Raw genomic sequence first — 72,089 nt, 5'->3', positions numbered from 1 at the left:
ATTATTGAAGTGATAAAAATGTGTGATGTGTATTGGCTAGGTATATTACAATATTTTCCAGTCTACTAGTCACTAATTAGGATAAAAAGAAAATCATGGTAAAATCTTTGTTTGGCCAATGATGATTATGCTTAGAAATTCTTTATAATTGTATCGCCAATGATAATGATGGGTGAAAATTCAAATATTTATGAAAGTCATGATGATTTATTGAACGGAAATGAAATCATAAATTGAGGTTAGGATTGTTCATTATAATTGGAATGGTGGGAAGACCATGGAGATTCTTCATTTATTGAATTATTGGTGGACATGAATAAAATTATGGAATGAGATTTTGAGTTCGTTTAATATAAACGATTTCCCAGTTGTGTGACACGTGTAACATTATTCCTTTTTTTTTTTATGTTTAATGAAAAGAGTTGATGGGGAAATTTCAATGATTTTGGTTGAAATTTTTTATATTTGATTTGCCAATTCTAATGGTTTGGCTTGGAATTTTGATATTTACTTAGCCATTGATGATTATGGCTTGCAATTCTGATATTTCTTTGGTCAATGATGGTCTGAAATTTATGATATTTGTTTTGCTAATGATGTATATGGCAAAAACTTTTTGATGTTTCGTATCGCTAGTGATTTTGCCTAGAAATTTTGAAGAAAATTGTGGTAACGGTTGCGTATAGCCAATGATGGTAAATGGTTTACCAATGATTATGATTATTATATTAGTATTTATCTGAAAATTTAAATATATGAATTAGATATTCATAATTATGAATATGTGGAGAAAATAAAAAATAAATCGATTTATGGTTATGAAAAATTGAATTGAGAACTTTTAAAGTTTTGTTTGCGGAAATTATTATAATTTAAGTAGTAAAATTTATCGTTAAGTGGAAAAGATGAAAATGCCCCTAGTTGGCTAAACGTAATTTACGAGGACGTATTTTATCCTCGTATATTTTAATGTATTTCTTGGCATATTTGAATAGAGTTCAATCCTATGAGCACATAGGTGAAAACCGTTTGTGAAACGAAGTGATAACGAATGAAATAAAAACGAACGAAAGTAGGGGCAAAGTAGTCATTTTACCATGATTTTGGGAAATTCTAGATTTGTGTTTTGGTGGAAATATACCACGGGAAGAGAGGTAAGAAGGGAGCCAACCAGAAAAGAAAGAATAAAACGGGGAAAAGACCAATCGGAGGGGAAGGAGAAGAGGAAAAATGAAGGTTGGCGGCTGGACAATCAGAGAAGAAAGAAAGGATGGGAAAGGATGGGAAATGAGAGAAACGGGAAGCGAGGGATCCTCGATCCACACCTTTTGCAACCGAGCCCGTTGGAAACAATGGAACCGTTGGTTCCTCAGGCCAAATTCTGGTGAATCACGCCGTGATACCTCCTAAGAAACACTCTACAACCCTCCCTCTACCAATTCCAACCCAAAATCGAGGGAAATTGGCCTTGAAAATACAAAAACCCGCACGGTGGGTACGGCGGGTTCATGGTGGCGATACACCAAATCTGAATGTAACTCCGACCACCACCACCATCAATAGACTCCCCTCAACCTCAAGAACAAAGCCCAGTCATTGGCTGGGGCGGCGGAGTACCGGAGGTGACGGATTGAAGCCACTAATTTCTAGGGTTCCCCGCGGGTTTGAGTGAAATTGGGGCTCTTTTCAGCCGAATTGGACCTCGGCCCAGGTATGAAAAATGTTCTTCTCCTTAAGTTGTATATTCTTACAAAATTTGAGATTAATCTTTTGTTGGGAAATTGAATAAAGAAAAGAAATTTGGTGATTAATTGTAAAATTAAATCTTATGTTTTGGTAATTACATTTTGGTTATAGATTGGGTGAGTAATTAATAAATTTAAATCAAGAATTGTGATTAATGGTAGTTAAATAAATAAGAGTTTAATTTGGCCTATCACGGAAATTATATTCCGAAACAAATGTTTTGGGGCGGGGCGTCAACAAATTATTTGGACAAAAAAACAAATTATTTATCCTTCAAAGTCACTAGCTTTTTATGAGGCAATTTTCACATAAAGGTGGGCAAACGGGTCCAAGACCCGCAGATCAGGGCGAGTAGTCTCGGTTCGGGGTGGGTACGGGGACAAGTCTAATTTTTTGAGAAAAGAAAGGGGGTGAGGCGGTGATATTTGCGGGGCGGGGCGGGTCAAATCTTTAAAGACATGGGGCTTCAAACTGGCCTGTTTGTAAATAGAATGAGTGGGTGGGATTCGCTTCTCGTAGTGAGTCTAGTGACCTAGCCTCCTCTCTCACACAACTCATTTTCTCCACTTTTGTCCTCATTCCTAATTTCCTCTACTTAATGACATCATTGAATCCCCCACAACGTCACCCTTCATCGCCATCGTGACCACAACTTAGTCATCCTTCTCAAATCTTGATCTTCAATTCTTAGACCCTGTGACTCTCCTCCTTCTCGATCTCTCTCCCATACTGGCTAACTCTTATTCCTCTCAATTCTCAAACTCCCTTTCTAATCTCGATAGCTGAACTCCCTCCTTCGGTCCTTTGCAATCGAATCCAACCACCACCGTTAGTCCTCTTAACTCCTACCACCACCTGACGGTCCATCTCGAAGCCAAATCTTCAAACAAAAGGTTTTCAATTTTAAGGATTTAGGATTGAAGAATAAATTAAGGTTTCCTAGATTAAGGGATTTTGGGTTCTTGATTTGCTGCTAGTATATAAGTTTCAATTTGGTTTTCTGTTGGTGTATGAGTTTCGAATATTTAGATTTTGTGCTATTGGTGAAGATATGATAGAGTTTTCATTTTCATTTCAGTTATGGAGAAGAAAATGGGTGGAGATGCAAAGAGAAGTTTGCAGATACCCGGAGGGTGACGAAGCCATAAAGTGTAGTGATATGGAAAATGTGAATAAACCTAGAAGTGCTTAAATATAAGAGTGTGCTTGTGAGCGGAATGAACCCATTTCACACGTGAAGTAAAGTACAATAAAAGTAGAATGATAATTATACCATCGAAGGTAACCACCTATACCAAGATTTTCCAAGGATCTTCATCAACACAAAGCTCAGTTACTAAAACCTGAAGGGGCAAAAAATAATGGTGAGTGGGCCTAAAAATAAAGCTTTGTAAAAACCTTTTCGAAAATGTAATAACCCTTCGCCGTAAAACAAGTATAGTTTCTAAAATATACGTACTATGTATAGAATGAAAATACTTATCGTATATTGTAGCCTACAATATCTCAATTATTCAATACGTCACAATATTTAGTAAGTAAACATTTAATGTCTAATAATCACATAATCTCGCATAAACAATGACACACCTCAACCCAGAATGTCCACCTAGACTCTGAATCGAGCTGTGCTGGCCGACACTAGAAAGGTGATGAAGCCATAAAGTGTAGTGATGGAAAATGTGAGTAAATTTAAACCTAAAAGTGCCTAAATGTAAGAGTGTGCTAGTGAGTGGGAATGAACCCATTTTACACGTGACGTCAGAGCATAAGTAAAGTACAGTAAGGTAGACTGAGAATTATACCATCGGAGGTAAACACATATACCAAAGTTTTCCAAGAGTCATCGTCGACATGAAAGCCCAGCTACTAAAACCTGGAGGGGCGAAAAACAAGGGTGAGTGGGCCTAAAAATAGAGTTTTGTAAAAATCTTTTCGAAAACATAATAATCCCTTGCCGTAAAACAAATATAGTTTCAAAAGTATATATACTACGTATAACATGGAAATACTTACCGTAAACCGTAATTCTTGAGCATGTTATACGATTTACAGTAAATCATCACATCTCGCACAAACGAATATATCATATTGAATGCTCATCGGCATATGCTGACACACGAGTTCATGCAGAGATATTCTGACATGAACAAAACTGGGTGTAATAATGACATACACTCTAGTACTACAATCACGTGAAGATTGACACTATGCGCATCACATACGAGTCTTAATTGCCTATATCAATCTAGGACAAGACTGACACCTACAATGGATCCAAAGTGAACGTACGGTGTGATGTGAACATACACGTGAAAGATTGACCTTGGCCTAGGTGAGTACTAACATCAGTGCAGCAACGATGAGCAGGTAACGTAAATAAAATCATACAACGGTAAATCAATAATTTATATCAACACAATACTACTCACTGCCGTAAATATAAATAAGGTATCCCGTAATAATATGCATACCTATGCATCCCGTAGGATTCATAGTAATCTCACAATTTTCATTATCACGACAATTTAATTAAGGCATCACTTAGGAAATGCATTATTAATCTATGTATGGAAACTCAAATAATATATATGCTATATAAAAGAAAAGACCCATTCACAAATACTTGCGAAGTTGTAGCTGTTCGAACAAGCGAAGTCGGAGTCTTCGATAGTAATCACACCTAAGCATAATGGAAACCCATTAGTAAAACTCAATTAAAACATTTGCATTTGGAGAAACAGACGGCAGATTCGGAATCAACGCGTCGAAATTTGCTAAGAAAGGTCCCGACAAATTTTGTAAAAAGTTAATGATCAATCCTAAAAGTCAACCGAGCCGCCCCGGCGATCAACTACGTTAAAACTTTGGAATTTTACTAAATGAATGTCAAAATAGACTAAGGACATCGAAATTAGCCTATAAGGGTTTCCGAGAAAATTTCGAAAAAGTCAACAAAAGTCAACTAATGATCAACAATTAACTTTAACGGAATATTCTATTAAAGTTAATTGGAAAGTTAACAGAATATTCCCTCTAAATTTTGAAATAGACCGGGCGGATCCAGGTTTGGCTTTTTTTTTTTTTTTTTTTCAGTCGTTGGTCGGAAACTGCAGAAATGGTTAGATTTTCTGGGTAAACTTTAAACAACGATATCTTACTCGTTTCTCAACCAAAATTGTCCCATAATATATCAAAAACAAAGCTAAGAAAGTGTAGAATAATATTGCGCCTGTTTGGAGTTCAAAAAGTAAGGGGAGATGGCCGGAAAATGGCTTGAAAGGCGACAAGTCAATCCGAAATTGGGCAACTCGTCGGAAAACTGGACAAATTTTAAACATCCATAACTTTGTTAATACTTAATGAAATTAAGTGATTCAAAAACGAAAATCATACCTTGGAATGAGACGAACAAATTGGTACCCTTTTCGATAGCTAACTTGTTATGTTTTCCTGGAAAATGGCCTGAAAACTGCGGAGGTCATCGAAAAACTAGGTAAACTTTAAATATTCATAACTACTTCAATTCTTAACCAAATCGACAATCTTTAAATAGAAATGAAGCTAAAAATAAGGAGAACACATTCGTACCAATTTGGAACTGGAGAGAGTTAAACCGGAAGAGAGGTAAGGGAGAAAATAAATAGAAGAGAGAGAATGTCTGAATGTGTGGGAGGGGGAAATCCCACATGGAAAAGAGTGAGTGGTGGGCGTGGGTCCCACAATTAAAATTATGAAAGGAAAATAATAAAATAACTTAGGCCAATTATCTAGGATAGTTGATTTACTAAAATGCCCTTCGACTTAGTAAGTTTGTAAAATCTCAATCGTATCTCCAAATTCGATTCTGCTTGCACCTACGCATTTGTAACGACGAGTACTACAAGGATACTCTAAAAGAATATTTTGTACGTCTCATTATACCTTGGTCAACGAAAGTCAACACCCGCACCTCTAAGGGTATTTTGGTTAATTCAGACTTTTAAAATTAGTAAAATCGTAAAATTAGGGACGGGTTGTTACAAACAAACATATCATATCGAGTGCTCATCGACATATGCTAACACACGAGTTCATGCACATGAACAAGACTAGGTGTAATAATGATTTACGCTATAGTACTACAATCACGTATACGCATCACATATGAGTCATAATTGCCTATAGCAATCTAGGACAGGACTTGCACCTTCAATGGATCCAAAGTGAGCGTACGATACGATGTGAACATACACGTGAAGCCTGGCCCTGGCCCGGGCGAGTACAAACACTAGTGTAGCACACGATGAGCAGATAACGTATATATGATCATGCAACAATAAAACGATAATTCAAGTCAACATAATACTATTCATGATCGTGACTATAATTTAGGCGACCCATAATACTACACATATATGTGCTTCCCGTATGACGTAAAATAATTTCATAAATTCCGTCAATGCACTAATTCTTATACTAGATTAATCTAATCTAGGTGTAATGTAGAAAATTCTTATTAAATATATAAATGGAAACTAAATAAATATAATATTTAAAAATAAAGACCCACTCACATAACCATAGATTGCTTGCTTTGATAAGCCTTGTCATTTGTCAATCCGATTAAGCTTGTACCAGAACTAAGGCCCCCTAGGTGGCCAAGGAAGTCGAATTTCGCTGGAATGTCGGGCATGCAAGCTCTCCTGCTCTTCGTGACAATAGAGGTTAGAACCGAGGACCTAGTTTTACCTAGAACGATGAGGTTCCAGAAACCGTTGTTGGAGTTCTCAATTTAAGAGCTCGAGGACTCGTCAGGGTACACGATGAATAGTGGTGGAACCCATTGTGCAGAGCTAGGCTTAGCTTGGTGTCCTTAACAGATTGTATAAGGGTGTTGGCAGCTATCAGTGTGTGTACGAAGGGTTTCAGCAAGCGGTGGTGATGGTTTTTCTTTACTTGGCCGATATAAATAGGGAGTGTAAAGAAAGATAGAGACGGTTAAAAGAGAATGTATGTTCAATGAGTCAAGAGAAGTGAGGCTTAAGTGTAATAAGAGTGAGTGAGACGTGGACAAGAGAGAGAGATGAAGCAAAGGGAGAGAGGGTGAGAGATGTGAGGTGACAGACCATAAAGAAAGAAAATGATGAAGTGATGTGTGTGATGGAACAAGTGTGGGTTTCTAAAACCCAAGATAAATATTACTTTAATGGCCCACTTGTCCATAACCCATGTGATTTTCAATTTTTCAAACCCATGCATGCCTTTAGTCTGCACGAGGGTCATCAGACAGACAAGACCAAGGCAGCCCACTGCACGTAGCCACAGTTTAAGTTTTGAAATTCTCTTGGTAGTTTTACACAGTTTTGGACATAACTGGTTCATCACAATTCCGAATTAAGTTCTGCTTGTGGTCACATGTTCGTAGAAATGAGTACTCGAAAATAGTAAAATAAAAGTGACAAAGTGAAGGGAAAATTGAGGTCCATGTGGAAGGCCTATGTGGCATCGCAAGAGCATTTTGATAATTTCACTACTATTGAGAATAAAATATAATAAATTTAGGGGCAGAATGTCACACGGGACAAAGAAAAGTGCGTAGAGTCTGCAGACTATTGGTGAAATATGTTTGGTGCTTTCCACTAATTCAATTCAAGTTTGTTTTTTTAATGTGTTGGATAAATGATTCATATTTTGTGCTTTAATTTCTTCATCTGATTTATTCAAGTTCATTTTTCCGTCTACTTCTTCGTTGAATAAAAGATTCATGTTTAGACTCGGCTATTCTATATTAGCAAAGAGATAATACACAAATAAAATAATTTACTCTAATAAAAAAATATATATATGAAACCGTGGACTCGGCTAGAACCGGCCCATTTGAAACAGACCAGGTTAAGTCCTTGTAAATTCAGAAATTCCATTACCGGCCCTGCCCGCCCCGTTGCATTTTAAAACGGGTCCAGTCTGGTTCCCCTAATTTGGGTTCAACCTTGCCTGTGTCCTCCCCTATTTTCACATACCCATACCCTTAGGTAATTACATAAACAGTTATACCCATACCCATAACCGTTTATAAATGATTAGCTATACCCATAACCGCGTTCCCATTTAACCATAACTGTGGAGCAAAAAATAATCAAGAAAATTATGGAGGTGACACGTGGACATTTGGGTTAAAGGGACAAAATTACCCTTGAGGCACACTGGGATTCCCACGCGTGTGCAACGGACAATAACGACTCAATCAAGGAAGAGTCAAGAGTGATCAAAATGGTATTTATTCAAATCACTCTCATCACTCCTCATCAAATCCTTATTGAAAAGGTAACTCCCAATTTTCCTATTTAATTTAGGATTAATTTCCATGTTAATTGCAAGATATTATTTCACATAATATTTTGCAATTATTCACCCAATTACACCATATATGGCTGACCACTATTCTCCAAATAGGGCTGGCCACTCCCTTATAAATAGCCGTATTATCCCACTAAAAAACGAAGGCATTGGCTACCCACAAACTCCTAAACACATTCTTTTCAGAATTTTAACTTTGGCATATGAGATTCTTCGGCCAAAGCCTCCCTATTCATCGTGGGCGCGTGAGGCTTTTGGCCTTAATCTTAGGTGTTATTATTTTGCAAGTGCATTTTCGTCAAAGGAGAAGATGGTAGAAATTTGCATCCACAAATTGGTGCTTTCATTGAGAGTCTTGATTCACACGCTCGAAAAAGACTCTCGCATTCAAAGTTTCTCATTTCTTGTTCATTCATAGATTTTTCGTTCGTTGTTATTCCTAGAATTTTTTATAAAGTTCTTTGAATAAATGTAAAAGAAAAGTACAATGGCTGGAAATTCAGAAAGCACAACGAATAGAACTTCCTACGCTCAAGGATTTGGACCAAGTAATGGAGATCAAGGCATAGCCCCACCACGACGATCCATGAGGCTCAATGCAACAACAAATGGAGTGGCACCATCCCCACGGGGCACCACCGTAGCTATGCCGACGACAGCCACAGTGGCAGCTCACGGCGAGACCCAAGCCCACAGTGAAGGCATCATCATGCAGCTGCAAACCCAGGCCCGTGCCACCTTACAGCAACGAGCCCAGGCCCACGCTATAAGGAAGCCCAGCACGAGCAGGCCCAAATTATAGCTGTAGCAGCCCAAGACCCGCAGGCCCAAACTGTCCCAAAAAGAGCCTAGTACCTACGCACTCCAACGCAAACCCGCACCCACGGTCCAACCCATGGTCCAACCCATGGCTCACCCAGCATCCCAAACCAGTCTAAGACCGATTCAACAGTCCCGACTTTAGATTTCTGGACTGACGATTGAACTGGGGGTATTTTCTTTCTATTTTTCTACAGATTTGACATATCCCAATTTGAATCTCGAGCCCGGAGTCCATTACACTTCCACTACTCAAGAAGATGTATATCGTCCAAGGTCTTCCAAGCTAAATGACGAACAACACTTATCTCGACAAGTCACAGAGTTGATAAGCCCCCTCGTGTAGTAGACGACCTTGGTGAATCAGCTCTTGCAGCGTACCGAGATGCAGCGTGTTCCAGACGAGGTGTCCTAAAGTAGGACAAGGGCAGACGACGAACCTCTCCAGCAGCGTCCTGGAAAACAGCCCATCGACCAACAAGCCGACCGTTCGGGCAGTGTACATTCATGACTGGGCCCCCAAGATAACGTATACTCTCATCTTAGCGCGCGGATGAGCGGGTACTCTCATTTAGGCCCACGAACGAGCATACACTCATGATTGTGGCCATACTTCAATAATCAACATGAGCAACCTTACAGGCGAAATGTTCATTCGCGGCTAAGCCTGCAAAGAGCATATTCCACCTCACATCGGAGTAGACAGCACAATAGACAGAGAGAAGCAGTCATTCAATCTAGCTCAAGTTCAACCGGCAGCTTGCAAAAAATTCTTTCACCTGCTAGGAACATACCACATACACCACAACCGCGGCATAGATGAGCCGAACATATAGATGAGTAACCTAGACCAGCAAAGGCAAATTCAAGAAGAAGTAGAGAGGTTTCTGCCTGAGAGATTTTGTGATTTCTAATGTAAGGAGGTCACTGACGAGACACTACAACAAGACATGACCAACATAAGCAGGTTTCCCTTCACGGATGAAAACGAGTAAGCAGAGTCTCCACGCAAGTTTAGCATGCCACATTTCACATCCTTCAAAAGGGATGGAGACTCGAAGGGCACTTAAAGCATTAATGAAGCGCAATGATCTTCTATCGGAACAATGATGCACTCACGTGCAATATATTTGCCACCATTCTACAAGGCGAGACGTAAGATTGGTTCCACACTCTGCCGCCACATGGAAAACAAATAAAGTCCTAAAGGCTACTTAGAATACTACTTTTCAGTAGCTTGGACATCCCATGACTACTCGGTCGCCACACCTTCAGCAGTCACTACATTCTCAGCAGTGGCATCATCCAACGCTTCATCCCTGGCTGCCCTAGCTTGGGTACTAACTTCTCTGACTACTTCACCAATGGAAACCTCAAAAGTTAAGGCAAACAAGTCTTCTGGAAAAATAAAGAAGGTCTCGAAGTCTTTCCCAGCAAACTCTAAGTCAGACGGCCTACCAAAGAGATGATTTACATAACCCAGCTTGTAGAAATCGGCCTAACTATAAACAAGCGAAGCCTCGAGTCCAACCTTATCATCATTCAGCTTACTCGTTCTCCTCGAGTAGTCCAACACAAACGCGCAGAAGCTCATCCATTTCCTTCTTTAGACCTTCGTTGATTTTCAGCGCACCTTGGAGTTCCAACACTTGGGGTTCAAGCCGACAATCTTCTTGAAGTGGATCACTTAATTATAAGTAGCAGTCAACTCTTCATCCTTTCAGTAAACAGCAGAATGAAGCTTGGAAACAACACACTCAAGATCTTGAATCTGAGGTATATAACAACCAATCTCCTTCTCTACACTTTCATACTTAACTTCGATCGAGTCAAGCCTAGTCTTCAAGTTAACGATCTCCTGGCAAGCGGTCTCAAAGTATCTTTGGTCTAGTCATGATCTTCTGTGCTCAAATGATCAAATAGCTTATGGTAGGATCGCAGCTGCCTAAGTCCATCAATATGGCCTAAGTCAATGAAGTATCATAATTCGTTAACAGTCAAATCCAAGTCAAAGAATTGGCTTAGATTAAGGAACCCTCCATCACACGAACCGCATTTGGAGAACATTGAGCGGGGACACATTTCATGGAGCAAAGCATTTCTTGGAAGAAACACGACATGGGAAAAGTAAATTGTAACACAAAGTAGTAGGGGTGAAACTTGATAGCTATCTGAACCCCACTACATGGCTCACAGTTGCTACCCTCCTTGACACGTTTCACACGCATTCCAGACGAAATGGCATGCCTATATTCTTTAAGGAAATCTCTAAACGAGTCATCAGAATTAGTTTTGAAGTAAGCAGCCTTAAAGTAGCCCACTTTACTCAAAAACCTGCCTTGACAATACAACGACGGCATACTATCATCACTTTTGTGGCTTGAAGAAGACATGCTCGAAGAAATTCTACAAAGATGCAAGGAAGAATTGTTAAACAGCTGCCTAAAAAATTATGCAATAGGCCCCACGATCCAATAGCAGCACCCAAGAGAGCCCAACCCGTGCTGGCTTTTGTTTCTCTCTCTCGGCCCAGCAGGCATCACGACCCAATCCAATTGGAGAGAAAGATAACGCTTATGTGCCTAATTTTCCCTTTCATCTCTTATTCGGGCCACCCAAAACCAACAAGAAGGGGGCAGCAGCCCCCACACCTCATTCCTCTATCTAAGCACGGGCTTGAGCCCAAACGGCCCATACCTCGAGCCCTAATGCCTACAAACCTTGGCCCAAGCCAAGTGGCCCCTGGCCCATACCAGCCGAACCCAAGTCGAGCCCTAACTCGTCTCTGCAACCCATGCCGCTGCAGCCAACCTTCGACCCACACTGAGCTGCCGCAGCACCAAGCCACCCACGACAACTTAAATTTATACGAAAAAATGAGAATTTTTAAATTTTGGCCGAAAAAAAAATTCAAATCCAACGGTAACTGATGTCAGCATAACATCAGCTAGCTGTTGGATTTACATTTTTTTGGGCTATAAATAGGGTGGATATTGGGCTATAATTCACACACATTTGAATTCAATCTCTTTCAATTCAAGTTTGCAATGAATTCCAACTTTGTATCATCTTCGGATTCCAACTGGGGGTCCTCATCCAATTCTGAATTGGAAGAAAAATGGGCGCATATGGGACGAGAAGATGATGAGTCTAATGAAGAAGATGAAGCGTGGCATAACACATGATATTTGGCAGCCATGGCTACAGTCATGGTGTGTTAGCCAACTGAGGAATAACCTCAATGGGGTGTCTATATTGCTGGTTGCTCTTACAAACCATGAAATAGAGCGATGATGCATGCCAATCTGATGAACAATTACTTCAACCCCAACTTGGTGTACATAGAAGAGGATTTCAGACATCACTTACGGATAAGGCATCATGTCTTCGAGGATTTCAAACAAACATGAGTGGACCAATTTGATATATATATATATATATATAACAAAACAGTTATCAACATACTAACCCCCAAGTTTTATGAAAACACATATATAATGATAAACATAGGTTTTTTGAAACCTAGCATGTCGTGTAATGTCTCAAATCATAACTCATATATAATAATCACTAGTGAATTGTCCGATAACTCCCAGGCCTCATGCCGACTCCTTGTCTCTGAGCAGACAGTCAGAGGAAAATACACTTCAGGCCCCATGCCGGCTCCCTGTCCCTGTTCTAAATAGCCAGAGGAAATACACTCCAGGCCCTATGCCAACACCAAACCATCGCCCGGGACGGACCAGAATCTATCCCTACGTCCCGTAACGGAAAGGACCACTAGGTAAGTACAAAACCATTGAACATATATATATTGAAAAACAACTTCATAGTATAAAGTCATCCATCATCTATACTATAAAGAGGTGTTCGAAACATGTTCTAAATATCATATCGTCATCCATCAAATATTCTATAAGAACACGGGTTATAGGAAAAATAGTAATAATTCAAAGTAGCCTCAGTAAGCATGTTATCTCAAAACGTTTCATAAAACGTAATCATTAAATCATGCTTTTCATGTATGCATTTCTACTATTAAAACATGCATTTTTAGAAGGAGTCCACTCACAGTACTTAGCCGCCGAAGAGACACGCAAACTATCAAAGAAGGAATGCCACATATAATTGCCCCTAAGCACATAAAAGTCCAATTAATAAAACTCTATTATAGCAATTGAATTTGGGAAAACGAACATTGGAAACGGATTCAGAACGTCGAATTACCCTAGGAAGGGTCTCGGACGAAAACCCGAAAAGTCAACCCTAAAGTCAACGTTGACCGGGGGTCAACGGTCAAATTAGGTCTAACGGGTTTTAGGCTTGAAATCCATATTAGGGTTTAGGTTAAATAGGATTAGGATCTATTGGGTTTTAGAATTCTAAGGTTTTGGGTTAAAAGGGTTTAGGGTGAAAAGGGGTGGTTTGGGCTTAAGCCCAAACTCACACACAACACACACACACACACACACACACACACACACACACACACACACACACACACACACACACACACACACACACACACACACACGGGCTGCACTAGGGCAGCCCTCACAACACTTCACAAAGGCCCTAAGGCCTTATTAAAGGACAGGGCTTTAAGCCCTTTAAAGGATACCGGCCCAATGCCCTTCAAAATAAGGCCCGAGGCCTTTGGGTTTGGTGGGTCGCCGGACCCAATGGGAGAGAAAATCGGAATTTCGGCCGGCAATCCACACCCACTTTAAACGGCCATAACTTTGTCAATACTAAACAAAATCAAGTGAAAAAAGAACGAAAGTTGTATCCCTTGAAGAGACGAAGAGAATGGTACCTCACACGACATCTAACTCGCCGTGGTTTGGCCGAAAAATGCCTCGAAAGCGATCGGACTCGCCGGAAACTTGGTAAGATTCAAATGAGTATAACTTCTTCAATACTCAACGAAATTGAGTGAAACAAAAAGGAAAGTTGTAGTACTCGACGAGACGAAGATATTGATACCTTACATGCATGCCAACTCACCGTGGTTTGGCCGAAAATTCTCTCGAAAGTCGCCGGAGATGGGTGTGCCTACACCCGTGGTGGTTTCATCCTAAAAACCGCCAAAATCAAGAAATAATCTCATTTAAAAGTCATTCCAGTAAGATTCAAGAACGAAATAGAGATAATTAGGGGCTTACCTAACCGGAGATTGAAAAATCTCGTCGGAGTCCATTTTTCGGTTTTCTGGGGTCGCGGGAACGAGAGAGAGAGAGAGAGAGAGAGAGAGCAGGACGAGATGGTGAAGGGTGATGGTTCTTCCTCGCACACTCGTGTGCCTCTGTGCGTGTGTGTGCTTGCGGTGCAGAGAAGGGAGAGAAGTGAGAGTCGAGAGGGAGAGACAGGAAGAAAAAAAACGAAAAAGAAGAAGGAAGAAATGAGGGGTTCACGGGGGGGACAGAGAGAGAAGGAAGAGTGACGGGAATGGGGGACACAAAAACAGAAGGTGGGCCCCTTGGGCACACCAATTAAGAATTAAAAACCATTTTTAAATAAAATGGGGGTGAGGTGGTTACAATCTACCCCCTTAAAAAAATTTCGTCCCCAAATTTAAATCACTTGCTAAACTGAAATACTCGAAAATAGTAAGAAGAATATATGTATAAAGAGAAATCAAGTCAAAATGGGTGCATCAAAGAGAATGTGCCACAACGTCGCGAGCGGGTTGCAAAATCCTCTATCATGCCTCCAAACTCTTACTTTCATCCCCATCAGTGTAAAAGTAGAAATATACTTTAATAAGATATAAGGTCGAAAACATATATTGATGTAATGTCAAAAATAAGTACGCAAAATACTATAGCATAAAAAAATAGATATGTACTAACATATAGGTCAAAAACTCGAGCGGAACTTAAAACTGAAAACGAAAAGCACTTTCCTCAAAACATTTGAAATAACAACAAAACAAACAACTAAAGTAAAGGAAGTTGAAATACTTATACTGAAAACCAAAACTGAAAATGGAAGTGGGTCTCGCCCAAGAATTCGTAACTTCATGTACTCCGAGAAAAGATGTGCCTTTGGGTCGAATCCCAAGAATAGCTAATCTGTAACAATTGTCGTAGACGGATCTTCCTGCCCACTTGCTTAACGAACCCAACGAATAAGTTATCGATACAACAGTCGGCCGCCCATGATATCAATCACATATTTGTTGTCTTGATAAGCAAGCAGTAATTTCCTGAGGGTGCACAATTTCACATGTCGTAAATTAGATCCTCCGAATACAAGCTCGCACAACTCTATCAACCAATGTTGCATGTAGCAACTCTCGTACCATGCCACAACAAGTGCCATACTCAAACCGAACAAAATAAGAACTGTCGTTGTAAAACTTTATCCATCACCAAGCATCCTATCCTCCTCAGTTCTTCCAAATGTGACCAACTACTCCAGTGTTTCACCAGTAAAGAACCCTTTTGAAAATTGTACCTTGGGATTCAAGAGAAGTGGCTACCATGTTAGTAGTAGACCCAAAAGCTCGAACCAAGCAAGCAGAAAACGAGAAGTCATCTTCCTCAACACGCAGTATCTCTTGGGAACTGTTGTAGTGCTCAATCCACCTCTCCATTTTTGCTTAGTTGCATATTTCTAGTCAACCAAGGTCAAAGTTGGTGGAAAGAAGAACGACTCGCAAATGGTCAACCTAAAAACAAAAGAGAATACACACCTTTCAAGAGAAGTGCAAAGATTATCCGATTCTTGCCTCGACCGTTCTGTAATGCCATTCTAGAATGCACCAAACAGATCCGCTATAAGTGTTTTAACAACCACGTACTCACAACAATAAGGTTCAGAAGTGAAGCAGTGGAAATATGCATTGAGACGAACACATATCATTGGAAAATAACCGATGTGATGCCCATGAATTCTAGTAAGATGGTGATACAATATGCTGACCTTCTGTACTAAAACCTTCAACCAACTCTTACTAAAAGACCGCTCGAACCTCACGCCCACATGCTCTCGAACTAAAGGATCCTGGTGAGAGGTAGTGGAAAGCTGCGTTGAGGCGAACACATCACATCATCGAAAATGTCTACCAGAGCATGATACGATGGTTATGAGTTGTAGCGAGATAATGAGTGGTGACCAAACAATTCAGCGTGAAGATAGTGATGCAATTTGTTGATCATCTGCCCTACAATCTTCACCGGTCTCTTACCAAAAGACGACTTAAACTTCACACCCACGAGGAACTCTTTCTGGTAAGTCTGTTAAGCTTGTCAAAATATTATACTCCCAACATTCCTGTCCAAAACGATAAGAATTGGGCGCACACTTCCGCCGAATCAATCGATCGTGAATTCCTCACTGATTGAGCGAGAAACCATGTCGAGAAGGCTAAAAGAACACTCAAGAATTTGAAAGTCAAAACAGTCCATTAAAACTTGAGTGCAAGATATCGAGATTTAAACCAGAAACCATGCTGAGTACAAGATATCAGGATTTAAACTAGAAACCATGCTAAGAACAAACTTTTTTTTTTTTTTGTTCTGGCATGATTCCGTTTACATTGAGAAACAAACAAGCGAAGAAAAATGAAGATGCAAAAATAGAAGTCACTGTTTATGATTATTTGGCTAATCATCACAATAAAGTCGATTGGTTTCTTAGCCAAAAAGAACAGGTCTAATCTCAAGAATAGTTAGGAACTATTAATAAGATTTGACGAGGCCAAAGACATTTCGAAATTCACAATACTTTGTGAGATTTGTTTCAAAGTTCAAAAATTAAACATAGAACCTCTGAATCAACAGAATGACGATGAAGAAAGATACGAAGCAGCCCGCGTATGCATGCAGTGACATAATTGGCTACCTTAAAATGATGCCCTTGAGCAAACCAAAGCTCAATGAGTCTAGAGAAGTTCAGAGCAAAGCTCAATCTTCATACAATGATGAATATGGTAGAGTCTCAATGCATTACACTGAAAATTACAAGGCTGAACAGTTAATGGACAAGAGCACTAGTCAGTTGAGCTACAAGCAAGAGACTAAGTTCACCTTTACCGAAAAGTGCGTGGACAAGGAGTTTGTTTATCCAAACAAGTCTGGATTTTCATCATCCAAGTCAAACTACAACAACAACAAGAATCACAACTCCATTTTGGGAAATTGATGAGAACGACATCTGCTCCGAGGAGTTTCCCAAGAAAAGTGTAATCTCTAGATGAAGTCAACTCTCGAAGGATTTGATGTGAAGTCGACGATCAAAGGTTCGTGAACTTGTCTTCGTCATTGAGTAAACAAGAAGGTAATCGATAGAACAATCGCCGAGAATTGTTATAAAGATTCACCCAAATTTCTTCGGTGGTAATGAGTCCGAGAACATTGATTTGCTCCCACTAACTCCCACCTACTAACCGTCGTCACCACTAGCACTTACTCGCTTCTTTAGCACGCATTTCGAATATTTCAAGCAATTTCCAAGAGATATGACTCTGCCGCCATTTCTAGGGAACGCATGTTGCAGAGTGATATCATCGCTTCAGATCTCTAGTTGATCTTAGCCAATTCGTACCACCAAGATTTTTCCGTTTCCCTAGATTTCCATGCAAAGCCGACTCTGCTCGCAATTCCTAGGTAACGCATGTTGTAGAGTGGCATCGCCATTTCGGATTTACAGCTGGTCTTGACCAGACTTCCTCAAACTGAGATTTCTAAAACACGCCGTTTCCAAGTAACATCGACTTTGCCTGTCATTCCCAGAGAATGCATGTCGTAGAATATCGATCTGAAGCTGAAAGTCATCCAACAATTCAAACACGTCACCGATGAGGCACAATCCCAACACGAATTCTTGTATATTCAACCAGAATGACAATTCAAACAGAGAAAGATTCGCATAACTGCGCCGAATGGCACAAAATCCAAAAGTCCGGACATCCAAATGATGTCAAAATCGACACACTACTCGAGTAAGAGAAGATCCTAAGTATGCTCTGAACAAACCATGCTCTGATACCAATCTGACACGCCCTGATCCCGATATCCTCGGAACATCAGGATGGTCACGTGCTGGCCGACACCCGAGGGTGACGAAAGCCATTTATTGAGTGCAAAATCTAAGAATAAGGAATAGATAAGACTTATAAATATAAAAGAATAAGGAATATGCATTTAAGGAAAGTGTCCAGAGCACACATCTAATCTAGAACATTAAAATAATTAATATAAAAATTGAATGAACACAGAAATGGGTCCTACACCGAGAGGACTCGAAGATACCGATGCGGAAGTGCCTTGACGTCGGGATTGTATGCCTCGATTCTATGCCCTGAAGGGGGCGCAAAACAAACATGAGTGGACCAATTTGATATATATATATAACAAAACAGTTATCAACATACTAACCCCCAAGTTTTATGAAAACACATATATAATGATAAACATAGGTTTTTCGAAACCTAGCATGTCGTGCAATGTCTCAAATCATAACTCATATATAATAATCACTAGTGAATTGTCCGATAACCCCCAGGCCTCATGCCGGCTCCTCGTCTCTGAGCAGACAGTCAAAGGAAAATACAATTCAGGCCCCATGCCGGCTCCCCGTCCCTGTGCTAAATAGTAGAGGAAACACACTCCAGGCCCTATGCCAACACCAAATCGTCGCCCGGGACGGACCGGAATCTTTCCCTACGTCCCGTAGTGGAAAGGACCACTAGGTAAGTACAAAACCATTGACCATATATATATTGAAAAACAACTTCATAGTATAAAGTCATCCATCATCTATACTATAAAGAGGTGTTCGAAACATGTTCTAAATATCATATCGTCATCCATCAGATATTCTATAAGAACACGGGTTATAGGAAAAATAGTAATAATTCAAAGTAGCCTCAGTAAGCATGTTATCTCAAAACGTTTCATAAAACGTAATCATTAAATCATGTTTTTCATGTATGCATTTCTACTATTAAAACATGCATTTTTAGAAAGGGTGCACTCACAGTACTTAGCCGCCGAAGAGCTACGTAAACTATCAAAGAAGGAATGCCACAGATAATTGCCCCTAAGCACATAAAGAGTCCAATTAATAAAACTCTATTATAGCAATTGAATTTGGGAAAACGGACATTGGAAACGGATTCAGAACGTCGAATTACCCTAAGAAGGGTCTCAGACGAAAACCCGAAAAGTCAACCCTAAAGTAACGTTGACCGGGGGTCAACGGTCAAATTAGGTCTAACGGGTTTTAAGCTTGAAATCCGGATTAGGGCTTAGGTTAAATAGGATTAGGATCTATAGGGTTTAGGCCTTTTAAGCCCTTTAAAGGATACCGGCCCAAAGGCCTTATTAAAGGACAGGGCTTTAAGCCCTTTAAAGGATACCGGCCCAAGGCCCGAGGCCTTTGGGTTTGGTGGGTTGTCGGACCCAATGGGAGAGAAAATCGGAATTTCGGCCGGAAATCCACACCCATTTTAAACGGTCATAACTTTGTCAATACTAAACGAAATCAAGTGAAAAAAGAACAAAAGTTGTAGCCCTTGAAGAGATGAAAAGAATAGTACCTCACACGACGTCTAATTCGCCATGGTTTGGCCGAAAAATGCCTCGAAAGCCGTCGGACTCGCCGGAAACTGGGTAAGATTCAAATGAGTATAACTTCTTCAATACTCAACGAAATTGAGTGAAACAAAAAGGAAAGTTGTAATACTCGACGAGACGAAGAGATTGATAACTTACATGCCGGCCAACTCGCCGTGTTTTGGCTGAAAATTCTCTTGAAAGTCGCCGGAGATGGGTGTGCCTACACCCGTGGTGGTTTCGTCCTAAAAACCTCCAAAATCAAGAAATAATCTCATTTAAAAGTCATTCCAGCAAGATTCAAGGACGAAATAGAGATAATTAGGGGCTTACCTAACCAGAGATTGAAAAATCTCGCCGAAGTCCCTTTTCCGGTTTTCTGGGGTCGCGGGAACGAGAGGGAGAGAGAGAGAGAGAGCAGGACGAGATGGTGAAGGGTGATGGTTCTTCCTCGCACACTCGTGTGCCTCTGTGCGTGTGTGTGCTTGCGGTGAGAGAAGGGAGAGAAGTGAGAGCCGAGAGGGAGAGACAGGAAGACAGAAAACGAAAAAGAAGAAGGAAGAAATGAAGGGTTCACGGGGGGGGGGACAGATAGAGAAGGAAGAGTGACGGAAATGGGGGACACAAAAACAGAAGGTGGGCCCCTTGGGCACACCAATTAAGAATTAAAAACCATTTTTAAATAACATGGGGGTGAGGTGTTACAATCCAAACAGGTCAAGAAGGGCTCGTGCAAAAATATATGATGGGCCTAATTTGCCTTTGAATTCAAGAACTGGTAGTATCTCTTTAAATGAGTACATGAGGCTCTATAGGATGATAAGTTCTCGTGCCACAAACAAGTACCTACAACATGATTTTGTCGCACATCTTTGGGCCAAAAGTATCATGGAGTAAGCGTTTTAAGTTTTATGTTGTTAAATATTTTTAAAAATGTTGTTTAAGTTTCATGTTCTTAAATGTTTTTTTTTATGTTGTTTAATATTGTTTAATGTTACTTAATTTTATTTAATGGCTTATGAAGTTATAGGAAGAAAAAAAAAAGAATTAAAAAAATATAGAATTTAAAAAAAAAAATTTAAAAATTTGTAAAAAAAAAAAAAATTCAAATATAACTGCTAGCCGACGTCAGTTAGCCGTTGCATTCAAATTTGTGGCCCAGCCTGGGCTGGCTAGCTGGGTTGGGATAGCCGGTTGGCCCTTTGGCCTAATTCTCGATTGGAGACAGTTTTTGGGTTATTTCTGACCCTCTGGACCATTCGATTGGAGATGGCCTTACTATTAAAATGAGGTTTCTATATCTTTCACATTCATTCTATTTTCTGCACACATCCTTCAAACCCTAAACTACCATTCCCAATTACCAAATTACATTGGCACAACAAGCGTATGATAGCTCATCCTCCTATTGTGGAGCCAAAAATAATCACAAGGCGACACGTGAATTTTTGGACAAAAAAGGACAAAAATAACCTTGCAGTACAACGGGATTCCTATGTGCGAGCAACGGGCAACCTTTTTTCAACCAAGTCAAAAGTGTCCAAAATAGGTAACAATTTAAAGCCTATTTCATCAAATCCTTTCTATAAGGTAATTCCCAAAACCTAATTTATTCCATATATTTTCAATTTCCTTATTTAGCTAAACAATTAGCTAAATAATATATTCCTTTCATATTTCCTAAAATCCTCCTTTAAAAACATAATAATTGACTAATTAAGGGATTAATTGCCTAATCAATTCCCTAATTATCAATTAAATCACTCATTCAACCCCAAAAACAAGCAAAAGGCCGGCCATCCCCATTCAAAAAGGAGTCCACCATACTTTCTACCCTTTTTTTCATCATTTCTCCCTTTTTATTACACTATTTAGCTAGCCAATTAATTTCATAACCACCAAAACATTCCCTTTATGTTTAATTAGCCAATTAATCATAAATAAATTGACTAATTAAACCCAAAAACCCTACCTAATGGCCGGCCACTCCTTCTCCAAAGAGGACCGGCCTATCCCTATAAATAGGCTCCCATTTTCACCAAAAAATCATTCCAACACACTTGCAAAATTCCTAAAACTCTCTAAACAATTTTTCTCTCTAAATTCTAACTTTGGCATTTAAGGTTCTTCGGCCAAAGCCCCATCCATTCATCGTGGGTGCGTGAGGTTCTTGGCCTTGACCTAAGGTGTTAATTGTTTTGTAGGTGCAATTTTGTCCAAGATCAAGGAGGAAGAAATTTGCATCCACACCTATGACGACAAACAAGCTATGATGATATGACGGCTATACACGAGGAATAGCAAAGAATTCAAAGGAAGAAAGTCACGAAGGCTAAACATGGTGTGGTACATCATCAAGCCAAAGACGCATTCCAAAAGATAGGGTAAGTGGTCATGAACTTCATTGAATTTGTTAGACTTTGCATTGATTGTAATATACCATCGAGATTTTAGACTTCTAGGAGTTCGTTCTTCTCCTATGTCGATCATGATCTTGTTGAATACCACTACAACGTGTTTCCAAAACGTCGTCAAAGCTTGGCCATTTCCAATAATAGGATCTTCATTGATCATTATATAAGCACGACATAGAGCAACATCTTCTTCAATTGAGTAATTTCCATGTTTGGTTGGAGCCTCACTTGAACCCACTGTTGATGGATAAAATAAATCAGCAAACTAAGCAAAATAAATTATATGGACTGAGTGAATTTAGTATAGGAGAAGGAGTTGTAGTTAATTTTGGTTAGATGAATTTGGTATTTAGAGGAATGAAAGAGCAACGGGAGTGAGAGAGCACAACGGTCAAATTTGAAAAAAAATCAGCAAACTAGCTGTTTGAAACAGGAGAGAGATAGCAATGGTAAAAAAAAAAGATAGAGTGCATCAACGGTAACTTTCAAATTTTAATTTAAATCATTGATCTTCAACTGTTAAAATTTTTGAAAACCCTGAATGAATCTGGACCTTTCATTTGGAACGGTTAAAAGAAAAAGAAAGAAAGAAGAGCCATATGCACGGGGGGACCCATGCTTGCAGTTGCGTCAGCAACTGTCTAACGAGCAATGTTCTAAAAATCAGTCTAGGCAGCGCCTAGGCGCTGGGCCATGGCTGGCTGTGGCGATTAACTCATAATCGAGAGCAACAACCGGACAAGGATTAGGTGGCTGCCTAGGCGGGCTACTGAGTGGCCTAGGCGGTCTAGGAATTTCAGTTTTGTTATGTTTTTTCAAGAATGCAAATCAGCTGCATTCTTGTTTTTCTGCGTTTCAGTTTCTGGTTCTCGGTTTGGCAAAGAGGAGACAAAGACGATGACTTTCTCTCTCTTTCTTTCTGACCACTCCACATACTTTTCTTATTTAATTTTTTTCTTAGTTTCTCTCCATTCAAATTTGGACAACTAGCATCAAATTGCTTGCTTTTTGTAAAAAGTCATAGGCTGTCAATCCTCATATTGATTTTTCCATTAAAAAATCATGGGGGTGTCAGGCTGTAATTGCCATTACCATCAAGTATTGGTGCAGAGTAACAGAGTCCCATCTTTATGCGTCCTAGGGTGCCCTTTCCACATCCACATATTTGACACCTTTATTTCTCTTTAAATTCAACATAAATTAATATGATCTCTAAAAAATATTTTGTAAATTATTATGAACCACCCATATTAACATCAGAATTTTCTCTTTATTATGAATCACCCAACCCACTACGTAGGATTTTTACTTTTACTTTTTAAAAATTAGATATAATCATTCAAAATGTCTTAAGTTATATGACATATATGCTTAATGTGTTTTTCAATTTTGGACTTGTTGGATTACTTATTTTGTATTTTATCATTCTTTTATTATCTTATTTATGAATTTCATACAAGTATAATTTTTTGTAAATGTTAATATGCACTTATTTACAAGATATACAAGAAATTTAACTAAATCCGCCTAGGCGCTCGCTTAGACCCCGTCTAGCCGCCTAGGCGCTAGGGGCTAGCCCGCCGCCCGAGTAGCGCTTAGCGTTTTTTAGAACCTTGCTAACGAGTACATCAGCACCCGCACATATGAAGTGAGTAACGCAGCAGCTGCACAACAGCAATCGAGTGGGTGGGGAACATTTTTCACATAAGATGCCCAAGGGATCCACCACTTCCGTCCCTCATATATCCCTATATATGGGTACATACCTCAAGTATCCGAGAGTCGCATACATTAGAGCATCTCCAGTGTATAAAACCATTATAAAACAAATATAAAGACAAATTGAATCTTCAATGTATCAGAAAGTGAGTCCTTAAAGTATGGGAGCTATTGGAGTCGTCAGACAACTTCTGACACAGCTCCAGGCGTGGGTCTAACACACATGGTTTTTTTCGTTCCTTACAACATTTTACAAAGGGTCAGGTCAAGATTCATTTTGGTTTTCGAAAATGCAGGAGCAAAAAAGAAAAACAAACTAGGTGGATGAAGGTAGCAAAGTAGCCAAACAAATGAGAGAATTGAAACAAACTAGAGAATTCTAGTTGCATTCTATGATACCAAAATTTGAATTTTTTGTGTCCAAATGTTCTAAAAAAATATATTACGACAACATGATGTGAAACTAATTAAAAAAAGGTTAAAATAACAAAAAAATTGCACATAATCAAATTATCACATAAAATTATAAAAACCTAAAATTTAGGATTCTACAAAGGACAAATGAACGCCCCGTGATACTCTTCTCTATCACACTGTACAAATGAACGCCCCGTGACAGAACCACAATAGCTAGATTTGGCATGGTGCTCATATTGCATAAGCGAGTTTGCAAATTCGGCTTTTTCGTTGTTCATTTATGCATCCGTAGTTGCAAGGCTTGCTTGGTATTGTGCCATCTACATTGCCAAACTACGCTTTCTTCTATCATCCATTGATGATTTTGAGGAAACAAAAATACTATGAAAGTTGGATGATTGGTGAATATGTGTGTGATGGTTAGATATTCAACCTATGCTTATATAGAAGATGATTGAAGGTTTGCATTACATGTGTGTAGGTTTGTGTTTCATGTGTTTTGTATGTATTTTGGTATGTATTTCGTGTGTCTCATGTGTTTGGTGTGTTATACATCTCTATCATGTGTTTTGTATGTGCTTCATACATGTTTTGTGTTTATACATCTCTATCATGTGTTTCATGTGTCGATTTAGTGATTTTTCAATATTTATCGGAATTTATATATTTTAGGTTAAAACGTTCATAAAATTAATTTAGGATAGTCTACATAATTTAAAAAAAATTAATCTAAAAAAATAGCCTAAATTAATTATTTAATAATCTGGGGCTAAAATTTTAGGCCTAAAGAATTTGAGCAGAAAACTTGTTTTTGGGTTAAAACTTAAATTTTTTGGGCTAAAAGTTTTAAGTTTTACTCCAACCCTTGGCCTAAAACCTAAAATTTTTAGCCTAGAAAATTTAGGTTTTAACCCAGAAACAGTTTTTTTGCTCCAACCTTTATGGCCTAAAATTTTAGCTCCAGATTATTAAAGAATGAATTTAGACTAATTTTTTTTCTTAAAGTAAATTTTTTAAAATAAAAAAAATTATGTAGACTGTCTTAATTTAATTTTATGAACATTTTAACCTAAAATATTTAGATTCTGCCAAATATTGAAAAATCACTAACCGACATCATGAAACTTGTTAAACACTATGAAAAAATATGAAACAAATGAAAGATTTTTTTTAATTACTTTAGCCGTTAGATTTAAATTTGGATTGTTAAATTATTTTTTTTACCGTTGAATTTCATCAAATTAGATCTTAACCGTTGGATTCAATGAATTTATAAATATAAAACTAAATAAAATATACATATATGGTGGGTCAGCCCTACTAATCATGGGCTAAATTTGACTTCCATTTGAGTTTTAGGTTTTAGGCCACATTTTAGCCTTGGGTTGGGTTGAGTTTTGGGGGAGAATAGAAGTGGAAATTTGAGTTTTAGCCCAGGGTTGGAGAAGGCCTTAGGGACCCAAAAATAAGTCTCTAAATGAGTTCTCATATGTGGTGGTTGGAGTCCCTAAATACTAAATCTCATTAGACCATCTCCAATCCTGACCTAAAACCTAAAAATATTTAGCCTAGAAACAGCTTTTCTACTCCAACCCTTTTGGCCTAAAATTTTAGCCCCAGATTATCAAAAAATGAATTAAGGCTAATTTTTTTTAAATTAACTTTTTTTTAAAAAAACATTATGTAGATTATCCTAAATTAATTTTATGAACATTTTAACCTAAAAATATTTAAATTCTGATAAATTTTGAAAAATCACTAAATCAATACATGAAAATCATGATAAACCACATAAACTTACAACAACAACAATAACAACAAAGCCTTTTCCCACTAAGTGGAGTCTGCTATATGAATCCTAGAACGCCATTGCACTCGGTTTTGTGTCATGTCCTCCGTTAGATCCAAGTACTCTAAGTCTTTTCTTAGGGTCTCTTCGAAAGTTTTCCTAGGTTTTCATCTACCCCTTCGGCCCTGAACCTCTATCCCGTAGTCACATCTTCGAACCAGAGCGTCAGTAGGCCTTCTTTGCACATGTCCAAACCATCGTAACCGATTTTCTCTCATCTTTCCTTCAATTTCAGCTACTCCTACTTTACCTCGGATATCCTTATTCCTAATCTTATCCTTTCTCGTGTGCCCACACATCATGCTTCACCGCCTTCAGTGGCCTACAACGGTCAAACAACACGCCGAATGCACTCTTCCACTTCATCCATCCAGCTTGTATTCTATGGTTGAGATTTCCATCTCATTCTCCGTTCTTTTGCAAGATAGATCCTAGGTAGCGAAAACGGTTGCTCTTTGGTATTTCCTAATCTCCGATCCTCACCCCTAACTCATTTTGGCCTCCATTTGCATTGCACTTGCACTCCATATATTCTGTCTTTGATCGGCTTAGGCGAAGATCTTTAGATTCCAACACTTCTCTCCAAAGGTTAAGCTTCGCATTTACCCCTTCCTGAGTTTCATCTATCAACACTATATCGTTTGCAAAAAGCATACACCAAGGAATATCATCTTGAATATGTCCTGTTAACTCATCCATTACCAACGCAAAAAGGTAAGGACTTAAGGATTGTTGATGCACAAAATCAGTGAGGACTTTGGTACAACAGAAATTATTAAGTTTGTGATCTTCGCTAGATTGCTCCGGTCATTAGTGTGGATAAGTATGTAAATGGATAGAGATAGGAAAGCAAACACAAAATGTACGTGGTTCATCCAGATTGGCTACGTCCACGGAGTAGAGGAGTTCTCATTAATTGTGAAGGATTTACACAAGTACATAGGTTCAAGCTCTCCTTTAGTGAGTACACGTGAATGATTTAGTACAAATGACATTAGGAAATATTGTGGGAGAATGATCTCGTAATCACGAAACTTCTAAGTACCGAAGTGTGGTATCGTCTTCACTTGCCTTATCTGTCTCATAGGTAGATGTGGCATCTTCTCTGGAAGTACTCTTCCTCCATCTAGGGGTGGTATCTTTAACTGGTGGAGATGCACAAGGTAATGTATCAATTTCACTTGAAGCTTACTTGTAGTTTCAGGCTTGGTCAAACGCGATACAAACCATGTAGTAGGAGTCCCCCAAGTCGCCGAGCTAGGGGATCTGCTGAAAGAGGTAACAGACAAGGTAAGCAATCAGAGCTCCAAGCAATCAGTCCCAGATTAGAAGTTTGATTTCGAGTTCCGACTGATTGTTCTCATTCTCCCTATCTTGCAGGTAGCATGAAGGATAAAGAGAAGAAAAATGAGAAGAGATGATATGAGATACTTTTGCTTTTGAGGAAATAACTTTCCACAGGCTTATTCTTGAACTGGGCTGGAGGGATTTCTGGTTTCCTCCAGAGTATAAGGCCGACTGAAGAATTTGAGGGTCAAAACAAGTCCATAAAATCTAGAGTACGTTCGACCCAGCTGATATGGGATACTTTTGCTGTTGACAAAGTAGTGGATGTATCGGCACGTGTTCTGTTACGCTTGTCTTCACATGCTTCCTTGTATCCTTCTCACTTTCCCTATCTGTTCCTCAGGCAAATGTGGTATCTTCTCTAGAAGCATAAGATGTTAAAGATAAGTACTCGAGAGCAATGCCAGGTAAGGGGTTCCAGGCAGTCGGTTCCAGGCAGTCGGTAACTGACTGGAAGCTTGATTCCAAGTGATGACTGATTGCTCTCTTTTTCATTGTCTTGCAGGTAAGAACAAGGCCAAAGGAAAAGACAGGGAAAAAGCATGATATGGGATACTCTTGCTTTTAACCCTGATGATATGAGATATTCTTACTCTGGTGTAGCTTGTTCGCAGAGGTATTATCGAGGGGAAAGAAAGCTGAGTATTTCGAGAGACTTCGTTGGGAGTGCCCTCTCAGATATGAGGAAGAGTTGAACATTTGTGCAGGTCTGCCTATCCGTTGAGGATGGAGGTCGACATATATAGAAGTCTCCCTAACAATAAGTAGTAATGTTATTCCTTTACCCTGCTTGGTCATAGCACGGTAGTGGGAGTTGCCAGCTTCATGTGTTTTAACTCTGTCAGAGCACTTTGAAAAAGTGGTCTGTGGTATCTAGAAAGCTGATGTTGCGTGTGAAGATTACAGACAAGCTTTATCCAAGGAGATCTAGCTCTCGAAGTTGAGAAAGCGGTGCCTCTTTGGTTTTCGAACAAGTAATCCTGTCGGGGATCTGGCTCTCGAGATTTGGAGAATGGTGCCTCTTCGATTTTTGAGAAAGCAATTCTGCTGGGAGTCTGGCTCTCAAGATTCGGAGAGCGGTGTCTCTTCGATTTTTGAGAAAGTAATCATGTTGGGAGTCTGGCTCTCGAGATTCGGAGGACGGTGCCTCTTCGATTTTGGAGCAAGCAATCTTGTTGGGAGTGTTTTCTCAAATGTGAGTAAAGGTTGGGCATGTTTGCTAGTCTACCTTGCCACGGAGCACAGAGGTTGACACACAGGGACTTTCCAATTATCCAGCAGTGGTGATGTTCCTTTACCCTTGTGGGTAATAATATGATAGCTAGACCTTCAAAATTTATGTGTCTAAACTTTGTTAGTGCTGTTTCCTTGCTATTCTTTTACCCTTCTTGGTCATAACGATGTAGTGGGAGCTGTTTCACGTGTCTAAACTTTGTCAAAGATCTTTGACAAAGTTATCTGTGGTACTCATGAGTTGATGGTGCGTGTGGAAAGTGGCTGATTGAACAGTAAGATTCACGTGCTTTCTACTTCACCAAAAATCTTCGACAGAATGCCCGTAATTTTCGCAAAGCTGAGTTCCATGTGACAGGTGCTGACAAGGCTGAAAAAGTAGGTGCCTCTTCAATTTCTGAGATCGGCCCTCATGGTCTTTGAGCAGCCCAGCTTTTGAGAAAGCAAGCGCTTCTTCGATTTCTGAGATCGGCCTTCGTGGTCTTTGAGCAGCCCAGCTTTTGAGAAAGCAAACACCTCTTCGATTTCTGAGATCGGCCCTCGTGGTCTTTGAGCAACCCAGCTTTTGAGAAAGCAAACGCCTCTTCAATTTCTGAGCAGGTGCCTCTTCGATTTCTGAAGCTCCGTCGAGTGCAGATTTTTATAGAGGTTGGCATTAAGTTCCAAAGCACACTTGAATCTCCACCAGTAGAAGCTCCCTTCTTGCACTTCTAAGATCTTGATTTGTCCGACCTCTTCTCTCTTCAACACCTTTGAAAATGTCTGGCCCATTTGACCGTCGTTTTGACTTGAACCTTGTTAAAGATGCAGCCACGCCTTCTCCAGACAACATATGGCGCCCATCCTTCTTATCCCTTACTGGTCCTCTTACCGTTGGGGATTCCGTGATAAAGAATGATATGACCGCTGCGGTGGTGGCCAGGAACCTTCTCACTCCCAAAGATAACAGACTACTTTCCAAACGGTCTGATGAGTTGGCTGTTAAGGATTGTCTGGCTCTCAGTGTTCAGTGTGCAGGTTCTATGTCTAATATGGCCCAACGCCTATTTACTCGAACCCGCCAAGTTGAATCATTGGCGGCTGAAGTGATGAGTCTCAAACAGAAGATTAGAGGTCTCAAGCATGAGAATAAACAGTTGCACCGGCTCGCACATGATTATGCTACAAACATGAAGAGGAAGCTTGACCAGATGAAAGGAATCTGATGGTCAGATTTTACTTGATCATCAGAGGTTTGTGGGTTTGTTCCAAATGCATTTATTGCCTTCGTCTTTTGGGGCTGTACCGTGTAATGAAGCTCCAAATGATCAACCTCCAATGCCTCATCCTTCTAGGGTTCTGTCCAGTACTGAGGCTCTGAATGATCCCCCTCCGGTGCCTTCTCTTTCTGGGGCTCTACCGACTGCTGAGACTTCTCCTAAGCAACCTTTGTGAAGGCTCCATCTTGTTTGTTTATTTTGACTCATGTATATGTACATATTCATAACTTATCAAAGATATCAATAAATAAGCTTTGCTTCATTTCAACGTATTGTGTTAAATACACCAAAGCCTTCTTCACTAAATTCTTTGAATTTTTCTTTTGTTGAAGCTTGTATGTTAAAGCTTTGTGAGTGGAGCATGTAGGTTGAGGTAGTGTTCCCTTAATTTCCTGAGTGAGGAAAACTTCTCCGTTGGAGACTTGAAAAATCCAAGTCACTGAATGGGGTCGGCTACATGAATCTTAGAACGCCATTGTGCTCGGTCCTGTGTTATGTCCTCCGTTAGATCCAAGTACTCTAAGTCCTTTCTTAGAGTCTCTTCCAAAGTTTTCCTAGGTCTTCCTCTACCCTTTCGGCCCTAAACCTCTGTCCCGTATTCGCATCTTCTAACCGGAGCGTTAGTAGGCCTTTTTTGCACATGTCCAAACCACCGTAACCGATTTTCTCTCAGCTTTCCTACAATTTCGGCTACTCCTACTTTACCTCGGATATCCTCATTCCTAATCTTATCCTTTCTCGTGTGCCCACACATCCAACGAAGCATCCTCATCTCCGCTACACCCATTTTGTGTACGTGTTGATGCTTCACCGCCCAACATTCTGTGCCATACAGCATCGCCGGCCTTATTGCCGTCCTATAAAATTTTCCCTTGAGATTTAGTGGCATACGGCGGTCACACAACACGCCGGATGCACTGTTCCACTTCATCCATCCAGCTTATATTCTATGGTTGAGATCTCCATCTAATTTTCTGTTCTTTTGCAAGATAGATCCTAGGTAGCGAAAACGGTCGCTCTTTGGTATTTCATGATCTCTGATCCTCACCCCTAACTCATTTTGGCCTCCATTTACACTGAACTTGCACTCCATATATTCTGTCTTTGATCGGCTTAGGCGAAGACCTTTAGATTCTAACACTTCTCTCCAAAGGTTAAGCTTTGCATTTACCCCTTCCTGAGTTTCATCTATCAACACTATATCGTCTACGAAAAGCATACACCAAGGAATATCATCTTGAATATGTCCTGTTAACTCATCCATTACCAACGTAAAAAAGTAAGGACTTAAGGATGAGCCTTGATGTAATCCTACAGTTATGGGGAAGCTTTCGGTTTGTCCTTCATGAGTTCTTACGGTAGTCTTTGCTCATTCATACATATCCTTTATAGCTTTGATATATGCTACTAGTACTCATTTCTTCTCTAAAATCCTCCAAAGAATGTCTCTTGGGACCCTATCATACGCTTTTTCCAAATCTATAAAGACCATGTGTAAATCCTTTTTCCCATCTCTATATCTTTCCATCAATCTTCGTAAGAGATAGATTGCCTCCATGGTTGAGCGCCCTAGCATGAACCCGAATTGGTTGTTCGAAACCCGTGTCTCTTGCCTCATTCTATGCTCAGTGACTCTCTCCCATAGCTTCATTGTATGACTCATTAACTTAATACCCATATAGTTCATGCAATTTTGTACGTCGCCCTTATTCTTGTAGATAGGCACCAAAGTGCTCTTTCGCCACTCATTTGACATCTTCTTCGTTTTCAAAATCCTATTGAAAAGGTCAGTGAGCCATGCTATACCTGTCTTTCCCAAGACATTCCACACTTCGATCAGTATATCGTCTGAACCCATTGTTTTTCTATGCCTCATCTTCTTCAAAGCTACAACCACTTCTTCCTTCCTGATTCGACGATAAAAGGAGTAGTTTCTACACTCTTCTGAGTTACTTAACTCCCCTAAAGAAGTACTCCTTTCATGTCCTTCATTGAAAAGATTATGAAAATAACCTCTCCATCTATCTTTGACCGCGTTCTCTGTAGCATGAACCTTTCCATCCTCATCCTTGATGCACCTCACTTGGTTTAGGTCATTTGTCTTCTTTTCCCTTGCTCTAGCTAGTTTATAGATATCTAACTCTCATTCTTTGGTATCTAGCCGCTTATACATATCGTCATAAGCCGCTAACTTAGCTTCTCTCACAGTTTTCTTCGCCTCTTGCTTCGCTTTTCTATACCTTTCACCATTTTCATCGGTCTTATCCTTGTATAAGGCTTTACAACATTCCTTTCATCGGTCCTATCCTTGTATAAGGCTTTACAACATTCCTTCTTAGCCTTCACCTTTGTTTGTACCTCCTCATTCCACCACCAAGATTCCTTTTGGTGTGGAGCAAAGCCCTTGGACTCTCCTAATACCTCTTTTGATACTTTTCGGATACAACTAGCCATGGAATCCCACCTTTGGCTAGCTTCCCTCTCTCTATCCCACACACACTGGGTGATTACTTTCTCTTTGAAAATGGCTTGTTTTTCTCCTTTTAGATTCCACCATCTAGTCCTTCGGCACTTCCAAGTCTTGTTCTTTTTTCTCACTCTTTTGATATGTACATCCATCACCAATAAGCGATGTTGATTAGCCAAGCTCTCTCCCGGTATAACTTTGCAATCCTTACAAGTTATATGATCCCCTTTCCTCATTAGAATAAAATCTATTTGTGTTTTTGACGACCCACTCTTGTAGGTGATCACATGTTCTTCTCTCTTTTTAAAGAAGGTGTTGGCTAAGAAGAGATCATATGCCATTGCAAAATCCAAGATAGCTTCTCCATCCTCGTTTCTCTCCCCAAAACCATGGCCACCATGAAAACCTCCATAGTTGCCTGTCTCCCTGCCCACGTGTCCATTTAAATCTCCTTCTATAAATAACTTCTTCGTCTGGGCAATTCCTTGCACCAAGTCTCCAAGGTCTTCCCAAAATTTCTCCTTCGAACTCATATCCAACCCTACTTGAGGTGCGTATGCACTAATCACATTGATGAGTTCTTGTCCTATTACAATCTTGATTGCCATGATTCTATCTCCTACCCTCTTGACATCTACAACATCTTGTGTCAAGGTCTTGTTCACGATGATGCCAACACCGTTTCTTGTTCTATTTGTGCCCGAATACCAAAGTTTAAACCTTGAGTTTTCTAGATCCTTTGCCTTAAGACCAACCCCCTTAGTTTCTTGTAGGCACATAATATTTATCCTTCTCCTCACCATAACTTCCACTACTTCCATAGATTTTCCCGTTAAGGTTCCTATATTCCACGTTCCTAAACGCATTCTACTCTCTTGAACTCTACCCTTCTGTCCTAACTTCTTCACCCTCCCCCGTCTAATAGGATCAAAGTACTTCTTTTGTGTGTCCTGTGTAAAGTTGATAAGAGCATATGCTCTCAAACAACTTTGAGTGGAGTCGTTCGAAAAGAAGTTTCTATGGCCCCCTTGCTCATTTAACACTGCATCCGGGTGCCGATGGAGATACAGCGACCCTTACTCACTTATCACTGTGCTTGGGCCACACAGCGCGCCACTTACGGGTGACGCCCTAGCTTTAGCGCGATTTCGTTCTGGATTCATTTTCATAAAGATTCGACGTAACCGAGGAGTGCCGGCTGTCGACTACCTGACGCCCTCCCCCTCCTCCTTTATCCGGGCTTGGGACCGGCAATGTAAGATAAACTTACACAGGCCACATAAACTTAAAAAAAAAATTATTCTAGCCGTTGGAAAAAAAATATTTAAATTCCAATAAATTTTAAGATTATTCTAGCCATTGGATTAAAATTTGGACCGTTAGATCTTTTTTGTTTACCGTTAGATTTGATTATATTTGATTTAAGTCGTTGGATTCAATAAATATATAAATATAAAACAAAAAAAAATTGAATGTGGACTGTTGGATTAACCAATGGTCCAATTACCACCACCACCCGATGAAGAAAAGTAGCCGTTGGCTACACTCTCATTCGTGGGTCCCAGCAGCTTTTATGGGCTAAATTTGTGACCTATATTTGCCTTCATTTTAAGTTTTAGGTTTTAGGTTTTGGGTTGGAGTGGATTTGGGGGGGGGGGAAAGGGGAAAATTTAGGTTATAAGCCACCATTGGAGATGGTCTTAGAGATGCTCTTAAGACTCACTTTCTGGTAGAGACCCAAGTGTTCCTATACATGGGTTTATATGGTGGCTTGCTCTCAAGAAGAAAAAGGCGGCTAAGAAAACACAAAACTGTTCGTGGACGTGGTTCACAGGTTCAAAAAGTCCCAGCATGACTCGTTCTTGCCCGTCATCGAAGATGGCAGTATAGTCTTCATGGGGGCCACCACCGATTCTTTATACTTGAAGAATTGAAGATGGTCTTAAGTTTTACTTGTATTGTTTAGGAAGAGTACTTTATCCCTAATTGTTTATGCTCACAAATGTTTATTAATCAAATATTCATCATCTTTATGACATTAGGAAGAGTAAGGACAAGGTTGTGGGTTGAGCTCTCTTCAGTGGTTGCAGGTATACTATGATTTATGTTGTTATTTTTTCATTAATTGTGAGACTAGGTATGGAGGAAAAAAAATGTAAATTTTTGTGACTGATTGTGTTCTGTAATGTTAATTTATTTCAGTTTGCAAATTTGGTTATTAACTTGTTAATTGAAGTCCTTCATGACATTTTTTTTCTTTATTATTTTCTGTAGACTAATGGCTCATCTAAGTTTGTCCACAAAGAAGAAATTACATGCTGCGTTGAATGTGTTGATTGTCTATCTTCGAACTATATTTGTTGCATGTGCTACTTCTTGTTTCTATTCTTGGTATTGTTTCCAAAAGCGCCTTAGAAGTCCCTCACCTCGTCAAACAATCATAAGAGTTTACAAGCAATTAGAATACTTACATGGTTTAATTTATGAGAGTGATGTGACATGTATTGCTGAACTACGAATGGATAGACGATCATTTCATAGATTATGTCAAGTTCTTGTGACTAGAGGACAACTACGAGCTACTCGAAATGTGTCTATAGAGGAGATGGTTGCATTTTTTCTATACATTCTTGCACACCATCTTAAGAATCGCACAATTAATCACCACTTTAGAAGGTCTGGTTGAACAATTAGTAAGTATTTCCATGAGTGTATTAAAGCAATGATTCGATGCCAAAAGGATTTTTGGCAAACACCTGAGCCTATCCCTAAGAACTCAACCGACATGAAGTGGAAATGATTTAAGGTATGTAGTATCTACATGCCTACACTACTCAGTAATTACTAGCTTTTTATTTCATAGTTAATTTAATGTCTTATATACTGTAGAATTGCTTAGGTGCACTAGATGGAACACCTGTTAAGGTGCATGTACCAGAATGTGATAAACCAAAGTACAGAACAAGGAAAAATGAAATAGCAATGAATGTTTTGGGAGTCTGCACTCCGGACATGCAGTTTATATATGTTTTACCTAGATAGGAAAGGTCAGCACATGATGGTCGAGTTCTTAGAGATGCTGTGACTAGGAGAAATGGATTGAAAGTCCCTAATGGTAACACTTACAACTTTTTTTAGTAATTAAAATTCTTAGCTTTTGAATTGCAAGTGATAGAGTTGTAAGTTTGACAATTTAATTCTTTGTCAACAATAGGTTGTTACTATTTAGTTGATGGTGGCTACACAAACGGAAAAGGTTTTCTTGCACCTTATAGACGAACCCCGTTATCATCTGAATGAGCGGAGAGATAGTTATCGTCCTACAACACTGTCTGAGTTTTTTAATATGAAACACTCAAGTGCTCGGAATGTCATTAAAAGGTGTTTTGGGCTATTGATAATGCGTTGGGGAATTCTTAGGAGCCCATCCTATTACGACATTAGGACACATCGTCGTATAATTTTAGTGTGTTGTATGCTCCATAATTTTATAAGGAGGGAGATGGTTGTAGATCCTATAGAAGCCGATGCGGACGGACAATTTCAAGATGGGAATTTAGATGCGAATAAGTATATTACCACTGTTGAGTCCTCATATGAGTGGACTTCATTGAGGGATAACCTTGCCCAAGAAATGTGGAACAATAGGGCAGTTCATTAAGTCCTCATTTGATGTGTCCTTTTCTTTTAATGAAGACATTAGTGTCTTTTTATATTATAATGTTTGTAATAACATTTCGAATGCTTCTTTTGTTTTTAAGTTAAGAAAGACATCACTGTTTGTGTAATGACATTTAGAATGGTTTGTTTGTTGCTAAGTTAAGAAAGACATCAGTGTTTGTAATCAAAATCATTTGGAATGCTTATGTCTAATATTGTTTGTGTAATAACATTTGGAATGTTGTATTTGTTTCTAAGTTAAGAAAGACATCCTATTCGTAATTGAAATCATTTGAAATGCTTATGATTTCTAATATTGTTATGTAGAATGGCTTCTGTTTCATCTGCGAAACGAGGAAGGGGACAACAGAAACATTATTGGACAACTACTGAGGATACAATATTGGTTGAATCATTGCTTGAGTTGCATAGTGACCCAACTTGGCGAGCTGACACTGGTTTCAAGAATGGTTATTTGGGGAAGATAGAAGTTATGATTGAAGCCAAACTCCCAAGGTGCGGATTAAAGGCGTCTCCCCACATTGAATCACACATCAAGACTTTGAAGGCAAAATATTTTGCCTTAACTGAATTGCTAGCTCTCAGTGGGTTTGAGTGGAATGAAGAGAAAATGATGTTGGCTTATGAGAAAAGTGCGTATGACGAGACTACGAAGGTTTGCATATATCTGATTGTATTTTGTGTTTTATCTGATTTTGTTTTGTTTTTAGAATCTCAGTTCCTTGATTAATTGCACTGAGTTCAAAATCTCAGAGTTAATATCATCATCTTATTAATTACAAATCAGGGGACGGGTGATTGAATTAGAACATGAAATACCTGCCATGTTTGTTTCAACATTTCCTGGGTGACCCTCAAAGGTCTCTAAAGAATATATTCATGCATTTTTTTGCAAAACTTTATACAAAAAATGACGTAATTGCCCACTAATTGCCAAATATTTTTCAAGGATTCTAAGTTCAGGATAATGCACTAACAACATGCATAGAAAAAGAAAAACCTCCATGGAACGTTGTTTAGGTAATTCTAAGTTACAAGATAAAATAGAACTATTTCACATATAATAAGTATTGGTGTTCAACTAAATGAAAAATTAAATACCACTTAAAGGGCATTCAATTAGGAAAACTCAAGGAAAAAAAATGGCAGCATCATACCTGTTTCCCAAAGATATCAATAAAATAGAAATGTTTCACATAAACCTTGTTCCAAGAAGTCAATATTGCAAGCATTTGCATACAAACCTGCTGTTATTTCTCCTTCAGAACCTGCGATCTTCAAACCAGTTGCTTCTTGTACTTCTTTGCCGTCCTTACCTGATTTATCCTTATCCTTCATTGATTTCATGCTTCCACCAGCTTGCTCCCCCCTGTTTGAGGACTAGTTGCCTAAAAAGAGCAGATAATGAACAGTAAGGACAAACAGCTTAGATAATTAAAGGTCAAGAGAAATTAGCTCTATATGCAAACGAAATTCATGTCTACATAATATTTTCATTTTCTTATGTGCCTTGTATTTTGTGTTTTTTGTTTGTAGGGTAAAAAGGATGCAAGTGGATTGTACGATAAGCCTTTTCCACACTACCACAGTTTGGGAGAGATTTATGCAAAAGATCGTGTTGTGGGTGCAAATGTTGGTAACGCTGATGACGATGAAGAAGAAGTTAGACTTGAAGATGCCAATGTCAATCAACATGAAGGTGAGGATGAAAGTAGAAATGACTTTGATACTTCTTTCTCAATACCAAATATCCAACAACAAAGGAATGCAGAAAGTAACACATCAAACATTAGTCGCAAGAGGGCAAGAGTAGGGGATGAAATGGCTAAGCAATTCTCTATTATGGCTAAAGCTATAGCCGATATGGGACCTAAGCTTGATGGTCTAGTTCATGCATTGTCAACCGATATAAATCTAACTGAAATGCAACAAAAACTTGACGGTGAGTTAAGCAAAATGGAGTTTTTGGCTCCCATGGAATTATTTAAAATCACCAACTTCTTGGCCAAAGAACATGACCTTTTGAGGGTATTTTTCAAAATGTCTGATGAAAGGAAGAGTGCATATGTGACTACTCAGGCTTGGATGCATAATGACATCTAAGTGATGGTCCAAAGAATGTGAATGCTAGTTTTTTGCTATGACGTGCTTGCTACCATGATGACATATCAGGGGAAATTGTGAATGTTTTGTAAATCTAATGACTGCTTAGATGACACCATGATGGTGAAGAACTACTTTTTGTTGATATTATGATGTTTAGGCAGATTAGGAATATTTTGTTGACAATCTGATGTGTAGACAGGTTATGAATATTTTGTTGATAATATGATGCCTAGGCAGGGTATGACTAGTTTGCTTAGGTTGGTTATGATGGTTGGATATATCTACTTTGATGTAAAATATTAACTTTAATGAAGTTACTTCCTACTCTTTATTTGTTCCTAATGTTTTTTCTTCATTTATTTACTATTATACAAAATCCACCTCGCAAAGATCTCTTTAGTTTAAGGAGAATCAAGTTTTTTCATTTGAAATGGTAAAAGTCATTTATTCTACTCCTTGACATTATGTAACAAAATATATCTTTAAAGAGTTAAGACTGAAAATGCTCCTAACAATTTCTTTCCATGTCATTCTAGCTCATTACGCATAATTATATGCTCATTCACATTATGCACAACTCCATACATATGCCGAAGAGAAAAAATTACAACTTGAGCGAGAAAATTTAGATATTAAAGTCAATACTTAAATTTATAAAAAAATAAACAAAATCATTTTAGTATGTCTATTAAATAAAAAAGCAATCTTACTATTATATACTATGTCAAATTTTATTAAAAAAAGTATATAAAATATTTGATTTGAGACAAGGGCATTTTAGTAATCATACTGGTTTATATTCCGATTCTACTGAATTGAAAACAGTTTTATGGAATTGTATTCCGATTCCGGACAGTTTTAGTAAACAACTTCAACAGGAATCTGATTTTGATTCCACCTCATTTCAATTCCTCCTCAATCCAATTTCTCCTCAATTCAATTCCTCTCAATTTGATTACGGATTAGTAAACGCGCTATAAATGAGTCCTCATATGTGGTGGTTGGAGTCCCTAAATACTAAAATCTCATTAGAGATGCTCTTAAGACTCACTTTCTGATACACTGGAGACCCAAGTGTTCCTATATATGGGTTTATATGGTGGTTTGCTCTCAAGAAGAAAAAGGCGGCTAAGAAAACACAAAACTGTTCGTGGACGAGGTTCACAGGTTCAAGAAGTCCCAGCATGACTCGTTCTTGCCCGTCATCGAAGACGGCAGTATAGTTTTCATGGGGGCCACCACCGAGAACCCTTACTTCCATTTGATCAGGCCGCTATTGTCTCTGTCTCGCTGCCGAGTTCTTGTTCTCCGCCCTCTGAGACCCCACGTGGCTGAGCTCCTTCTCAAGTGGGCTGCCAGTGCCTCCAATAATAAGGGATTGATTCCCAAGGTGTGGATGCCTGGAAGTTTCTGCAACAACAACAGCTGCCCGAGTGGCCTCTATCTCTAGTTCCTCGATCTCTAACTCTACCTCTACCTCTACGAATGATGATGATGATCATAATAATTTAGTGGCTACTGATGTTGTTACCTTAGAGGATGCCAAAGAGGCTTTGCAATGCAAACATGTTGCTTCTGACAAAGCCAGGGATGAGCACTATAATCTCATCAGTGCCCTTCACTAGTCCATGAGACCAAGTGATGCTAATGCTGCCATTTATTGGTTGGCAAAGATGCTAGAAGGAGGCCGAGAGCCTCTCCATATTGCCCGCTGACTCATAAGGTTCGCCAGTGAAGATGTTGGGTTGGCTGACCCATCAGCACCGAACCAGGCCGTTGCTTGTCATCAGGCTTGCCATTTTCTGGGAATGCCAGAGTGCAATGTCATTCTTGCACAGTGTGTGGCTTACTGGGCATTGGCTCCTAAACCTTTGGCTGTTTATAAAGCAATAGGGAGTACACAACAAGTGGTGAGGGACTCTGTCGGACAGAATGAGGGAGTGCCTCTTCATCTGAGGAATGCGCCTACCAAGCTAATGAAGGAACTTGGGTATGCACGGATACATTTACCCTCCCGACAATCCCTCTGCCAGTGTCACGCAGGCATATCTACCACCCTCACTTGAAGGTTACAATTTCCTCGATTGGCCAATCAGTAGTAATAGCACCTAAACCAAATCCAATCGATGAGAGGCCTTTGGTTCAGGCGTCCAGGAGTTTCAAAGATGGTAATATGATCTAGACTGGGCTGCTGGTTAGTGGTTAGCACTCATCACTGATCTGTTTTTATGGACGATGATATCCTTATGTGTAACCTGGCATTGCATGTGATTTTTGTTCATGCATATATATCTTTACAGCCACTACCACCTGACAAATGACAATAGTTTTGAAGTTGCTTGTTACCATGACAAACAATACAATTGGGACTAAGTTTTATGTTATGCATTGAATTCGATAGGCTTTGGGTTACTCCTCCAACTGTATTCAAGTTCTAGAAGCCTGCAAGTTTCATTACTTGTTTCCTCTTGAATATAGAAAGCCCACTGTTTCCCCTGTGGAAACAGTATGTGCTAGCTGAAAATTTCGGAAAATAAGTAGGGAATATTACTTGGTGAACAAGATGATGCTAATGACGATATATTTGATCTTGAAAGATATCGACAGGGAAGTATTCACTAACTACCATCTCAAATGTATAACAACCGAGTGAACAAGTTGATGATGATGATGATATATTTCATCTTTAAAGCATGGAAGCATTCACTATACAGTCTATACTACAATCTCAAATGTATTACAACCAGCACAGAAAACGTACAGTGCAGTTATATTAAATCTAGTCTCGATGCAAAACTTGGGTTTCAATTTGCAGCCACGATCAAGATGCTGTGTGTGAACTTCTGCTAGCCTGCCCCGCAATATTTCCAAATTAACCTGGAATTTTCAACTTGTAATATAAATGAAATCTATTTTCAGTCGTAATAGGAATATTACTAAATAACCATATGATGGTCAAGATGATTAATCAAATTGACAAACTACATATACTAATGTCATTTGGAATTTCATTTTCAAGGATACCTTTTTCACAATATATATAACAAGAAAAAAAAAGATAAAATTACAGAAGTGGCGCATTCATGCATAACTTAATGAATGATGTCTTTTAGAATCTTTTGATAGCTAGTATCTTATATTAATGGAGAGCTCGGTGACCAGCACTGAGACAAGTTTAAAACTCCTTTTGCTTGTTTTTCTGGGTGAGAAAAAGAACAACAAAATGCATTTCAATCGCACTGTCACCCATATCCACTATCTATCCAACAACAACAACAACAAAGCCTTTTCCCACTAAGTGGGGTCGGCTATATGAATCCTAGAATGCCATTGCGCTCGGTTTTGTGTCATGTCCTCCGTTAGATCCAAGTACTCAAGTCTTTTCTTAGGGCCTCTTCCAAAGTTTTCCTAGGTCTTCCTCTACCCCTTCGGCCCTGAACCCCTGTCCCGTAGTCACATTTTCGAACCGGAGCGTCAGTAGGCCTTCTTTGCACATGTTCAAACCACCGGAACCGATTTTCTCTCATATTTCCTTCAATTTTGGCTACTCCTACTTTACCTCGAATATCCTCATTCCCAATCTTATCCTTTCTCGTGTGCCCATATATCCCACGAAGCATCCTCATCTCTGCTACACCCAATTTGTGTACGTGCTGATGCTTCACCGCCCAACATTCTGTGCCATACAACATCGCTGGCCTTATTGCCGTCCTATAAAATTTTCCCTTGAGCTTCAGTGGCCTACGACGGTCACACAACATGCCGGATGCACTCTTACACTTCATCCATCCAGCTTGTATTCTATGGTTGAGATCTCCATCTAATTCTCCGTTCTCTTGCAAGATAGATCCTAGGTAGCGAAAACGGTCACTTTTTGTGATCTTCGCTAGATTGCTCCGGTCATTAGTGTGGATAAGTATATAAATGGATAGAGATAGGAAAGCAAACACAAGATGTACGTGGTTCACCCAGATTGGCTACGTCCACGGAATAGAGGAGTTCTCATTAATTGTGAAGGGTTTACACAAGTACATAGGTTCAAGCTCTCCTTTAGTGAGTACAAGTGAATGATTTAGTACAAATGACATTAGGAAATATTGTGGGAGAATGATCTCGTAACCACGAAACTTCTAAGTACCGGAGTGTGGTATCGTCTTGACTTGCCTTATCTGTCTCATAGGTAGATGTGGCATCTTTTCTGGAAGTACTCTTCCTCCATCCAGGGGTGGTATCTGTAACTGGTGGAGATGCACAAGGTAATGTATCAATTTCACTTGAAGCTTACTTGTAGTTTCAGGCTTGGTCAAGCGCGATACAAACCATGTAGTAGGAGTCCCCCAAGTCGCCGAGCTAGGGGATCTGCTGAAAGAGGTGACAGACAAGGTAAGCAATCAGAGCTCCGGCTGATTGTTCACATTCTCCCTATCTTGCAGGCAGCATGAAGGATAAAGAGAAGAAAAATGAGAAGAGATGATATGGGATACTTTTGCTTTTGAAGAAATAACTTTCCACAGGCTTATTCTTGAACTGGGCTGGAGGGTTTTTTGGTTTCCTCCAGAGTATAAGGCCGACTGAAGAATTTGAGGGTCAAAACAAGTCCATCAAATCTAGAGTACGTTCGACCCTGCTGATATGGGATACTTTTGCTTTTGACAGAGTAGTGGATGTATCGGCACGTGTGCTGTTACGCTTGTCTCCACATGCTTCCTTGTATCCTTCTCACTTGCCCTATCTGTTCCTCAGGCAGATGCGGTATCTTCCCTGGAAGCATAAGATGTTGAAGATGAGTACTCGAGAGCAATGCCAGGTAAGTAATCAGGTAAGGGGTTCCAAGCAGTCAGTTCCTGGCTGGAAGCTTTATTCCAAGTGCTGACTGATTGCTCTCTTTCTCCTTGTCTTGCAGGTAAGAACAAGGCCAAAGGAAAAGACAGGGAAAAAGCATGATATGGGATACTCTTGCTTTTAACCCTGATGATATGAGATATTCTTGCTCTAGTATAGCTTGTTTACAGAGGTATTATCGGGGGGAAAGAAAGCTGAATATTTCGAAAGGCTTCGTTGGGAGTGCCCTCTCAGATAAGATGAAGGGTTGAGCATTTTTGCAGGTCTGCCTGTCCGTTGGGGATGAAAGTCGACATATATAGGAGTCTCCCTAACATCAAGTAATAATGCTATTCCTTTACCCTGCTTGGTCATAGCACGGTAGTGGGAGCTGTCAGCTTCACATGTTTTAACTCTGTCAGAGCACTTTGAAAAAGTGGTATGTGGTATCTGGAAAGCTGATGTTGCGTGTGAAGATTACAGACAAGCTTTATCCAAGGAGATCCAGCTCTTGAAGTTGGGAAAGTGGTGCCTCTTCGGTTTTCGAACAAGCAATCCTGTCGGGGATCTGGCTCTCGAGATTCGGAGAACGATGCCTCTTCGATTTTTGAGAAAGCAATCTTGTTAGGGATCTGGCTCTCGAGATTCGGAGAGTGATGTCTCTTCGATTTTTGAGAAAGTAATCATGTTGGGAGTCTGGCTCTCGAGATTCGGAGGGCGGTGCCTCTTCGATTTTGGAGCAAGCAATCTTGTTAGGAGTGTTTTCTCAAATGTGAGTAAAGGTTGGGCATGTTTGCTAGTCTACCTTGCCACGAAGCACAGAGGTTGACACACAGGGACTTTCCAATTATCCAGCAGTGGTACTGTTCCTTTACCCTCTCTTCGATTTTTGAGAAAGTAATCATGTTGGGAGTCTGGCTCTCGAGATTCGGAGGGCGGTGCCTCTTCGATTTTGGAGCAAGCAATCTTGTTGGGAGTGTTTTCTCGAATGTGAGTAAAGGTTGGGCATGTTTGCTAGTCTACCTTGCCACGAAGCACAGAGGTTGACACACAGGGACTTTCCAATTATCCACCAGCGGTACTGTTCCTTTACCCTCTCTTCGATTTTTGAGAAAGTAATCATGTTGGGAGTTTGGCTCTCGAGATTCTGAGGGCGGTGCCTCTTCGATTTTGGAGCAAGCAATCTTGTTGGGAGTGTTTTCTCGAATGTGAGTAAAGGTTGGGCATGTTTGCTAGTCTACCTTGCCACGAAGCACAGAGGTTGACACACCGGGACTTTCCAATTATCCAGCAGTGGTACTGTTCTTTTACCCTTGTGGGTAATAATATGGTAGCTAGACCTTCAAAATTTATGTGTCTAAACTTTGTTAGTGTTGTTTCTTTGCTATTCTTTTACCCTTCTTGGTTAGAGCGATGTAGTGGGAGCTGCAAGCTTCACGTGTCTCAACTTTGTTGCGTGTGGGAAGTGGGTGATTGAACAGTACGATTCATGTGCTTTCTACTTCGCCAGAAATCTTCGACAGAATGCCCATAATTTCCGCAAAGCTGAGTGTGCGTGTGACAGGTGCTGACAAGGCTGGAAAAGTAGGTGCCTCTTCGATTTCTGAGATCGGCCCTCGTGGTCTCTGAGCAGCCCAGCTTTTGAGAAAGCAAGCCTCTTCGATTTCTGAGATCGGCCTTCGTGATCTTTGAGCAGCTCAGCTTTTGAGAAAGCAAACGCCTCTTCGATTTCTTAGATCGACCCTTGTGGTCTCTGAGCAGCCCAGCTTTTGAGAAAGCAAACGCCTCTTCGATTTCTGAGCAGGCGCCTCTTCGATTTCTGAAGCTTCGTCGAGTGCGGATTTTTATAGGGGCTGACATTAAGTTCCAAAGCACACTTGAATAACCACCAGTAGAAGCTCCATTCTTGCACTTCTAAGATCTTGATTTGTCCGACCTCTTCTCTCTTCAACACCTTTGAAAATGTCTGGCCCCTCCGACCGTCGTTTTGACTTGAACCTTGTTGAAGAGGCAGCCCCGCCTTCTCCAGACAACATATGGCGCCCATCCTTCGTCTCCCCTACTGGTCCTTACCGTTGGGGATTCCGTGATGAAGAATGATATGACCGCTGCGGTAGTGGCCAGGAACCTTCTCACTCCCAAAGATAACAGACTACTTTCCAAACGGTCTGATGAGTTGGCTGTTAAGGATTCTCTGGCTCTCAGTGTTCAGTGTGCAGGTTCTGTGTCTAATATGGCCCAACGCCTATTTGCTCGAACCCGCCAAGTTGAATCATTAGCGGCTGAAGTGATGAGTCTCAAACAGGAGATTAGAGGGCTCAAGCATGAGAATAAACAGTTGCACCGGCTCGCACATGACTATGCTACAAACATGAAGAGGAAGCTTGACCAGATGAAGGAATCTGATGGTCAGGTTTTACTTGATCATCAGAGATTTGTGGGTTTGTTCCAAAGGCATTTATTGTCTTCGTCTTCTGGGGCTGTACCGCGTAATGAAGCTCCAAATGATCAACCTCTGATGCCTCCTCCTTCTATGGTTCTGTCCAGTACTGAGGCTCCGAATGATCCCCCTCATGTGCCTTCTCTTTCTGGGGCTCTACCGACTGCTGAGACTTCTCCTAAGCAACCTTTGTGAAGGCTCCCTCTTGTTTGTTTATTTTGACTCAAGTATATGTACATATTTGTAACTTATCAGGGATATCAATAAATAAGCTTTCCTTCATTTCAACGTATTGTGTTAAATACACCAAAGCCTTCTTCGCTAAGTTCTTTGAATTTTCTTTTGTTGAAGCTTTGTGAGTGGAACATGTAGGTTGAGGTAGTGTTCCCTTAATTTCCCGAGTGAGGAAAACTTCTCGGTTGGAGACTTGGAAAATCCAAGTCACTGAGTGGGATCGGCTATATGAATCTTAGAACGCCATTGTGTTTTGTCCTGTGTCATGTCCTCCGTTAGATCCAAGTACTCTAAGTCTTTTCTTAAGGTCTCTTCCAAAGTTTTCCTAGGTCTTCCTCTACCCCTTTGGCCCTGAACCTCTGTCCCATAGTCGCATCTTCTAATCGGAGCGTCAGTAGGCCTTCTTTGCACATGTCCAAACCACCGTAACCGATTTTCTCTCATCTTTCCTTCAATTTCGGCTACTCCTACTTTACCCCGGATATCCTCATTCTTAATCTTATCCTTTCTCGTGTGGCCACACATCCAACGAAGCATCCTCATCTCCGCTACACCCATTTTGTGTATGTGTTGATGCTTCACCGCCCAACATTCTGTGCCATACAGCATCGCCGGCCTTATTGCCGTCCTATAAAATTTTTCCTTGAGCTTCAGTGACATACGGCGGTCACAAAACACGCCGGATGCACTCTTCCACTTCATCCATCCAGCTTGTATTCTATGGTTGAGATCTCCATCTAATTCTCCGTTCTTTTGCAAGATAGATCCTAGGTAACGAAAACGGTCGCTCTTTGGTATTTCTTGATCTCCGATCCTCACCCCTAACTCGTTTTGGCCTCCATTTGCACTGAACTTGCACTCCATATATTCTGTCTTGGATCGGCTTAAGCGAAGACCTTTACATTCCAACACTTCTCTCCAAAGGTTAAGCTTTGCATTTACCCCTTCCTGAGTTTCATCTATCAACACTATATCGTCTGCGAAAAGCATACACCAAGGAATATCATCTTGAATATGTCCTGTTAACTCATCCATTACCAACGCAAAAAGGTAAGGACTTAAGGATGAGCCTTGATGTAATCCTACAGTTATGGGAAAGCTTTCGGTTTGTCCTTCATGAGTTCTTACGGCAGTCTTTGATCCTTCATACATATCCTGTATAGCTTGGATATATGCTACTCGTACTCCTTTCTTCTCTAAAATCCTCCAAAGAATGTCTCTTGGGACCCTATCATACGCTTTTTCCAAATCTATAAAGACCATGTGTAAATCCTTTTTCCCATCTCTATATCTTTCCATCAATCTTCGTAAGAGATAGATTGCCTCCATGGTTGAGCGCCCTGGCATGAACCCGACTTGGTTGTCCGAAACCCGTGTCTCTTGCCTCAATCTATGCTCAATGACTCTCTCCCAGAGCTTCATTGTATGACTCATTAGCTTAATACCCCTATAGTTCATGCAATTTTGTATATCGCCCTTATTCTTATAGATAGGCACCAAAGTGCTCGTTCGCCACTCATTTGGCATCTTCTTCGTTTTCAAAATCCTATTGAAAAGGTCAGTGAGCCATGTTATACCTGTCTCTCCCAAAACTTTCCACACTCGTCTGGGCCTACTGCTTTTCTATGTTTCATCTTCTTCAAAGCTACAACCACTTCTTCCTTCCGGATTCTACGATAAAAAGAGTAGTTTCTACACTCTTCTGAGTTACTCAACTCCCCTAAAGAAGCACTCCTTTCATGTCCTTCATTGAAAAGATAATGAAGATAACCTTTCCATCTGTCTTTAACCGCGTTCTCTGTAGCAAGAACCTTTCCATCCTCATCCTTGATGCACCTCACTTGGTTTAGGTCCCTTGTCTTCTTTTCCCTTGCTCTAGCTAGTTTATAGATATTCAACTCTCCTTCTTTGGTATCTAGTCGCTTATACATATCGTCATAAGCCGCTAACTTAGCTTCTCTCACAGCTTTCTTCGCCTCTTGCTTCGCTTTTCTATACCTTTCACCATTTTCATCGGTCCTATCCTTGTATAAGGTTTTACAACATTCCTTCTTAGCCTTCACCTTTGTTTGTACCTCCTCATTCCACCACCAAGATTCCTTTTGGTGTGGGGCAAAGCCCTTGGACTCTCCTAATACCTCTTTTGCTACTTTTCGGATACAACTAGCCATGGAATCCCACATTTGGTTAGCTTCCCCCTCTCTATCCCACACACACTGTGTGATTACTTTCTCTGTGAAAATGACTTGTTTTTCTTCTTTTAGATTCCACCATCTAGTCCTTGGGCACTTCCAAGTCTTGTTTTTTTTTCTCACTCTTTTGATACGTACATCCATCATCAACAAGCGATGTTGATTAGCCACGCTCTCTCCTGGTATAACTTTGCAATCCTTACAAGTTATACGATCCCCTTTCCTCATTAGAAGAAAATCTATTTGTGTTCTTGACGATCCACTATCTATCCAGCAAGATTTATTTCTTGCCGCTTCCAAGACCACAAAACAGACTATTTGGGAATTCGGGAGTCGAGATTTTTATTTCTTTACATCCAAAAATTATGGAGAACCTGGTCAAATTTTGGATTATGATATCTGCATTATAATGCATAAGCATAGATAGAAACATAAGGAGTTAACAATACCTCATTGCCTTTGTTGAGCTGAACTTTGCATAGAGTACAGTATATTAGATTGTAATTCTCTTGTATTACTCCGTGCTTACAGACAGGGCACCAAACTTCCTCCTTGTGCATCTAGCATTACGGCCAAAACAATATAATCAGTACCAAAGAATAACTGATAGTGAGGAATGATTTAGCCTTCTCACATGGATATAAAATATATGGCATGCTATTATTAATTTTACTACACTTTGATAGATAGGGAAGTAATTTGACTGGAAAAATAACTAGAAGCTGAGACCACAGCTGTAATAAGATGGTGGAAACGTAAGTTATAATACTAACAAATACAGAGGAATGATTTAGCCATAGTATCAGACTTGCTGCTGCTGTAACAGAATGTTAGCTAGTATGCAGGTTTTGTTCACACGGCAAGAAAATAAGCAACCGGAACAGAGAAAACAACAAAGATCTCATCTCAATTAATCATGTCATAAGGCTTTATTTGGGTCCTACTCGATGGTCAGGTCATCCATTTCAACCTTCATTTCCTGACATAGTTGGTCAACCAAGCCTTCATTTATGGCACAACTCTATGTCAGTCAACCAAGCATTCATTTATGGCACAACTTCTCTCTTTCGTTTTCTTTTTTCTTTTCCTGAAAAAAAATTAGAATGTTCCTTAATAAAAAATCAGCTTAGGATCCATAAGCAGAAGACAGCCTGATTAAGAGCCCCAAGTTCTCAAACTCCTGATTTGAATGACCCACATCCGCTGGTCATATATATTCCCGCTTGGGGCTTAACCTAGCCTTCATGAGCTGAAAGGCCTCCAATTATAAGAGATACTAAGCCGACGTATATAGAACTTCCCCTCAACTTAAGTAGGCCATGTGAGACTCAACACATGGACTTTGTACTCTTCTCACGGTATCTCATCAACCATCTTGGTTATATCTGCCTCATGTAATCTTCCGTTTTTCAGTCAAGAGATCTTGGCTTCACAGTTTACCCTCTGGATCACACCTCTTTGTGCAAGGCAAGCAGGGACAACAACAACAACAACAACAACAAAGCCTTTTCCCACTAAGTGGGGTCGGCTATATGAATCCTAGAACGCCATTGCGCTCGGTTTTGTGTCATGTCCTCCGTTAGATCCAAGTACTCTAAGTCTTTTCTTAGAGTCTCTTCCAAAGTTTTCCTAGGTCTTCCTCTACCCCTTCGGCCCTGAACCTCTGTCCCGTAGTCACATCTTCGAACCGGAGCGTCAGTCGGCCTTCTTTGCACATGTCCAAATCACCGGAGCCGATTTTCTCTCATCTTTCCTACAATTTCGGCTATTCCTACTTTACCTCGGATATCCTCATTCCCAATCTTATCCTTTCTCGTGTGCTCACACATCCCACGAAGCATCCTCATCTCCGCTACACCCATTTTGTGTACGTGTTGATGCTTCACCGCCCAACATTCTGTGTCATACAACATTGCTGGCCTTATTGCCGTCCTATAAAATTTTCCCTTGAGCTTCAGTGGCCTATGACGGTCACACAACACGCCGGATGCACTCTTACACTTCATCCATCCAGCTCGTATTCCATGGTTGAGATCTCCATCTAATTCTCCGTTCTCTTGCAAGATAGATCCTAGGTAGCGAAAACGGTCGCTTTTTGTGATCTTCGCTAGATTGCTCCGGTCATTAGTGTGGATAAGTATATAAATGGATAGAGATAGGAAAGCAAACACAAGATGTACGTGGTTCACCCAGATTGGCTACGTCCACGGAATAGAAGAGTTCTCATTAATTGTGAAGGGTTTACACAAGTACATAGGTTCAAGCTCTCCTTTAGTGAGTACAAGTGAATGATTTAGTACAAATGACATTAGGAAATATTGTGGGAGAATGATCTCGTAATCACGAAACTTCTAAGTATCGGAGTGTGGTGTCGTCTTGACTTGCCTTATCTGTCTCATAGGTAGATGTGGCATCTTCTCTGGAAGTACTCTTCCTCCATCCAGGGGTGGTATCTTCAACTGGTGGAGATGCACAAGGTAATGTATCAATTTCACTTGAAGCTTACTTGTAGTTTCAGGCTTGGTCAAGCGCGATACAAACCATGTAGTAGGAGTCCCCCAAGTCGCCGAGCTAGGGGGTCTGCTGAAAGAGGTGACAGACAAGGTAAGCAATCAGAGCTCCGACTGATTGTTCACCTTCTCCCCATCTTGCAGCAGCATGAAGGATAAAGAGAAGAAAAATGAGAAGGGATGATATGAGATACTTTTGCTTTTGAAGAAGTAACTTTCCACAGGCTTATTCTTGAACTGAGCTGGAGGGTTTTCTGGTTTCCTCCAGAGTATAAGGCCGACTGAGTCCTTAAGTGGGGGCAACTTATGTTAGAATGACCATATTCTTCTATCAAATGTCACATGATCTAGAAGCTGAAGCTCAGATCAAGTTTTAACTCTGGTGTAGTCAAGAAATCTAGTATTGCTTGTTGTTAAGACACATCACATGACTAGATGTGCCCTCAAGAAATATGATACTTCTAATATCACTCTAATAAAGTTAGAAAATAATATTATCTTCCATAGTTTGCTAAAACATCTCTGGGGGAAATAAAATTATATAAGTAGCTCTTTATAGGCAGGGTCAATGTTCACTACAACAGATAATTGGGTTTAAAATGAAACAATGACAACATTAAACGTATTTTGGAGTTAATCATCAGCTAAAGTGATACTCTCTCAGATGCCAACTATAAAGTTTCTTGAGTACAGGTTTTCATTAAAATATCAAATGTCATTATAAAGATGTAATCGATAATATCACTAATCATAAATTCAATGGTTAACAATTATTATGCATATAATAAAATGTGCGAACTGGATACAAATTCGTATAAATTGTTGCATGGAATACTCATAACTTTTGTTGTTATACCTGCTTGTCGTTCAGTTGCATATGCTCATAAACTGCCTGGGACAAATACTCATCCTCTTCATCTTCCCATGTTTCAGCACAGATTTCTGTTTCTGCAAAGGGCTAGAGAAAATTATAACCTTCGATAGTCAAAAGACTTTCTGCTACAACAATTGAGCTTGTAACAAACTTAATTTCATCGAGAAAAAAACACCGCCTTTTTCACCTTCTTTTCTAGTTGGATGAATAGTCAGGTCTTCATAAAAGATCCTTTGCATTTCTAACAATATCTCTTCACAATCACCTTGGTATACATTTGTAAGGCCATCGTATTCCCATAACATATCATTGGCCTCAGGGACAGATGTTGAACTCCTTACATTTTCATCCAATGACGATTCCTTAATTTTTTCCAATTCAGCAGAAACTATGTCCTGGAATGCAGATTTGATCAAATCCTGCAAACACAAGTTACACCCATCCAATTGGGAAGTGCAAACCAAATTTTCATAGAGAAAATAAAAGGAAAGAAAGAAAGAAAAAATTAGGGACAGTGTGAAGACCGTGGAGTACATTTGGAATGTGATTGAGAATTTGTGGAGTGGGCAGCATTCTCATCTTCCAAAGCAACCGCATTCTGTCTTCTCGAACCCTTTTGTAACAGTTCTCTCTCAGCTACAAAACAAATTACAGATACCAATACACTTTGCTAAGCTTACATACAACACACTAACAAATATTTTCAAATTATGCATAACAATTTGTACAATCAAAATCAATTGGATCATAAAATTGAATCCAAGCAAGGATTAAAATTACGAAATAATAAATGAATCATAAAAGTGAATTGTTCGTGGTTTGTGTGAGAGACCTTATGTTTCCAGCTGCTACGGTTATTGAAACGAGGATGGGGTTTGAGAGGATGCCGCCCTTCTGCTGCGGCTGCGTCTGCGGCTGCTCCCTCCATTTCCTTTTGTCTCACCGCTTTATCTCCTCTCCACGTTTCCTTCTGAGCGCGCTCTCTCTCTCTCTCTCTCTCGGATTCCCTCTCTGTTCCCTTCCCCTTTCCCTTCCTCTCTACATTTCTTTTTGTCTTTTTATCTCTTAACTTAATAGAAAAATCAAGATAAAATCTTAACGTAAATTAATTATAACCGTTTAAATAAGTGGGAAGAGAATGAGAGAGATTACGAGAGAAGAGAAATTCTCCTCCCTCTTTTAGGGTATATAACTAGAAGAAGGAATTTTGAAAAAAAAACAAACTGGAAGAAGGAATTATTATGTATAAAGACTTAAAATATTTGACAACTTAATAAAGCAAAATAAAAAATTAAGTTTTTAATGATTCATATATTTTAAGTTGGTTTTTCTTTAAGATAAATTGACAGTTTAGTCCTTGAACTATCATCTTAGTGAAAATTAGGTCCCTTAATTTTTTTTCGGTAAAATAATTCCCTAAATTCATTAAAAATTTATAATTTCATTCCTACTATTATATTCAAAGCTATTTTATCTATTTTTTGTTAACTTAAGTCACTTGACACACTTTAAATTGTAATACCGTTCTTTTCTCACCTGTAAGCCCTTAACATTTTATATATGGTGCGTATCTAAAGTCTAATTTAACCTCCAAAGTTAACTCCATAAAATATTTTTTTTTATGTAAAATTATCAATCTACCCTCTAATGTATCTTACAAACAAGTAACGTGACTGAAATTGATAGAAAATTGAATATAGTAGCTTAGAATATAATATTAGAGATGTAATTGGCAGATTTTTATAATTCAATGACTGATTTTTCTGGAAAAAAAAAATTAGGGAACTAACTTTCACTCAGGTGATAATTCAATGACTAAATTGGCAGTTCACCATTTTCTTTATTAAGTTGTCAAATATTTCTAAGTTTATATCTAAATTAATATAATCTTGTGGTTAATATATATATTTTTTGTATGTTTGCATATTATTTTGTTTTTGTATTTATGGACTAGTTTTTTTATTCAAACTTGGAAATATTTTGTAGGAACTTTTAGTTTACATCCTACTATACCGCTTAGTATTACAATATGATAATATTCCTTTTTATTTGTAAATGAGAGGTTTTAGGTTCGATTCTCGCCAAAGGCGAATTTGAACCACATTATTGCTAGCCTATTGTGAGACTTAGCTCACTCTCCTACCCTCTTAGTGTAGATAATATCATTTGTTCGAAAAAAAGAAAAAGTCTATTATATTTTTATTTTTAGTATATGCATTGATTGAGAACTCATTTAAAATTTATATGTTTTTAATCTAACTACTAATTAAAAGTCAAACTAATATTTTAGTTAACATGATAAGAATGTCCAGATCAAAAAAAAAAAAAAAAAAAAAAAAGAAGTACGAATGTCAAACTCAGCCATATCAAGAGTATATAAAGCATTGAACCTCCACGTGGTTTGTGACGAATCCGGATCCTCTTTGTGAGAATCCTAGAGATCCGTGAATTGTGTCCGTTTATCATACATCGTGCGATCAGAAATTATTTTAAATATTTTTATTTAAAATTAAACACAAACTGTACTTGATTTAAAACTGACCGCACAATATACAATGAACGAATATGATTCACGGATCATTTGGATCATTTCCACCTGTTGGGTTTGTGACTACAATGCATACATAATATGTTAACAAGAGTATATTAGGGAGTTTAGCTAATGTGTGTGTTGACCTTAAAAGTTACAAAGCTTATGCAACATGCAGGTCGAGTAATTTATTGAGCTAAATATATTCATCTTATGGATGCGGGCGTGCCAACTCAAAACCAAGCTCGTTCAAGCGAGTAAAATGGATGTCGTAGTGTGATGTCGAACGCGATGCTGACTTCTGCACTTGAGCGACTACGAGTGAGTGGCCAAGGAAGGAACACTCTTGGACTAAGGTTCTAGAACCTGAAGACAAGGTTGCGTTTACTGTAAAGTTCAATAAATGTTTGGCTTTCAATGTGTCGAACACTGAGTAACCTGAGTAACACCTCACTTCACTAAGAAACCTAATGAAGTGACATCGTTCAACGAGAGAATTGATGCGAAAATTAACTTAACACACAAATTAAACTCTTGTATCAATTGTAGTATAAATGAAAGTAGGGATTGTTCCGGACCGGCTATTAGGAGGGCTTGCTAATAACCTCTAAACTAACTTAAAAACATATAAACAAAGTTAAAAACACTAAACTAGACTCAAAGAACTCAAAACAAACTTAAAAGACTCAAACAAAACTTAAGACAACTAATTAGATTCAAACTAGACACTAAGAATGACTTTGGACGAAAATTGGTTTTAACTTAACTCAAAACACTTAAAAACACAACCAGGACAGATTCTAACTAATTAGACACTCTAAAGTAAAAGGGGATTTGGTTTTGGATGAATTTAAGTAAAAACAAGTAACTAAAGACTTAAAACAGATTTTGGACGAATTTGGTGATTTGAATGGATGATGGGCTAGCTAGAAGGTCTTTCTCCACACATGACACACTTGCATATAAAACGATTTCCAGTTGCTTTTCAATAAACCATGAACCTCAACACCCCAGATTAATTAGGTACGCTTAAATTAATCCTCAGATTTTCCTAATTTCATTGAATTGGATGATTTCATACAACAACCCAAAGCATTCCCCACAAGTTCCCTACATGAATTGCATAATAGAGATATAAGCAAGAATCATTAAGTTCTATGAAAATCATAAGCATTGACGAAACACTTGTAACTATGAATTGCATGAAACTTATGCCAAGAATTTACTTAACACGGTTGTGACGAACAACCTTTACTACTTGTGAATATAAGTTTATAACGATTAGGTGAAACTCCCTTATATCCTAGCATCATATTTATGCATGGAAATTAAGCGTGCACTCTCAACCAACATACACAAATCAGTTTTAATTCAAATGGATAAGTAAATTGAATTCACAACTTATGAATCACAACTGAAAGTAATCAAATCATATTGCAAGCATGAACATGGTTTCGAATTCCCCCTAGCTAAGGGAGGTTTAGTTCCTCATACTTACAAAGCAAAGATAAATAAATTTAGACATTGAAAACAAAAGAAAGAAAACACCTAAAAATGCTCAAACAATCCAACTTGAATGGCAAGCACGTCCAAGGGTACTCATTCTTCTCTTTGTTGCGGCACAAGGTGTGGTTTGATGGATGAGTGGTAAATTATGGTGGTGGATGGATATAGGTGAGTTATGGTGAAGGGTGGATGGGCGGATTGTGTTCTCTTTTGTTTTCTTCTCCCTTGTTATGGTGAAGGGTGGATGTATTTATAGGCTAGGGAGAGGACCACCATCTAATTAAGGTGGTAGTGATGAGTGTTGTGGTAATGAGTGGATGTAATGGGTGTAGTGGATGAATGTTTGGTAATGAGTGGATGTAATGGGTATGGTGGATGAGTGTTTGGTAATGAGTGGATGTAATGGGTGTAGTGGGTGAGTGTGTGATGTCCATGTTTCCCTTTACATTTGCACACACATGACCTCCATCATTTCAGCCACAAATCAACCCATTTTCTGCCCATGTGTGTGTGTTTCCTTTGCCCATGTGTGTGTGTTTTTCCCTTGCATTTTCACACACATGTTCTTCATTATTTCAGCCAACAATCCACCCATTTTCTGCCCATGTCAAACTGTCCATGCCTTGCCTTTCTCTTTGTATGTGTGCTGTCCATGTTTCTTCCATGTGCCTTGTTCATCTTCTAGCTGTGCATTTCCACTTGCTCCAAAGCCAAATGAGTGCAATCATAACCCCATTTGCTGCTGAGTGTTAATGACAAAGCAAAACACAAAACAAGTGCCTTTACTTTCTCATTTTATTAGCCAAATCTGCTTAGCCCTTTTCTGAACCTTTCAGTGTTACAATGCCCATAACTTCTTCTAGAAAAATGATATTAACAATCCGTAAATTGCTCCAGAAAATAGACATCCGTAGCTTTCCACCATATAAGGCTCATTCTCTCATTCATTCTGAGCTGTTTGTAACATGCTTCCAAAGTCAGCTAATCTGCACAGGCAGTTTTGACGAATTTGTTACTTAATAACTCACTTGTGCTACTTTTCTTTTCTTTGCTTGATAAATCACACAAAACACAAAAACATAGTAAATAGCTCAAAAATATAAGGAACTAACTAAGAAAAGACAAGTGAATTTTATGTAAAATATATATAAATATAAGCTTAACAAGAATCAATGACTCCTCATTGGCAGAGACTTGGATAGACAACCAACCGAACTAAAAGTAGTGTTGTTTAACCAAACTGAAGGTACTCCTAAGCCAACCAGTTCTAACTCTCTAATGATATTTCACCAAACTAAATATGTTGCTGGTTTGCCAACTCAGTGATGTTCAACTGAACTAAATATGTGCTAACGGAAGGGTTATGATAATTAGTATTTCTTAGGGTCGTGAGAAGGTTTTGCGTAGGCGTTTTGAGTTGTTTGTTGAGTTTATGGGGCCTCTACGTTAAAAAACCTCATATTTATATAAGTGAATTTGCGATGGCCAAGTCTGACGAGTTGTAAAATTCTAATAGTATTCCAATTTTCTTTTATTTTAGACAACCGACGTTTGTTTCCTCCTTATTTTCTTATGCATCGGTTTGAACAGCCAAATGGTTAAAAAGAATAAAAGTTATTATTTTCCTAGAAAACGAAAACAAAAGTGGCCTAATTATGAGGAGGAGGAGCCCATCGATGCTTTATTCCTAGTCGAGTTTTGTTCATATCAGTGTCGCCAATCTGGGTTTGTTTTAGATTTTAAGATGAAATCACGACGACATTCGACAAATATTCTTGATATTTGGTTGCAAAGTAGGCTGAGTTATTATACCCCATGAACATAATGACTTCACCAATTTGAGCTTTTAACTTGGATAACCCCGCTGAATGAGATTGCGCTATATCGGCGTTATCTTCAACAACCATATCAATTGACATAGTTTTTTCGTATGAGGTTGTGCTTCGACCTTGGTCATCATTGAAGTATTCAATTAGATAAATCGCTTTCTGAATCAATTTTTGTATTTGGCTCAAAATTTTCAATTTGTTCTTTTAAGTCAATCAAGTTTTCCATTTCAGACGAATTTCGACATTTCGATCCAACCACACTTCAAATATAATTGATTTGTATGCAGAAACATAAGGGAAGTCTTTCTCATCTAGCCGCATACTAAACAGGCTTTTCCCATTTTCAATATGTGGGCGAAAGATTTTTGCATATCTTCATGTGCATCAAGATTTTTTTTTGCTTCTTGAAGAATATATAATTATAGTTTTCTCCCTTTCTCTCACTCAATAGATGTATTTGGTCTGGCTTGAATCATAATTTTTTCTAGGAACAACTTGATTGAAGCCTATTTCTTAGGGCTTTTAAAGAGCATGACTCTAGCAAGCGGAAGGGGTTTCATCGGAGAGCAAACCCCTGAGATATTAGTGACTTGATGAACTATCCCATTTATGAAGATTTTTATTTTTGTATGAAACAGATCCCCGTGTTCTTTTATTCTTCTCACACTTTTGAATGTGTTTCTTTAGTTTTGATCTTGTCCAATTGGTCGATGGAGCCGGATTAGAGCCTTGACATAGCATATGAACTTCGTAGTTTTTAGTACTTGGTCCCACTGGGCGTGCCAATATGTTGACCTAAAAAATTACAAAGCCTACATGGCATGCAGACCGAGTAATCTACTGAGCTAACTACGTCATTCTTGTGGATGCGGGTGTGCCAACTCGCTACCGAACTCGACCGAGCAAGTAAAATGGATGTGGTGGTGTGGTGTTCGCCAAGAAAACTAATGAAGTGACCTCATTCAATGACCTTGTTCAGCGAGAGAATTAATGACTCATCGCCAGTAGAGATTTGGATAGATTACCAATCGAACTAGAAGTAGTGTTATTACCAAACTAAAGGTACTCCTAAGTCGACGAGTTCTACAACTTCAGTGATGTTCCACGAACTGAATATGTTGCTGGCTTGCCAACCAATGATGTTCAACCAAACTGAATATGTGTTGATTGATGAGATAGGATAATTAGTATTTTTCTTAGGGTTAAAATTAGAGATATGTTATGTTGTATGCGAGGGAAGAAAAGCAGCAAAATTTGGTTTGTACTAAATTACATTACATCCCATACTTTATTTTGTGATATGAGATCAAATTGTCTTTCACTCTTTTTTTATTGATAAAAAAGGTTTATTAATAGATAGTTTGGATTGAATTTGAATACTCTTGAGTGGTGTAGAGTAAAAAATAATCAAGAAAATTATGGAGGTAACACGTGAACTTTTAGGTGCAAATGACAAGTCACATCGGGATTCCCACGCTCATGCAATGGACAATAACGACTCAATCAAGGAAGAGTCAAAGGTGATCAAAATTGTATTTATTCAAAACTCTCTCATCACTCTTCATCAAATCCTCACCCATAAGATAACTCCCAATTATACTATTTAAATTGGGATTGATTACCAAGTTAATTGCAAGATATTATTTCACATAATATCTTGCAATTAACCTCATAAAACCATTATAAGTGGCCAGTCCCTATTCTCCAAATAGGGCCGGCCACACCCCTATAAATAGTCTTTTTTTTCTCAAAAAAGCTAAGTTCATTCTCTCCTTAAAATTTCCTAAACACTTTCTCTCTCAAATTCTAACTTTGGCATTGAAGATTCTTCGGCCAAATCCCCCCCCCCATTCATCGTGGGCACGTGAGGTTCTTGGCCTTGATCTTAGGTGTTATTATTTTGCAGGTGCATTTTCGTCAAATGAGAAGACGGCGGAAATTTGTATCCACAAATTGGTGCTTTCATTGAGAGTCTTGATTCACACACTCGAAGAAGACTCTTGCATTCAAAGTTTCTCATTTCTTGTTCATTTGTAGATTTTTTGTATGTTTTTATTCTTAGAATTTTTATAAGAATTCTTTGATAAAACATAAAAGAAAAGTACAATGGCTAGAAATTTGGAAACCATAATGAACGGAACTTTCTACGTTCAAGGATTTAGACCACGGTGATCCACGAGGCTCAACATGACAACGAGTGGAGCAACAGCACCCCCATGGGGCACCACCATGGCAGCCATCATGGTGGCAACCACGGCAGCAACCCTCGACGAGCCCATATCCCACGATGAAGGCTTCACCTTGTAGCCACAAGCCCATGCCCGTACCACCTTAGAGCAGCAAGCCTAGGCCAGCAGCACAAGGAAGTCTGTCGCAGCCCAGAGCGAACAGGCCCAAGGCGCAACCGCATCTGCCAAGACAGTGGCCCAAGACTTGCAGGCCTAAGCTGTGCCAAAGATAGCCTAGTGCCCCACGCCACTGTAAACCACACGGGCCCATGCCCAAGGTGAGCTGGCTCGAGTAGCGACTCAGCGTGCTCCCGAGCCGAGCCCAAGCCTATCACACATGCATGTCGCACATGGAGCAGCCCACTGCCATGACTTTTCAAGCGATCCAAACCGGTCCAAGATCGGTTCAACCGTCCCAATTTTAGATTCCTGGACTGACGATTGAACTGGGGGCATTTTCACCCCATTTCTCTCCAGATTTGACTTATCCTAACTCAAATCTCGAGCCCAGAGTCCATTACACTTCCACTATTCAAGGAGACGTATGCCGTTCAAGCTTTTCCAACCCAAATTACGAACAACACTTATCTCGACAAGTCGTAGAGTTGACAAGTGCTCTCGCACAACAGACGACCTTGGTAAATCAGCTTTTGCAGCGTACCGAGATGCAGTATGCCCCAAACGAAGTGTCTCGAAGTAGGACAAGGGCAGACAAATAACCTTTCCAGTAGTGTCCTGGCAAACATCCACTCGACCAGTCACGAATTGAGTGTTCTAGCAATGTACACTCTCAACTGGGCCCCAAGATAGCGTATACTCTCGCCTTAGCGTGTGGATGAGCGTGCACTCTCGGTTAGGCCCATGGACAAACATACACTCATAGTTGGGGCCATACTCCGGTAATCAACATGAGTAACCTTCCAGGCGAAGTGTTCATTCGTGGCTAGGCCTGCAAGGAGCATTATCCACCTCACATCAGAGTAGGCAGCATGATGGAGGGAGAGAAGCAGTTACTCAATCCGAATCAAGTTCAACCGGCAGCCTACAAGTAATTCGCTCGCCTGCTAGGAACATACCACATGAACCGCAGCCACCACATAGACGAGCCGAGCGCATTGAATAGCAGCTTAGGCCAGCAGGTCAAGACCGGGGGTAGCCGAGAGCTCTGCTGTCACATCCCGGCCCAGGGCGGACCACTTCCCGGGCACGCTCCACCACCGTAGCACGATATTGTCCGCTTTGGGCTTACCATTCCCTCACGGTTTTTGTTTTTGGGAACTCACGAACAACTTCCCAGTGGGTTACCCATCCTGGGAGTGCTCTGGCTTCCTTCTCGCTTAACTTCGGAGTTCCGACGGAACCCGAAGCCAGTGAGTTCCCAAAAGGCCTCGTGCTAGGTAGGGATGGGAATATACATTTAAGGATCGCTCCCCTGGGCGATGTGGGATGTTACAATCCACCCCCCTTAGAGGTCCGACGTCCTCGTCGGTACACCACGGCCAAGGTTAGGCTCTGATACCAAATTGTCACATTCCGGCCCGGGGCGGACCACTTCCCGGGCACGCTCCACCACCGTAGCACGATATTGTCCGCTTTGGGCTTACCATTCCCTCACGGTTTTTGTTTTTGGGAACTCACGAACAACTTCCCAGTGGGTCACCCATCCTGGGAGTGCTCTGGCCTCCTTCTCGCTTAACTTCGGAGTTCCGACGGAACCCGAAGCCAGTGAGCTCCCAAAAGGCCTCGTGCTAGGTAGGGATGGGAATATACATTTAAGGATCGCTCCCCTGGGCGATGTGGGATGTTACAATCCACCCCCCTTAGAGGTCCGACGTCCTCGTCGGCACACCACGGCCAAGGTTAGGCTCTGATACCAAATTGTCACATTCCGGCCCGGGGCGGACCACTTCCCGGGCACGCTCCACCACCGTAGCACGATATTGTCCGCTTTGGGCTTACCATTCCCTCACGGTTTTTGTTTTTGGGAACTCACGAACAACTTCCCAGTGGGTCACCCATCCTGGGAGTGCTCTGGCCTCCTTCTCGCTTAACTTCGGAGTTCCGACGGAACCCGAAGCCAGTGAGCTCCCAAAAGGCCTCGTGCTAGGTAGGGATGGGAATATACATTTAAGGATCGCTCCCCTGGGCGATGTGGGATGTTACATCTGCAACCCCCAACAAAGGCAAATTTAGGAAGAAGTAGAGAAGTTGCTGACCGAGTTCACAATTTCCAATTCAACGAGGTTACTGATGAGGTGTTACGATAAGACATGACCAACATAAGCAGGTCACCCTTCACAGACTAGATCGAGTGGGCAGGGCTTCCACACAAGTTTAGCATGCCATATTTCACATCTTTCAAAGGAGATGGAGACCCGGAAAGACAATTAAAGCACTACTGAAGCGCAATGATCCTCTATCGGAACAATGACGCTCTCATGTGCAAGATATTTGCCATCACTTTAAAAGGTGAAACACAATATTGGTTCCACACTTTGCCGCCACAGTCCATATTGTTATAACCCTTACCCAAAAAATAACCTAGTTTACATTGGGCCAGGCTAATCCCTTTGTGTTTTAATGTAAGGCCCGAGTTTTTCTTTAATTTTCTTAAGCCCAAGGTATATTCAACCCGTGAACCTCATCTCCTTCCTCTCTCTTTTCTGAAAAGTCTGCTCTCTCTCTTTTTCACTCACACGCTCTCACTCTCTCTAAGCTCCGAGAGCTTCTCTCTATGCTTTCACCTCACTTCTTTCACAAATCAAACCCCAAAACCATATATTTGGAACCCTTGAGACTGTAGGAACCCAACTAAGCCCTTGCATGCATCATTAGAACATCTGTGTGTGTTCTGCCATTGAAGACCCAAGAGCTTCGAGCTCTCAGCTCCACCATCCTCATCATCTTCAACTCTCTTTCTCTTCCGTCGCTGCAAGTCATGGCATAAACCCAAGGAGAGCTCCGATGCAGACCGTCCCTTTCGAGCCAATTTCTGGCCAAACCACGGCGAGTTGGCCGGCATGCAAGGTATCAATCTCTTCGTCTCACTGAGAACTACAACTTTCCTTTTTGTTTCACTCAATTTCGTTGAGTATTAAAGAAGTTATACTCATTTGAATCTTACCCAGTTTTCGGCGACCTCCGAGGCTTTCGAGGAATTTTTTGGCCAAACCATGGCGAGTTAGACATCGTGTGAGGTACCGTTCTCTTCGTCTCTTCAAAAGCTATAACTTTCATTTTTGTCTCGCTTGATTTCGTTGAGTAGTGACAAAGTTATGGCCGTTTAAAGATTGTGCATTTTCCGGCCAATTTTTCGGCTTTCTCTCCCATTGGGTCCGACAACCCACCAAACCCAAACCCCACGGGCCTTAGCCCGTACTTGAACTAGCCCAGCCCGTTTTCTTTTATTTTTACTTTGGGTTTTAAGGGTCCCCCGGGCCTTAGGACCTCTTTCCTTTTATTTAAGGGCTTAAAGCCCAGTTTCCTCCTTAGGCCTAAGGGCTTAATGCCCGGCCTTGGGTTCTAGGCCTGCAGGCCGTGTGGTGTTGTGTGTGTGTGTGTTTAAGTGTGTGTGTGTGTGCATGCTATGCATGCCGTGTGTGTGTGTGTGTGTGTTGGGCTAAAGCCCAAACCCCAATTCTCAGCCTAATACCCTTTTAACCCTTTAACCTTAGAAAACCCAAAACCCAATAGATTATAATTCTATTTAACCTAAACCCTAATCCGGAGTTCAAGCCTAAAACCCGTTTGACCTAGTTTGATCATGGGGATGGAAGCAGCAGCAGTCTTCTGAATGAGAACTTTCCGGGGTTAATAGCTCTAGAGGGGTGTTGCACCAGTGAAGCTTTCCAGCTCTGTCAACAGTTGCTTGAAAAGGAATTGCTATATGTTAATACAGGAATTACTTTGTTTTCGCTCTTTTTCATCAGTCTATTTACGCTCTGCCATACAATTTTGTGAAAATGATATCAGCACGGGGTCCTGAGGTGATCCATGATATTTCAACATGATGATTGAAAGTAACATGCAAAAGAGAATAGGTTATGATGCCCACATTGACATCCTCATTTCATATTGTTAGTATTTTTATACAAATGAAGTAGTGAAATTAAAGTTCATTTCCATAAAGCAGGGACAGCTGTTGAGGGTTTAGGGTTTAGGTTGTACATTTAAATTCTTGCTGGCGATTCCTTTCTCCGATTACCATTTACAAAAAGTTAAAGGTGAAAATAGGGATGCAAGCCCCTGAACCCCCCCACCCACGTTTCTTTTGACTTTTCAGAAAGTTACAAAGAAGGTAAAGATTATCATTAGTTGACCTAAGAGTATTTTCTTTGGAGCTTGGACTAAAAATTCTTTATGCGTGAAAAATTGCTGGGACTTTGTACATGATTAACTAAAGATTAATAACAGAGGGTTTTTTTTTTCTTTTTTGGTGTTACTTGCATGAGGTTTGGTTATAATTGCATGTCTTCAAATGCAGGTTGGGCAGCTGCCATGCATTGCTTCAATGATCCATCTGTAGATCTATCAAAATTTGATGCATACTCTGCATGAAAGTAAAGACATTCAATAAGATGTCCAAATTGATGCATGTATGGTATAGTTCATTCAATCACACAAAATAGTTCTTCAGCAAAATAATCAGCAGTGTATATTAAAGATGGCTGAGGGTATATAATTGTTTGGTGGTTCAGAGCACAAGCTTTAACAGAGTGTTTGGGTGGAGCAATAGGTTGAGTACAAGAGTATTTTTTATTAAGGCAGATGACATATCCTTTGCCAACTTCGTCCTAATCACATACAGGAGTAGGCTGAGGACTTTCCAACTTTCCATCGGATTTGATTGATCAGCTAAAGGGAAGGGGAGTGCAGAGAGAATCTTTAACAAAAATTATAACAAGAACGGAGGCAATGATAGAAAGGAGAAATCTGATTTCTGATAAGAAAAAAAAAATTAAAAAAGTGCTAGATAATGAATTGTTAAAGAGTAGGAAGGACTCAAAGCAGTCGAGGAGGGGTCTTGAAACGAACCTCAGTTAAGCATGCATCATTCAGGAATCGTACTGTGATTGCTTCTTGCAATTTGGATGATTTTTTTCTAAATTTTTTATGTTTCAGAAGGACCAGTAATGTGCACAGGAAGCAGCTCAGCTTGGGGTCCCATCGACAGTCGGTGCTGGGTCTCCTGGTTCACCAATGAACTTCTTGAGTGAACTTTGTCGTTCAAAGAACATTTCCGATGCCGGTTTCAAAACTTAGAAACTCATCCACAACATTACTCAAGTTATTGATCTGTATCTGAAAGCAAACTTGGAGCGGTTGGTGGTCTGTTGTACTCTAATTATATTTTTGGTAGCTGGTTGAAACTAAACAATATCCATTTTCTTAGCCAATCTGGGAATTATGTGACAAAAAACTTGGATGTATCTACTGGTGTGTGACACTAACAAGAGATGTGACTGAAGTATGGCTTGCGTATGTATGCATACGTTATGAAGTATGAAATGAGTAGATCTGTCTTTCTGTGGCAAGGGATTTGTACGAGAGAGTGCTGAATCAAGACCGTTGGAGGTTATAACATCCAAGGGCTACAAAGGAGTGTAGAAATGTTTGTCAAGATCTTTGTTCTTGATCCCATCCCATTATAACATATAAGAGATATATATATATATATATATATATATATATATATATATATATATATATATATATATATATATATATATATTGGAACCTCTTGTTAGTGATGTGGATGCAAATTTCTTCCTCCTTGATCTTGGACAAAATTGCACCTACAAAACAACTAACACCTTTGGTTAAGGCCAAAAGCCTCACACGCCCACGATGAATGGAGGGGGCTTTGGCAGAAGAACCTCCGATGCCAAAGTTAGAATTTAGAGAGAAAAGTGTTTAGAGAGCTTTTTGGGAGTTTTGCAAGAGTGTTGGAACTAGCTTTTTAGAGAAAATGGAGTCCTATTTATAGAGCATGACCGGCCCTCTTTGGAAGAAAGAGTGGCCGGCCCTTGGGTATTTTTGGGGGTGTAATGGATGATTTAATTGGTGATTAATGGATTAATTAGGAACTAATCCATTAATTAGCCAATTAACCTCCACTTAAATGGAATGTTATGTAGGTTATAAAATAATTGCCTAAGATAATGGATGAGAATATCTTTGAATTTGTTACCTATTTTGGACACTTTTGACTTGATTGACGGATGATTGTCCGCTGCTCGCGTGTAAGAATCCCGGTATGCCTCAAGGGTATTTTTATCCTCTTTTACCCAAAAATTCACGTGTCGTCTTGTGATTATTTTTGGCTCCACAAATACCCCCACACCTGTTGGGCTGCTCATAGGAAAGGGCATCAAGTGTAGAGATCTTCTTGCTTTATGAAACATAGGACTGCTTCCTTGTTTGATGTAGAATCCCTCTTTTATAGGAAATTAGATCATTCTAGGAAAGGGAAATAAATTTCTCTCAAAGTCTATTTAAGTCCACCTTAAGTGGGTTATTAAATTAACTTTGGAGAGTGATTTACTCTACCCTACAAGAGAGAGAGAGAGAGAGCTTAGAGGATATTTGTTCCCCCTCCTCTAGCAATCTTCTACATCTTGCCCATGCAAAGGACCGTCTTTCGTTGATTTCTTTGTCTTCTCCGTGCCGCACCGATGTAAGAAAAAATTAATTTTTCTTGTCTTCTTCTTGGATAGTGCTGTCGCGGAGCAGCCGTCTGGGTGGTGCAACACGTCGGCTGGCAAGGGCCAGGAGTCGGCTCAGCATAAGCCAATGAGGTGTTGTGGCAGGGACCACTGCTTGGGAAGCTCAGCTTGGTTAGAGCCAAGGCCAGCTTGTGCGGCTGGGGCTGCGGATTGTGGCACTAGGCGAGCCGTATGGCTCATGTCCTTTGGGCTCTTGGACCTGACTCGGGCCAGGCTAGCGACTGAGAGAAATGAGGAGGTCGTGGAAGCTCATAGGTTGCTAGAATGCTGGGCATGCAGGCCTCCTGCTTGCTAGAATGTTGGGTTAAGCTCTTCTGCTGAGTACTGTGAATGTCGTTGGCTACTTAGTCCTCTTTGTCAAGAGAAAGGTAGGCTGCTCTCGAAAGACGAGGTAAAGAGGATTAAGGCGAATGCATTGGCTCATCTGATCGATGTCGTAGAGCTTACTATGAATAAAGGTGGAAAGAAGAGATCTTCCCCGCCTGCTCAAGAGATGCTGGTTAAGAGAAGACTGAAGACTTCTTCCACTGCTCATAAAGGTTCGCCTGCTGCCGAGAGGTCTGTGATTGGCATAATTTCTTCCGATGGGAAAAAAATAAAGCTGCTAGATCTGAGCATGTGGTGTCTGCCATCAAGAATAGCTAGTATGATTGCTGATAGGATTGCTCAGCGTAGAGGTCTTGACGTGCCCCCAGTGCCGAAGTCTGTACCAAGACGTCCGTTAGGAGCTAAGTCTGGTTCACCTTTGGAGATGCTTGTTATTATGAAGAGCGATAAAGTGAACTTTGCTACTAAAGTGGTGCTAAGTCCTACTCCCTCTGCTGTAGAGACTGATTCGCCTGTTGGGAAAGAGGAAACTGCTTACGTGAGCAGCTGTGAGAAATCCACTAAGCTTGCTTCTGGGGAGGCTGATGAGATTCATGTGCTGTTAAGACCAGATCTGCTTGAAGACATGGATGTTTGTGCTAGTTTGTTGATGGTGTTAGAAAGGTTGTTTGCCCAAGTTCTTTTGCGAAGCATACGACCCAATATAGAATGACTGTTCTGCTTTCTATGATGCAGGTGTAGCAAGGCTGCCAAAGAGGTGGCGAAGACTATGGCAGCTGAAGCTTATTCCTCGACTGAGGAGATCAAGAGGTTGGATTCTGAGCTCGTTGCTTTGAAGGGGTCTAATATTTCTACCCCCACTTCTCTGTAGCTTGAGACCGCTCGCCAAGAGATCGTTGACTTGAAGACTAGGCTTGACGCTATCCAAGTTAAGTATGAAAGTGCAGAGAATGAGATTGGATGTTACATACCTTAGATTCAAGATCTTGAGTTTGCAGTTTCTGAGCTTCGTTTCGCTGCTTATGCAAAGGATGAAGAGTTGATTGCTGCTTATAATCAAATGATCCACTTCAAGATAATTGTCGATAGGCTTGAACACAAAGTGTTAGAACTTTAAGGTGTACTGAAGATCAACCAAAGTCTGAAGAAGGAAGTGGATGAGCTGCAGCGCGTCCGTGTTGGTCTGCTTGAGGAGAATGAACAGCTGAAGGGTGAGAAGGATGGGCTCGAGGTTTCGAGACCTTCTCTATTTCTTCGGAAGACTTGCTTGCTTTTACTTTTGAGGCTTTCATTGGTGAAGTAGATGGAGAAGTTGGTGCCTAGGCTGGGGCAGCCAGGGGTGAAGCGCTAGATGATGCCGCTGCTAAGAGCGTCGCGGCTGCTGAAGGTGTGGCGAGCGAATAGTCGTGGGATTTCCAAGCTGCTAAAGTGTAGTCCTCTAGGTAGCCTTTAGGATTTTCTTTGTTTTTCCTTGTACCTCTTGTTTTGCTTGAACTCATTCGGCCTTTGCTAATTGTTTATAAACATGCTTCCTTCACTTTTCTTCATCTTCACTTCTTTTATTCATGCCCTAACCTTTAAACTTTATAGACCAGTGGCAGGGTGCTACTTTTCTATAAGCAGACAGACCCGTGTAGCCTATGCAGCCGTAAGTGTTGGTGTAGAGCTTTGCAAAGTTGTTAGCCATAGGGTTGGCAGTCGGATGCCTTACTTACAGAAGCAGACAAGTCCGCGTAACCACTAGGCTGTTAACCTTGGCTTTCTCCAATTCTGTAGATTGCGTAGCAAGTATCACAACACTTTAGGACTTGGTGTAGGTTGTTCTGCACTTGGCAGAGGTGAAGTTTATCGACCACGTAGCATGTCGGCAGTGGATAAAACTTCGTATATGCACGCTAGCTTGTTTAACCTTTCACAAGAATGTGCGGCTGTATAATGTGGTTTTACTGCTTGAAGGGAAATCTGTAGGAAATCTTCCGGAAACCGTAGGCTACCTTAGTGCACTCCGTAGCAGCTTTAGGGTTCTAGGGCAACCGTCTGTAGGGCGTACTGCATAATGTGCCCTCTCCATCTCTAGGGCCCGGATCCCCACGGATTAGGCCAAAAGACCCAAAAATCCTTCAGTTAGCTAAGCCTTGAAAAAGACCATTGTGGCTACTTCTAGGAATCCCGGCACAAGCCATCGTGCATCTAGTTATACTAGGGCAGCTAGGCTCATCCACGTCTGGATATTCGGAGTGTAAAGTTTATTCTCCCGTCTTGGAGAGCTAACCCATGTAGGTGTCAGGGAATTGGTTTACCCTCTCGCACTGGAGAGCAATTAGTTTACCCTTTCGCATTGGAGAACATGGTTGGTTTCTCGGGGGGCGCAATTCCTGCAATAAGTCCCTAAGAATGGCACAGTCTTCTTTTGAAGTGCAGGAGTGATCAGTTGTTGTAAGCATGCAGCCGAGCCAAGTTGTGATTACTTCTGAATTCCTTATTGAAAAACGAGTGAAACGAACCAAAACTTAGCTGTAAGGTAGAAACTGCATAACAACTAGATAATCCTCGGTTTGTGAGGTAGTGCCCGTCGAGCTGCTTGAGTCTTCAGGCTTTGATGTAGCGGGATGTCACACATGGTACTTCTTCAGATTGTAGGGGTTCCATTGCTTTTCAGTCTTTTTGTCGTTTCATGGTGGAGAGGGTGTAATTACTCTCGCTGCTTACTCTGTTAATCTTGTACAGACCTTCCCATATGGGATCCATCTTTTTTTAGCCTTCTCCGCGGGCAGTGATGAAGGCTTTTCTTAGAACTATATCTTCGAGCTAGAACTACCAGATCTTAGCCCTTTTGTTGTAGCTGGAAAGGAGCTGCTGCTGGTAGACTGCAATACAGGTGCTGGTCTGCTCGCGCTTCTCATCTGTTAAATCTAAGCTTGTGACCATCTCCTTACTGTTCTGCTCAATGCTTGGTAGTAGAGCAATGATACTTGGCTTGATGACATTAGGATGAATGATTGTTTCCGAACCAAATGCAAAGAGAAATGAGTCTCACCGGTTGCTCGTCTTTTGGTGGTGCGATATGCCCATAGACATCCGGAGAGTTCGTCTGGCCATTTTCCTTCTTGTTGGTGAGGGATTTCTTGAGGCAGTTGAGGATCATTTTATTGGATGCTTCGACCTGCCTATTGCTTTGAGGATATCTCGGCATGGACATGTGTTGCTTGATGCCATATTCTTGGAAGAACTTCTCCAAATCTCTGCCCATGAATTGCAAGCTTCTTCATCGCCAAGTTTTTTGCCATTCGGAGCCTGCTAGTAGGGCCATATACTCTGCTTCATTGTTGGATGCTTTGAAACCTAGAATGATCGCCTGATTGGGCATCGAATTGCCTGGGGTGACAATGACCACATCTGCTCCTGAACCTTTGTAGTTGGATGCGTCGTCGACGTGCAAATGCCAGAAGTCTTCATCTGGTTGAGCATGCACGGCTAGAGTGTGCTAGGCTACTTCCGAGGCGTCGTTGGGCCGCTCTGTTGGGTTGTCAAGGCTAGGTGTGAAGGCGCGATAGGGAGCCGTGGAGCTGGGGCCATGTTACATGTAGCAGGAGATGCTCAACTGCCTGTATTGGGCCACTCTGGAGCTGAGTAATGGAGCAAGAGTCGGCAAGGGCCGTGTGATGCGCAGCAGGAGGTAGTGCTCAACTGCTGGTACATGTTGCTCTTATGTAGAATCTTCTGGGGCAACAAGGACAAAACTTGCTTCTAAGTATTCCTTCCAGTGTTCATCTTCCCTTGGCGTGTCTTTTGAGCCGAGTTGTTGCGTTCGTTAGAAAACTTTGCATCTGCTAGGGTCTACACCTTTATCGTCGCGCGTCTGGATTCAGTAGAATAGTGCGTCATGATGATGACTGCATGTGTTTGAAGGTAAAACTTGAGTTTCCGGGTTACAACAACTATCGCTAAAGTTAGCTTTTGAATTTCTAATAGCATCGATGAAAGCTTTTGAACTGTAGAATACAGGTAGTTGGGCCCCCAACTCTTCTCGTATGATAGTAGAGCTTATTGCTGCTTAAGATATCGTCAAACATGCGAATGAGTCATCAGCTGCTTTCGGTTTGGATAGTAGGGAGGTGATGTCGGGTACTTCTTCAAGTCCTTGAATGTGCATTGGCGAGCCTCGTCCCACATGCTTCTCTGCCAGAGTTAGATATTCTTTCATGATCAATTTTTTGAATAGCGGGTGGTATGCTGGAAGTCATTTTTGGAAGGCTACTCTAACTATCGAGTCGTTGCATCCGACTATCCTTGCCTTATCTGCTTTGAACCTCCTCACATAGTCGCGAAACGACTCCTTTGGGTTCTTCTTGACATCAAACAAATGGTCGGACTTCTTTTTTATCGAGCAACAGGATGAATATTCTTTGGTGAAAACCAAAGAAAGTTCGTCGAAATTCCGGATGGATTGTCGCAGCAAGGTGTAGAACCAATCTTGCGCCTCGCCTTATAGAGTGGTGGCGAATATCTTGCACATGAGATCATCGTTGTTTCGATAGAGAATCATTGCACTTCGGTAGTGCTTTATGTATTTCTCCGGGTCTTTATCCCTTTTGAAAGATGTGAAATGTGGCATTCTGAACTCGCGTGGAAGCTCTACCTACTCGATCTCGTTTGTGAAGGGTGACCTGCTTATGTTGGTCATGTTTCGTCGTAGTGCCTCTTCGGTGACCTCATTGCGTTGGAAATTACGCAATCGTTCAGTCAAGAGTCTTTCTACTTCTTCCTGAATTTGCCTTTGTTGAGGTAGTAGAGCTCTCGGCTACCCCTAACCATGACTTGTTGGTCTAAGCTGCTCTTTCATGTGTTTGGCTCGCTTATGCTGTGAATGCGGTGCATGTAACGTGTTCTTAGCAGGTGAGCAGGTTCTTCGCAGGCTGCCGGTTGAACTTGAGCCGGATTGAGTGACTGCTTCTCTCTGTCTGTCGTGCTGCCTACTCCGATTTGAGGTGGATGATGCTCTTTACGGGCTTAGCCGCGAATGAACACTTCGCTTGGAAGGTTGCTCATGTTGACTATCGGAGTGTGACCTCAACCGTGAATGTATGCTCGTTTGTGGGCCTAGTCGTGAGTGCACGTTCCTCCGCACTCTAAGACGGGAGTATACGCTATCTCGGGGGCCCAATCGGGAATGTACACTGCCTGAACGCTTGGTTCGTGGCTGGTCGAGTGGTTGTTTGCCGGGACGCTGCTGGAGAGGTTCTTTGTCTGCCCTTGTCCTATTTCAGGACACCTCGTCTGGGGCACGTTGCATCTCGGTGCGCTGTAAGAGGTGGTTCACCAAGGTCGTCTGCTGTGCAAAGGCGCTCGTCAACTCTATGACTTGTCGAGACAAGTGTTGTTCTCCATTTGGGTTGGAATAGCTTGGAAGGAATGCGTCTCCTTGAGCAGTGGAAGTGTGGTAAACTTCATGCGCGAGATTTGAGTTGGGAAATGTCAAATTCGAAGAAAAATATGGTGAAAATGCTCCTGGTTCGATAGTCAGTCTAGAAATTTGGAGCCGGGATAGTTGAACTAATCTTAGACCGATTTGGGCTACTTGGAAGGCCACGGGAGCAAACTGAGTTGCGGAAGCAGGTTGGGCCACGAGAGTGGGCTACTCGGCTGGAGCAAGCTGGGCCACGGGAACAGGCTGTGTCACGAAAGTGGACTGCTCGGCGGAGGCAGGCTAGGCCACGAGAGTGGGCAGCTCGGCAGGAGCAGGCTGTTCGAAGTGTGATGCACATGGGTGCAAGGCTTGGGCTCGGCTTGGCAACGCGTTGAGTTTGCGTTAGGCTTGAAGTGACATGGCTTGGGCCGTGGTCTTGGTGCTGTGAGCCTTGGATGGCACGGCTCGAGCCGTGGTGAAGGCACCATGGACCTCGCCACCGCGGTGG

At 40.5% G+C, this 72,089-nt stretch overlaps 2 protein-coding genes, 2 long non-coding RNA genes and 1 pseudogene across 9 annotated transcripts; 4 read left to right on the top strand and 1 right to left on the bottom strand.

Moving 5' to 3' along the window:
• The first annotated feature begins 34,166 nt into the window (after positions 1-34,166).
• Positions 34,167-35,472, top strand: LOC126591339 (uncharacterized). The gene is made up of 3 exons (XR_007612354.1): positions 34,167-34,977; positions 35,061-35,286; positions 35,386-35,472. It is a non-coding gene; the product is annotated as an uncharacterized LOC126591339 (long non-coding RNA).
• Positions 35,473-36,159: 687 nt separating this feature from the next.
• LOC126591333 (uncharacterized) lies at positions 36,160-38,284 on the top strand. Its single transcript, XM_050256989.1, has 2 exons — positions 36,160-36,507; positions 37,389-38,284. The coding sequence occupies exons 1-2, from the start codon at positions 36,160-36,162 to the stop codon at positions 37,953-37,955; spliced, it is 915 nt and encodes a 304-aa protein (XP_050112946.1). The 3' UTR covers positions 37,956-38,284.
• On the top strand, positions 38,184-40,250 carry LOC126590514 (uncharacterized; annotated as a pseudogene).
• A 272-nt stretch (positions 40,251-40,522) lies between these two features.
• LOC126591334 (uncharacterized) lies at positions 40,523-52,086 on the bottom strand. 5 transcript variants are annotated; one of them, XM_050256992.1, is made up of 6 exons: positions 51,862-52,086; positions 51,564-51,665; positions 51,217-51,424; positions 51,012-51,103; positions 48,095-48,205; positions 40,523-40,835 (listed from the first exon to the last, which is right to left on the bottom strand). In XM_050256992.1, the coding sequence occupies exons 1-6, from the start codon at positions 51,955-51,957 to the stop codon at positions 40,674-40,676; spliced, it is 771 nt and encodes a 256-aa protein (XP_050112949.1). In that variant the 5' UTR covers positions 51,958-52,086; the 3' UTR covers positions 40,523-40,673. The 5 variants fall into 5 exon arrangements, with proteins under 5 accessions (XP_050112949.1, XP_050112951.1, XP_050112948.1 ...); XM_050256994.1 differs by having other exon boundaries at positions 40,523-40,848; positions 51,012-51,097; positions 51,217-51,448; positions 51,862-52,085; XM_050256991.1 differs by having other exon boundaries at positions 51,012-51,097; positions 51,217-51,448; positions 51,862-52,085.
• LOC126591338 (uncharacterized) lies at positions 41,863-43,012 on the top strand. Of its 2 annotated transcripts, none has more exons than XR_007612352.1 (3): positions 41,863-42,570; positions 42,702-42,765; positions 42,862-43,012. It is a non-coding gene; the product is annotated as an uncharacterized LOC126591338 (long non-coding RNA). The 2 variants fall into 2 exon arrangements; XR_007612353.1 differs by having other exon boundaries at positions 41,863-42,574; positions 42,706-42,765.
• Positions 52,087-72,089: the final 20,003 nt, after the last annotated feature.

Source organism: Malus sylvestris, chromosome 11 (assembly GCF_916048215.2).
Source record: "Malus sylvestris chromosome 11, drMalSylv7.2, whole genome shotgun sequence".
In the NCBI taxonomy this organism is placed as follows: Eukaryota; Viridiplantae; Streptophyta; class Magnoliopsida; order Rosales; family Rosaceae; genus Malus; species Malus sylvestris.
This window is presented reverse-complemented; position numbering and strand designations above follow the sequence as displayed.

Coding starts and splice junctions, on each gene's coding strand:
- LOC126591334 (XM_050256990.1), bottom strand. CDS start 51,957: ATGGAGGGAGCAGCCGCAGACGCAGCCGCAGCAGAAGGGCGGCATCCT. Junction 48,206..51,011: donor TGCAACTGAACGACAAGCAG/GTATAACAACAA, acceptor CCGTAATGCTAG/ATGCACAAGGAGGAAGTTTG. Junction 40,836..48,094: donor AGCTCAACAAAGGCAATGAG/GTATTGTTAACT, acceptor TGAAAATTCCAG/GTTAATTTGGAAATATTGCG.
- LOC126591333 (XM_050256989.1), top strand. CDS start 36,160: ATGGCTTCTGTTTCATCTGCGAAACGAGGAAGGGGACAACAGAAACAT. Junction 36,508..37,388: donor CGTATGACGAGACTACGAAG/GTTTGCATATAT, acceptor TTTTGTTTGTAG/GGTAAAAAGGATGCAAGTGG.